We start from the raw sequence: 72,089 nt of genomic DNA, 5'->3' as shown, positions 1-72,089 counted from the left end.
CCATCACCTATCACCATTCTCAATGCCATCCACATCCAGAATATTCATTAGGTCCAGACAACACTCCCGAGGAATTAACTCCCACTCCTTAGTTCTCCATCCCTTAGCATACTCAGAAGCCCACTCCGCCAAACAATCAATAGCCCTATTCCATTCCCTTGGGATATGGATGAAAGTCACCATTTCCATCAGAGAACAAATCCTTAAAATTTGTTGGACAATCCTAGCCAATTGCCAGTTAACATCAACCACTTTATGCTCAATAAGCAAATTGATCAGCACCTAAGAATCAGATTCACAAACTATCCTTCTCCACCCCAAAGCATGAGCTCTCTCAAGAGTAACAAGAATAGCTAGGCCTTCAACCCAGTTGATGGTCTGAACCCCTTCATAGATTGAAAAGATAAAGATCAAAGTGCATCGAGAGTCTCTACCAATTCTGCCAATTACCCCTTGAAGAACCATCAATATTGATCTTCAACACACCAAGTGGAGGGGCCTGCCACTTGCCAACTCTGACAACTTTTTGCCTCTCACGATGTCATCTCTTATCCCTAGCCAAGGCCATAGATGATCCCAGAATCCCCAATCTTTCAACCAGCTCTGCATCACTCTTCTCCAAAGGGAATTCCACATCACACTTAGCTGCAACTATCTCTTGAACCATGCCCAGAACCCTTAGCTAAACTTGTTGCACTACCCTCTACTCCCCACGAAATATCCTCCAATTACACTCCAGCCAAATCTGCCACAACAAGAATATAGGCCCCACAAGCCATACCTCCTGAAGAAAAGGAGCCACAGAAGGGGGTCAACCCATTCCCTACCAAAACTCAATCAAGGAAGAAGCATGAACACACAGAGTATTCCAAACACCCCACCAAAAGTGCCAATGCTGCATGGCAAAAGGGCAATGAAAGAACAGGTGAGTTGAATCCTCCTCATTAGCCCCACACATAACACAAATAGATGGGCTAAGAGATCCTCTCTTTCGAATATTATCCCAGGTCAAACACTTATTCCAAGCCAACATCCAAACAAAACAACTACATTTTGGCCATGAAAGCTTATTCCAAACCTTTTTCCACCATTGCATTTCAGACCCAACCAACTTATGAGACATCGACTTGCTGTAACCATAAGTAACAGTATAGATTTCCTTAGGATTGAGAGACCAAGCAAGCATGTAATCTTCCTAGAGAGAGCAGCATCTTCGACTAGATAGAATTACAGGTCAGAATAGTTAGTAACTATTTTTGTTTCTATTTATTCCTTCCAATGTTGATTGAATTAGAGAGTGGGAATGCCAACAGAACTGAAGGATTGTAAAATATTTTCTATTCTTATGAAGTAAAATTATAAAGAATCAATTTTTTCCTGCAGAATCTATTTAGTTTTTGGCTTGCACTTCTCTATTTCAATGTTTTAAGTCTATAGGTCCATTTTTGAAGACTGTATTTTCTCTAATAGTTTGCTTAAATGAAATAGACTCTAAAAGCATTTGGTTGTGTGTGCATGGAATAAATCATTGTGCTTGGGCATCAAGTCTGTTTGGTACCCTGGGTGTCATTGAATGTAACTATGGCCCCTGCTCGCAAGCTCACCATATGGAATGGCCTAAATGTGGTATAAAGTGGGTAAGAAGAATGTATATTATATCTCCCATGGCCATATGCAGGAACATACTATTGGTTGAAGGAGCACACATGTGATAGGGCAACATCTCTATGTGCTTACCATGAATGAATGGATTCAAACTGTAGGATGTTGTTTGGGTTTGTTTCTGTCATTCATCTCATGACATTGTTGTAGATTTCTCTAGTTTATTCTTCTTTCCATCTCATAGTGAGGTTGTTATAGACCTTCTTCTAGTTACTCCTCATCACAAATTCACAAAAAAGTTTCCATTTGTATCACCATGCAAACCACTTGTCTCCATATAATAAAAAACACAAAACTTGTTAGAAACATTAGGAGTGATAAGTAGGAGATAAATCATGCTGTTAAATCCTGATAGCAATATCACAACATTAGGAGTGTTATTATTAGAATTTTACAGTTTGGTTTTTATGCAAAACCCACAATTTCAAAAATTAATTTGTTTAGAAATAAAAATGAAACAAATATGCACAAGCTTGTAATTGTGCACTTGTTTTTCTTAATATTCCAATGAAAAAAAAAAAAAGGCTAGTAGAAAGGGAAATTGTTAACAACCAATTAGAAAATATAAATTAAAAAAATTAACATAATTTTAATACACAATTTGTCTCACGTCATAGATTTAAATAATTTTTACAAAAAATTTATAAAATCAAAATAATGCTAAAATTGCAACTAATAATAAAATTATAAACCATAGTAAATTAATTTTATTGAATTATTAACAAAGTTCTCAAAACCAAACTAATCCCAAATTATTCACATTAATGCATAAGTTTCTACCTATATTGGTAAGAACTAATAATAAATACTAAAATAATCTATTAAAATTAATATCCTAAATCTCAATAACAAAATGTTTTGAAAAATATAGAAATGACCACCCAATAACCTATGGCAATAGATAAATCGCTGAATACTAATTGTAAGTCAATCCATATGCCAAATATATTAAATGAAGCAAAAGCTCTAACTTAAAAGACACATGTCCAAATAGCCTTAAACAAAGGTTGGGTACAATACCTTTAGAACAAAATATAAATAAGCCAATCATTAATGCCACCCTCTATACATTTATTTTTGTTATTCAACTAAAAAGTAATATTTATTAATCTAAACAAGAGGTAGAGCGGGACAACTAAAGCGGTTGGGCACGTAGGCGCTTTTGTTTCTTAACACCCGTGATCAGGTCACACAAACCTTTAAGCCCCACCTACACCTTCCTTGTTGCTTTAACCCATGTTGCCCGCTTACTTTGGGAGGTGGTCATATTATACCGCCACTCATGTTCACATCCATACTTTTGTCACCAAAGCAAGAATTTGGAATAGGGATTTTCTCATGGATAATTTAAGAACCAAAAATAAATTTAAAAATAGACACTTTATTTTGTTTGCTTCTAACCATCTTCCAAGCTAAGCAAATTCAAAGGGTGGGTTGGTAACTTGGTGGGTTGGCAATGCCATTTGGTTTAGGTGGTACTTGTATTTGATTTTTTAAATTGTTACAAAATAAATGTAAAATTAATATGAGTTAGCTTTCAGATGGAGTAGTTGAGTTGTGTTAAGAAAGAGGCCGCTAGTCTAAATTTTACAAAGTATAAGTTGTGTACATCTAGTTTGTAGCATAGTTGGGTGGGTAGTATTGTATTGATCGATCTAGATGTATAACGATATATCATTATAATTTAGCCTATAGGCTATTTGTGGAAGATTTGTTCTAGAAATTCAAATTTTAGTTAGAATTTTGTTAGGTTTTTAAATTTTATAGATACTTTTTCCATTATACAATTTAAAATTAGAATATTTTTAAGAGTTACGCATTTTCATTAAATTTAAATTGGCTTATTCGCTTAACCACAACCTCTATTCTATTAAATTTTGGGTTTTCAATAAATAAATAAAAGATATTAGTTGTCATTGTCTTGTTAAACATAAATGAATTTAAAATGTGCAAAATTGTAAAGAAAGTGCAAAATGTGCAAATTTATAAAAATGTTTTAATATTATTTATTTGTTTATTTTGTAATATTTAATCCTAAAATTAAACTTACTAATAACACTTAAATTATCAAAAAATATATTATTTATAAATTTTAAATTTAATTTTGATTTTTTTTTAGTAACCATGGTTTCTAATTTCTTGCAAATTCTAAAAATACAATAAAGTTTACAATTGTGAGTCTATATATTTAAAAAACTAATTTTAAATTTTATAATGATAATTAAATTATTTTCTTTCTTCAAATATTTGGTGTAATTTAATTACTCAAATGTATTTTTTAAATTTCATAATAAGTAAATTAAAAAAATATCTAGTTTCAATTTTGTTTTAAAAATTAACTAAGATTTTATACTAATCATTAAATTGATGATAATAGGTGTTCATGTAATTAATTTGATTATGTACATGTGCTTAAATATTAGATCTAGACTTTGGTTGTAAAATATGTCTCATATTCTTTTATTTCTTTAAATATTTAATATTCATCTTATTAGAACAATTCCCATGTGACATATATCCACTTTGATGTGTTTCTATATTTTTATTAATTCACATCTCTAAAAAAAACTATAAAGCTTTATTCATGTTGGCTCAAACCACTTTGTTGTTTTCACAATATTTGAGATACCAAAGACAAATAAAATATGTCTATACTATATGTAAATGAAATATCAATACAATTTTGACTAACTTAGTTATAATGTGATGCCTATTCAAATGTTATTATGATACAAAACTAATATGGATTATAGTACTACAAAATTATCTTTAAATGTGACATCTTAGGCTCTAAGTTCAAATATTTTTTATTGTACATTAATGAGTCGTGGTCAAATTTGATGAAAGATTCAATTTGAGATGATTGAACATAGATTCAAATTAATTAGATATAACTAATGGAATATATCTATCAAATAGACATACTCATATTTGAAATTAATGTCAAAACAAGAAAAAGAATATTTAAAAAATAAAAAAAAAGTTATAATTTTATACATGAACGAAAATAGATCAAATTATCTTATTTTAAGACAAGATCAAAATATTTATATTAGATAATAAAAAGAATATAATGTACATTTTTTCCCTCTAAAAAAACTTATATGCATATAAGAAATTGTTTAATTAAAAAAAAGAATTTTTTTATTTATTAAATTTCAGACCATGTGCATGCAAAAAGAAAAAAAAAGAATAGGAATGTTTGTTATATATATCTAAAAAAATAAGACACATTTTTTTTGGGTGATGTTTATTGACATCAACACTGACTATTTTTGTAGAAATGTTAAATTGATGTTATGTTATGAATCAACAATCCTATTGGCTAACTGTGGCGTGTCCTAAAGCATGTGACTGCTAGTAATAGTGTATATATTCTACTATTCTAATTGTAAGTATGGCAACTAGAATTTACTATTGTAAGAGATACATATGAAGGTTTTATTTTGAAAAGTATAATTAAAAACTATGTCACCAATAAGATGTTGAAATTTTATTTTCTTTATATAGTTTTTATTAAATCAAATTTTTATATCAAGATCTTACTTATTTTATTTTATTGAACAATTATAATAAATAAGTTGTAGTAGAAATTTGCAAGAGGAGACTAAAATCTAATAGAGATCATACATATACAGAGGCTAAGAATACATATACAACTGAACAACTGGTTACGATACCTATAGAAGTGATAAATACAAGAAAACAACTTGTAATACATGCAAAATAATATCTAACAATAAATATACAAGTGATAAATACAAAACAACAGCTAAAAGACATAAATGACAATGGATCTTGGAAAGAAGATCATAGAAAATCAACCATAATAACCTTCTTTTTACTGAGTAGATGCATGACCTGGTGCTTAATTTACTAGATCTTGAAATCGATCTTTAAATTCTTCTCAGCCTTACTGAGTAAAGTTGTTGGAAAACAACTTCTTGGTCCACATCATGAAGATTACTAAAGATACCTTTATACTTGTAATACCATATACGAGACAAGATAACTTGCCTAGCACCATTTACAATAAAATTACCATGTCCCTCCTGATAAGACACTAGGCCCTGATGGGTTTACTGCATTATTTTTTAAGAAATGTTGGGATGTCATTTGTTTTGAGTTGCTTGAGGTGCTTGAAGAATTTAGGAAAAATGTTTTGATTTTGAAGAACTTTGATACCACAAATATTGCTCTCATTGCAAAGGTAAATCATCCTTATTATTTTTTTGATTTCCGCCCTATTTCTTTCTTTAATACCATCTATAAGATTATCACAAAGGCTATTTATTTGCAACTTAAGCCCATTATTCCAAAAATTATATCAATAGAAAGAGGGGGTTTTCTTCCTAGTTGAGAAGCAACTGAGGGAGCCATAATAGCCTATGAGACCCTTCAGACCATCAAAGAACATAATATTGTGTCCTTTGTTGTCAAACTAGATATGAGGAAGGCACACGATAAACTGAATTGGTCTTTTCTTCTTCTAGTGCTTTGTTAGTTTGGTTTCTCCTCTAGGTGGTGTAAATGGATTAAAGCTTGCATTTCATGTACACATTTTTCTATTCTCATTAATGGAACACCAATAGTTATTTTTCCTCTTCCCAAGGAGTTCACCAAGGTGACACTCTTTTGTTAGAATCTGAAAAGATTAATAACCCAGAAAACTAGTGCAAAGAGTAAATATCTAAACTATGAATGCAAATGATACAAAATCAAAATAGCATCATAGAGTTAGTCTCCAAGAGAGTAATGCAAATGCTTGAAGCAAAATAGCATTAAGAGGATGCAAAAATTAGAGATATAAATACAAGCCAGGTAGCATGCTTATATAGGCTAGGAAGAGGGAGGAGGTGGCAACACCAACCAATGAGGAGCAACCATCTACCGGACTAAAGATAGCAAAGTATCTTCCCAAGATAGCTAATTGATGCTCACATGTAGGAAGGTGACACCTCACAACCATTCACCTAATAAGACATGCTTTATTAACCTAAGCGAGATTATTAAAAGTGTAGGAAAAACCTAGCAAAATAGAAAAAATAAAAAACTACACTAACACCCCCCCATAAGCGAAGCTTAGGTGGATGTAGAAATGGGTCCCGGCAACGAGGCCATGTTAGGTACCCAAGTACAATGCAAGAAGATGCAACCTCTGAAAGTGGGAAAAGAGAGAAAACCACAAGGGAAAAACCCTCCCCCAAAAAGAGGTAAGAACCTAGTGAAGAACTGAAGAAGTCTCCCACTAGGGAAATTGTCCCCTAAAACAGGAACAAGGAGTGATCATGAAGAAGCAACATCACTGAAGCATGAAGAACCGCAAAACTCTGTCAAAATGCTGATCTGTAGAACCCCCATGGAAATAGAAGGCACAAACCATCAACCAAAGGAACCTCCATGGAAATAGAAGGCACGAACCATCAACCAAAGGAACCTCCATGGAAATAGAAGGCACGAACCATCAACCAAAGGAACCTCCATGGAAATAGAAGGCACGAACCATCAACCAAAGAAGCATAGAACAACAATATATCCTCCCCTTAAGGTAGGTGAGGTGACAGGCAGCTGAAAAGATGGGCCAAAAATCTCCTACAACACAGGAGCCAAACACATCGAGACTGAGGTACAAACACAAATAAAGGCATGTGTCATTGACACTGCATGAGGAATTAGAGAAAGAGGGCCTATAAGTGGCAAACAACTATCCCCCCCATGGCACTTTATATAATAGTGCGAGTACAACGAATCACAATGATGCAAAGGATCCCGAATCGCAAGAGTGGCACTTTATCTCAGTGCGTTGCATAAAGATGCTTACAGTGAATATCAACAATGATCAGAAAAAACATAAGGCTGAAACAACAGAAGGTAAAGCCCAAAACGAAGCAACTGAAGCAACAAAATCGATCTCCGAACCTGAAACAAACAGAATATCCACCAGAATGCTAAAATGCAAAAGACTGAATAGGATGTGTCTGGAACAGAATCTGGAACAACAACCAACATCACTGGAAAGAGCACAGAAAGAGCTTTCCATCGATATAAAGAAGTCCAAAAACGCAGATCAGAAGCTCAAGATACGCCTCCCGGAGTGCAAAATAGAACATCTGACTTTGATTGCCATAATAGGCAACCAAACTGTATCAAAACTCAAAAAAAACCTATACCAATATCTCTGTCTCAGAACCAGCTTTTCGACGCTTCTTTCAGATCGGAAAAATACCTCCATATGCAAAAGTTATGGCCAAAAAACCACAAGTAGGTCTTGATTTCAATGCATTACAAACCCTCATAAAGAGCATATGTTGAAAGTGAAACTTGGGCACAATAATCAAGGAGACGAATAGCACCACTGCGATCTACTCGAAAAATCATGCACTTTCAAAAAAAGAATCACCTCGATATGAGGTCGTATGAGAAAGTTATGATCCTCCGAAGTTTCCAAAACAAGAACTGTGCACAGTCACGGCTGAGAATCTGCAATTTCTGAAGAATTCATGCATGAAAATCAAAAAATAACTCCAATAGTGGATAGAGCACAAAAAAATAGCCAAGTTCATAACAAGAATCATCAAAATTGGAGTCCGTATGAGCAAGAACGAGACATTTGAAAACTGCATTCAGATCTGCGGCTGCCAACGGAGAGGGGTATGGCTGTAGCTTTGCATGCTCGATCTTGAAAAATATACAGCTTGCATGCAAAATCTAAAAGATACCCAGATGGTTTTTCGGGGCTGCAAACAAAACCCAGAAAGCGTTTTTCTTGCTGATGAACAGAAGATGTTGCTGTAGTGTAAATCAGACGCTTTTAACAGTAAAAAACGGCTCCAAAAATCAGAAAACGACCCCAGCAACCAAAATTTGACATGCAACTGCTGGATCAGCTTCTTAAGTCCATCAATGGCATGCTGGAACCTGCAAAACTGATTAAAAACTCCAAATATGCAAGTTGGTTGTCAGATTTGAGATTGAAACCCCAGAAAGTGTTTTTTTGTCAAAACTTTTCTGATTCTCAAGATCATCCAAAGATGCAAGAGAAGAGCATACTTCATTTTTCAAAAAACTACAATAAAGTTTAGTTGCCCCCCCCCCCCCCCCCCCCCCGAATCTCTCAAATAAGGAAACTAAAATCTACTCTTGCACATAGAAAAGCTCTGATACCATGTTAGAATCTGAAAAGATTAATAACCCAGAAAACTAGTGCAAAGAGTAAATAGCTAAACTATGAATGCAAATGATACAAAATCAAAATAGCATCATAGAGTTAGTCTCCAAGAGAGTAATGCAAATGCTTGAAGCAAAATAGCATTAAGAGGATGCAAAAATCAGAGATATAAATACAAGCCAGGTAGCATGCTTATATAGGCTAGGAAGAGGGAGGAGGTGGCAACACCAACCAATGAGGAGCAACCATCTACCGGACTAAAGATAGCAAAGTATCTTCCCAAGATATCTAATTGATGCTCACATGTAGGAAGGTGACACCTCACAACCATTCACCTAATAAGACATGCTTTATTAACCTAAGCGAGATTATTAAAAGTGTAGGAAAAACCTAGTAAAATAGAAAAAATAAAAAACTACACTAACATCTTTCTCCTTTCTTGTTTATCATTATGGAGGAGGCCTTCAACAATCTTATTAACTCTTTTAATCAAAAGGGATTGTGGAAAGGTTTCAACATTGTGGGTACATCGTTGTCCTTAACTCATTCTCTTTTTACTTATGATACTTTACTCTTTGGATAATCTACATATGAAGAAGCACAAAGTATGAAGAAAGCCATTGATCTATATACACAAGTTTCAGGACAATGTATCATTGCAACTAAATCTAAAATTTATGTTTTTAATGCATCCCAATTGGTTACTCAAAGAATAATCCATCTACTTGGTTTTCACCTTGATCATTTGCCTTCTATTTATCTTGGTGTCCCCTTTTCTATGGGATTAAACAAGCCCTCTTATTGAAAATTTGTGGTTGATCATATCAAAAATAGAATTAGTGCTTGGAAGGTTCGTTGGTTATCACTCTCAGGTAGAATTTTTCTTATCAAAATTGTTCTCTCTACCATATCTAATTATTATTTATCTATTTTACAAGCCCCCAAATGTATCATCTCTCAAAATGAAACTTTAATCTGTACCTTTCTTTGGTCTAAAAATATGAATGGATAGAAGAAAATACCTCTAATCTCTATTCATACCATGTCAACCTCTTTGAGAACAAGAGGTGTTAGACTTTCCAACAGTACTAATAGGAATAGGACTTTTGGTGCTAAGCTAGTTTGGTAAATGTATGAAAAATCCTCTGCCAAATGGTGTCAATTTAGATAACTTGGAACTTTCTAGGGTTTTTACTGTCCTAGACCCGCCAAAGGGCTTTGTCAGTTAGAATTTCATGATGGCTTCTTGAGAAGTTTTTGCTTCATTCATATCTTAGGAAGTGAATAATGGGGATAGTGTCAATTTTTGGTTTGATTCATGGAACGGGTTCCTCCCCATTGCCACTGATGACCCCTTAAAGGATTTCTCAAACATAGTGATTCAAGCTTGGGTGACACAATTTTCTAGGTATGTCTTAGTGATACATAGATGCATAGGGCTAGTCATTTGGAAAGACCCCTCAATTCTTCCTATATCCTATAATTAGGCCACTTATTTCAAACAAGTATTAACTAAAAGGATTTATTTTTTAATGTCTAATCAACTAGATTGCCTCTTTTGGGTTCTAGCTAAAGATGATAAATACTCTGTTAAACAAGGATACTTAGTGATGAGACCATAATATGGTCTATTTTGTCATTTCATTTTCAATTTAATTTGCAAACTCTCTAAAAGACTTTGATGTTCAAGAACATGATGTTTATGATGATTTTAGACAAATGTGTGCATAATTATATTTTAGGATTAAAATGAATAAGCTATGAAAATATATGTCATTTAATTAAAAAATAGTGAGAACAATGTTTTTTCTTCCTTAGCTAGGTTGGGTAGTTCTCTGCAACAATGTGACATAGGGTGAACTAATTTAGATAACATGTTTTGAATAAGTCTTGATGTATGTTATTGTTTTGGAGGCGCTAATATTTTACAGATATAAACATAAAGCCAAGTCAACCAAGTGGGAGTCAAAGTGTTTGCTCACATTAATAGACTAGCCTTGAGCAAAGGAAATTAAGGGGTTGTGAACATCTAAATTACTATTCTATTTGGGACTAGAGTTAATGTTCATATTGTAATAATCAATGCCATCATTTTTTTTGGTAGTTGATGAGTCTTGAATTTAGGAATTGTGTTCCTAGTCTATGTTTTAAATAACTAGAAGTTTGTGTTCTAGAGGTACTAGGTTTTAGTCAGTCATTTTTCAATAGAAAGAAGAAGTTGCTAAGTTTTTAAGTACTGAATATAATCCTACCATTCATCAGTATGTACATTTTGTTGTTATGAATAAAAAGATTATTTCAGGTTTCCATCTTTGAGTTATTATACTTCACTTCTTTGTGGGGGCCCACACAGGGAGTGAACTAATAAGTTAGCATAGGATTTATATTCAGTTCGTAGAACTCAAGTAGACTTTTTTGTTCCTACGGCCACTAATAACAGAACTAGTGGACTATTCCTGAATCACAGGTAGTTGAAGTAATTCTTAGCTATATTTTTATGCTTTATTAAAAATAGATTTGGTTCTTAGCTTTAGCATAAATTTCCTATAGTTTAGGCACTTGAATTTTCAAAGAGTAGTTCTTAAGTTAAGATAAGTTTAAAGCATATATTTTGCGAACACCATTTCAAGTTTACATCCTTGGTTGATAAATTAAATGAGTCCAAATGAGTTGGATAAGAACCACTTGAGATGTCCAATCTTGGGTTAAGAAGTCCATTGCTATAGGATTTTGATCCCTTTCTTTGGCCAAGCATTTTTGATGCCATTGCTGAGGATGGTTTTAATTCAAACTAGTCTTTCTAGTTGTATTTAAATTCCTTGTAGAATAAAGTTTAGTAGTAAAGAAGCATGTTATGCATAGAAGAGACCACTTAGGGAGATTCCTTCTTCATGATAATCAGGAATAACCATTTCATGATGTTCAACCTGAACTAAATGAACCCCAAGGAGAGAATGACAAAGACGAACCCTTTGAAAATCCATCTGCTAACATCGACATTGAATAAGAAGAATCACTCCATCTAAATGAACTTTTTGATGAGCTTGAATATCAAGATAATCAACTAGCCATTGTTATCTATCAAGCACCACCTCTTCCTCCAATAATGGTTGTGCCTACCTTTCCTTTTCCTATCCCACCTCAGCAAGGGAACCAAAATTTGAAAAACATACCTGCAGCTACACTTCCAAAATTCTATGGCCTTATTATAGAAGACCCTTAAACCTTTCTCTTCAAATTTGACATTCTTTGTAGTAGCTATGACTACACAACTGATGCCCATAAGTTGAAATTATTTTCCTCTACCTTGAAGGATGCTACTCTTCGATGGTTCATGGGGTTGGGTTCAAATGTTGTAGCAAATTGGATTGAATTGAGTAATTTGTTTCTTCAAAAATATAAAGAATATTGTAGAGGTCAAGATATGAAGGGGGATGAAATTTTTAAAATATCACAAAAGGAGGGTGAAACCTTAGAAGACTATGTTTCTAGATTCTTGTTTAATGTACAACAAAATACATAGCATAACCTAAATGGAGAATCTAAAAAGCATCTTTTTATGAGAGGGGTGCAAGAAGAAAGCATGGAAGCCCTAGACCTAATGGTTGGCAGAGAATTTACAAAAAAAACTTGGAATGACATCAAGGAGATATGTTGGAACTATTCAAGGGCAACTATGAAGAAAGGTAAAGGACTAAGGAGCCTACCACATAAAACCAATGGTGGGTCAAGAGTATCAAAAATGGAGTTATCTAATCTACTGTTTGACTTCAAGAAAGATATCATTAATGATGTCTCTACTCAATTGGATACCATGCAAGCCCAAAGGAAAAGGATGAAGTTGATGCTATGCTAAATGAATTTTGCTCTCATTGCAGAGAAATGAAGAAGAACTGCACATGCACGACCATTGTGGTAGTGAATGCACAACCAATGCCCATTGAGCTCAAAGCAATTGATGAGGATATAGGAGAAGTGATTTATCTTGCTCAAGGATGACCATGGGCTCAGAGACAAGGTATGCCTCAAGACCCTCTAAATAATTTTGGTTATAATAGTAATTAGTGGCAAGGCAATATTCCCCAAAATTCTATCCCTCAAGGAAATAATTGGAACAATAATTGGCCCAACTAGCAACCTCAGTATAATCAAGCCTACCATTAACCACCTTAGTATCTCTAGAAGAATACTTAATGGCCTCAACAAAATAACTAGTATCCTTAGTGGGGCCTTAATCAACAACCTTTGTATCAAGGGAATTGGTAGAAACCACCTCAATGGGGGCCTAGCTAATCACCTTCGCAACAAGCCTTGATGCCTCCACCTTAGTAGAAATCTCTAGTGCCTCCACCTCCTGCAACCAATGCCAGCCCATAGAAGAAACCACAACTTCTTGCTTAGCCAACACCAAATCCCAACAATAAGCGACATGCTTATTCTTTGTAGATCAATGATATTCATCTTAGGTTTGGAACCAAGTTGCTTGCACCTAAGGGACCTATAATAACTAAGATCACTGATACTAAAAATGTTCCAGAAAGTCAACCAGTTGATGTTCTAATTTCCTCATCTATACAAGCACCTACTCCTCCATTTCCATAAAGGTTAGTGCCTGCAACTCCATCTAAACCAAATCCTATAGCAACTGATCTCCTAGACCAACTTAAGAAAATGACTATATAGATTCCCTTATTAGATGCACTTAAGGAGATTCTACTTTACAATAAGTAGTTTGCTAGAAAGAAAAAGGATCCTCCTACTATCCATGTGTTGGGACAACTTTCTGATTTAATGTTGAGCAAAACCCTAATGCCTAAATATTCTAATCCAAGAAGTCCTGTTGTTACCATACATATAAATGGCATCCAAATTTAGAATGTTTTGATTGATTTAGGAGCATTAATTAATATCATGACCAGCGAAGTCTTATTAAGACTTAGCATTATTGGATTAAGGGATACTCCTCAAATACTTTAGTTGGCAGACAATTCAACTATCAAACCTAATGGTATGATAGAAGATATTATTGTAACCTTGGATTCCTTAGATTTTCCTTTAGACTTTGTTTTGTTGTCACTAAGAGACACCCTTGGAGGATATCCATTAATCTAAGGAAGACCATGATTGGCTATTGCAGATGCATGCATTGCATGTCAATCAGGAAAAATGACAATATCAGATGGTACAAACACTAAAAAGCTAACTTTCTACTCTCCTGCACAACCTCAACTATATCTTGACCAAGTTTCTTGGCCAGACTTTGGTGATGATCCCCTAGAAGTTAATTTTATTCAACAACTAATGATGCTAAAAAGAAACCCATTTTTTGTATCCCAAGAAGAAGATGATATATTGGTAGCAATCCTTACTAATCAATATGATTCCAAGGAGTCTACTTTTGAAAATCCTACCGACTCCTTGCAAACTATATTGTCTAAATGTTATCCACCTCAATCTCTTGTAGCACCTAATTACCTTCATACATTATTACCCCATGAAATAAAATCTCCATCAATAGAAGAGATTTTAATGATGGACAAGGTAAAGAAAGTGGAGATTGCTACAGGAAGAGCTGAATATTAATAATGATCATACTATATCTCAGATGACAAGTACCATTAAACTATTGCAAGATAGCCAACAAGCCTTTGCATGGGACTATACTGACATGAAGGGTTTAGATCTTGGTCTTTGTACACATAGGATATTTATCAACTCAAAATGTAAGCTAGTGAGACAACCCCAAAGGAGGGTAAACCCAACATTGAAAGATATAGTCAAAGTAGAGTTACAAAACTTCTTAATGATGATATTTATCCTATTTCTAATAGCCAATGGGTTTCACCTTTAGTTATTGTTTCAAAAAAGGGGGAAAATGGAGAGTATGTGTACACTACAAGGAGCTTAATAAAGCCACTAAAAAGGATTACTTCCCTCTACCATTCATTGATCAAGTATTGGATAACTTAGAGGGAAAAAAGATATTTCTCATTTCTAGATGGTTTCAGTGGCTATAATCAAATCTAGATCTCTCCAGAAGATCAAGATAAGACAATGTTCACCTATCCATGGGGAACATTTCCTTACTTATCTTACCTTTTGGATTATGTAATGCACCTACAACTTTTCAGTGAGTGGTACTTAGCATATTTTCTAACATAACTACTAACTGTTTTGAGATTTATATGGATGATTTCACCACTTATGGTGACACATTTGAACAAGATCATGCTAACTTGGAGAAGGTGTTAAAAAGGTGTCAAGAATACAACATTTCTCTTAATAGTGAGAAGTGTTATTTCATGATGGAAGAAGGAGTTGTTCTTGGGCACTACCTTTCCTCTTTTGGAATTCAAGTGTATCCTACAAAGATTGTTGTCATTACTAATTTACCAACACCAACCAAGCAAACAGATGTTAGAAGATTTATTGGACATGCCAGATACTGCAAGAGATTCATCAAAGATTTTAGTAAGCTTGCTGCTCCTTTGCATAATTTAGTTAAAAAGCAAGCTGAATTTGAGTGGACAAAAGACTGTAAAACAACATTCTAGTAGTTGAAGGATGTTTTGACAACAATGCCTATTTTTAGAGGACCTGATTGGAAGCTACCCTTCCATATTCATATTGATGCATCTGACACTACTTTAGGGGTAGTTCTTAGACAAAAAGAAGGTACTATTGAGCATTACATTTATTATATTTTTAACAATTTGTAGGGTGTTGAGATGAATTATACTGTCACTGAAAAATAATTTCTTGTTGTTGTGTATGCACTTAATAAATTTTGGCACTATATCAAAAGCTATGAGGTTTTTGTATACACTGACCACTCTACTATAAAATACTTGATGAATAAACTTTCCATCTCTAGTAGATTAGCAAGTTGGCTACTCCTCATGCAGGAGTTTAATGTAAAGATAATAGATAAACTAGGCCGAGCCAATCTAGTAGTAGATTTTCTGTCATGACTTCAAGTACCTGATGATCCTATAGCCACAGATGATAGTTTTCCTGATGAACATCTATTTTCAATAAAAACTTATAACCCATAGTTTTTAGATATAGCAAATTACCTTGCTACAAGAAAAACACCACCACACTTTTCACCTAAGCAGTGTCATGTCTTGGTGGAAAAGAGTTTCAATTTCTCATGGATAGCTAGATTGATGTTCTACACTAGACTAGATCAAGTAACTTGCTAGTGTGTAAGGGAAGATGAAACTTATGACATCCTAATGGCATGCCATGATGAACCATGTGGGGGTCATTTTATAGCAAAAAGAACAACCTATAAGATTTTAACAACTAGATACTACTGACTACTCTCCACAAAGATACAACAACGTATACAAGGTGATGTGATCAATGCCAATGCATGGGAAGGCCCACTAAAACTAATGAAATTACCTTGTAGCCATAGATAGTAGTCACACCTTTTGAAAATGGGGTATCAATTTAATCAGTCCAATAGAACCCTCTTCTCATGGAAAATCATACATTTTAGTATGTACTAATTATGTAACTAAGTGGGTTAAAGCACAAGCTATGACACATGCACAAGATCAAAAAGTAGCTGATCTTCTATATGAATGCATATTGAAAAAATTTGGAGTACCTAGGGAAATTATCACACATCAAGGAGCTCAATTCACATTAAACCTAATTGCAGAACTCATGAAGAAGTACGTGATCCATCATGGTACATATTCTCCATACCAACCTCAAGCTAATGGTTAGGTAGAAATCAAAAACAAAGAAATCGAAGCAATGCTCACTAAAATAGTTTCTATTCACAAGTGTAACTAGGTTACTAGGCTTCCTAAAGCAATTTGGGCTTATAGGACTACATGGAAGAGCACCACTAGATTTACTCCTTTGCATTACTTTATGGTAAATCTGTTTCCATGCCTATAGAATTTGAACACAAGACTCTAAAAACTACTTTAGATCTAGATGTTGATCTTTCAAAGGCTCAAGAAGACAAGTTACTACAGCTCAATGCCCTTGATGAATAACATACATCTTCCCTGCATAATATAGAGATAATCTAACTATATGGAAGAAATGGCATGATAAGTTCATTTGTGATAAGAAGTTTTCTATTGGAGACTAGGCCCTCATGTATGATTCCTTTTGTCAGCAAAATATGGACAAATTCCAAACCTATTGGCTTGGACTGTACGAAATCATTTTTGTGTTTGAGAATGGTGTAGTGTAGCTCTCTACCATTGATCCTGTTCACTTCACACTCCTTGTTAATGGACATCATTTAAAACTCTACCATAAGTCATCTAGTTAGTAAGAGTTCCTATAGAAATTCCACTCATCTACTGATCCCATAATTCTTCTAGCAACTGTAGATGAGTTTCCCACTCATTTGTCGTCCTCTTTCTAAAAACATTTCACTCATCATAATAAACTACTTTCTTTGTGTAAGTATTTTCTCCATAATATTTCCACCTCACTCTTCTTTTTCTTGTCTTCCACCTCACCTCACCCTCCATCAACTTGCATGATGGTATCAAATGACAACATGACTTCATAGGTTTGTATGCATACTCAAGTTTAAGATTTTTCCTAATGTGTTCTCTTTTTAGTTACCTTTGTCACTAGCAATTGCGGGAGCTATTGCCTAATTAAGTTGGGGGGAGGAGTATTATATTTCATTTATTTTGGTTATAATTAAATATTTATGCTATTCTTTATGTGCTACCACATATTTTTCCCTTTCCATAAATCATCATAAGAGAGTAATGTGATGTGACAGTTACCTTTGTGTCACACAACTTTCACAAGTTGGTAAGTACAAGTTCTAGCTAAGGAACTTAATGAGCAATTAAATAATCTTAAATGCTAAAAACATTAGTTTCTTAAAACAAGTACTATCACTTGTCTTCTCATCTATTGCAAGTTTTTCCATTTTTGAAAAAAAACTCCTATAATCACTCTGGAGGAACAATGGGGGGTGGTTTGTTAAGAAGAGAACCTGCTGACCATACAACATTATTAGGAGACCTATTTTGCTTTCCTATATTTCAAGCTACGGTGTGGACAAATTACATGTTCAAACTGTTTGCATGGAATGAGAAGCTTGCCTTAGAATTCTTGTGAACATTGAGGGATGGTTTTGCTACAGTCAAAGGAGTAAAGGTTCCATTTTCACCCAAAATTGTAATAGATATAATGGAATTTTCGTTGGAAGGAGAACAATTTTCAAACTCATTGGACACAGTTTTGGCCGGAGCCCAATTTACAGTGCATGCAGACCTACAGCTTCAAATAGACTAAAAACAAGGTACAATCTACACATCTTTACCAGCACTATTTAACAAATATGCTACTTATATTGTGAGATATTTTACTTGTGAGGGGAGACATTCATATTTGCATGCCATGCATTTCAAATTTTTGATCAATCTAAGACATGATGAATGCCCTTTGAATGTTCCTCATTTTATTTATCATATTTTGTTAAAAAGAGCCACTATAGTACAAAAAGGAACCCCGAAGGATGTTTCACATCACTATTTTATTAAGCTCAACATAGAAAAAGCCTTTAGGGAACAACTTGGGATATCTTGGGATGATTTTGTTGAAAAAAAAGTGCAAAACCCTATTAGGAAACCTGTAGAGCAAGTTGAGGAGGAAAGAGAACCTTAGGAAAACCCTATAAACCTTGGCTCTTCTTCAACCAGATCTAGGAGGTCATAGAGAACCTTAATTTCCACTCCCATAGCTTCTACCTCTGGGTTAGGACCAACATCTAATAAGGGTAAAAGGAAAGTTAAAATTTTCCCAAATACTGGCTCTCCTGCAGTTTCTAGGGTTTATAAGAAGAAAAGAGGGAATGTACAAGAAACATCTCTAGAACCTCCTATAGCATCAAAGGTAGTAGAAGCACCCTTTAGGCATAAGACTTGAAGAAGAAAATCGATGGTAAAACCCGATGAGGGTGTGTCTTTTCAATTCCTTGTGTCTAAAAATGTAGTTAGTGAAAAAGAGAAATCCTCTTTTTCTGACAAAGATAAGATGATCATTGAAGAGGGTGAAAGTGTAGAATGTGTACCTACAACAAGAGGAACATCCTCTATCCAGCCACCTATTATTTCCATAGATTCAGACAATGATGATAATGTATCTGTTGGAGTTTTAGATTCTCCTCCACCTCAAAGAGAAAAATTTCATGAAGAAGATGTTGGAATAAATTTTGATGTACTTAATATTGTTGCTAAATAGATTCTTTCTCAAGGACTCGATGCTTTAGCATCAGAAGCCTAGAAAACTGATCTTATTGATCCTTTACCTAAGAAACATGTTACTTTTCATCCTGGTTCCACTATTTCATTGTTAAGCATTATTTCATAGTTATCTGACTAGTTAATTTAGGAGAGGGAAGAATGGAAAATAGAGAGAGAGAGAGAGAGAGAGAGAGAGAGAGAGAGAGAGAGAGAGAGAGAGAGAGAGAGAGAGAGAGAGAGAGAGAGAGAGAGAGAGAGCCTAGAAAAAACCATCTTCAATCAAACTCAAGAGACTGAAAAGGATGAGGAGATTGAGCAATTAAGTGGTAAACTTACAAAAGTCACTGCCATGTAGGGTATAATTTAGTGGCTAATATTCATAAATTGGCTAATTTTAGAATTTTTTGGCTAGTAATTTGGCTAATAATTTAAGATTTGATACAACCTAAATTTCCATAGTTTTATAAAATTCAGTTATAAAATATTTAAAATCGCTCAATAATTTATTTTATTAAAAAATTTAAACTCAAATATTCACCACAATATTCATTACATGAATAGATTTGAGTTACCTAAATATAATATATTATTGGAGAAATTAAATTGAACTAACCAATAATTATCATAATTATTAGTTACTTTAGGTATATATCACCAATATTTATTTTTCACTATTGATTTGAAGTATATGTAACAATTCTCATAATATTCCACGAGGTAAAAAAATGTTCAATTTTGATTTGTAATATTACATGGGGATTAATGAACTTCCTATTATTATTGAGATTCATCAATATTTTATACAAAAAAATTATGATTCAAAAATAATCGCCAATATTAATCATATTTAGAATACAAAATTGAGAGATTCACCAATAGAAATAAATTTTTTTTTTCAAAATAATGAAAGATTCACCAATATTTTATTTCTTTATTTGGAGATGGCTTTCTTAAAGTTTACCTTGCTGCCATGATTCCTAACTTAATGTCTTGTCACTCTCCTTCTCTTTTCTTATGCTCTCTTTTTGAAGGAATAGTTTGTCAATTACTAGATGACCTGTGTAATGCAGGGTAAAAGTTTAACATTGAATACCCCTCATGAATTCTTCCAAGATTTTCATGTTGCTCCTATAGCCATCAAAAATTTGTTCTGTGAAATCTTTTTACATAATTTTGTAGTCATTAATAATAGAGATTGGATCCCTCTTCCTTATGTGGGTGATATTCAACTTAGGGCATTGATGTCTTGGATTCAAAATGAAATTAGCAGGGAAAACCAGGCCCACCAGTATAGGGAATTAAAGTATGAGATGCCACTTTTTCTCAGGCATGAGGCCAAGGATGCCAAAACTCTATACTATGAATGGTTGAAAATTGCTTACTCAAAACCTAGAATTTGGATTATCCCTCCTTTAAGGGAAATAGTATATTAAGAATATAAAGCTATGGCAAAAAAAAATCTTCTTGTAGCAAAGCAGGTGAATCAGTGGCACTGTATAGGGTTGAGTGAAGACCTGTAGAAGAGGGAACCTCATTCTTCACTAAATTTTATCATGGCCACTTAGCAGGCACGCTGGTATATCAAGTTGAGGAAAGAAAGGAAAAATGATTGGATTCCTTTAACTTTTTAGCCTCCACTATTGTTGTCCCCATTGCTTGCTAATCAACAAGATTTAGAGAAATTTGATATGTTAGAAGAGCTTCGTAGATGGGAAAGGTATAGGGAGAGGAAAGGTTTTTATTGGAACATTGCTACAGGGGGTAAAGGAAAAAAGTGTTGCCTTAGACTTAAGGATGGCTGCGAGGGTTAAAAATTTCATGTTTTCTTGAGGACAAGTCAAAGTTTTAGTTGGGGGGAATGATGAGACTAGAATATGGTCTATTTTGTCATTTGATTTTTAGTTTAATTTGTAAACTCTCTAAAAGACTTTGATGTTCAAGAACATGATGTTTATGATGATTTTAGACAAATATGTGCATAATCACTTTTCAAGATTAAAATGAATAAGCTATGAAAAGATATGTCATTTAATTACAAAATAGTGAGAATGATGCTTTTTCTTCCTTAGCTAGGTTGGGTAGTTCTCCTACAGCAATGTGACATAGGGTAAACTAATTTAGATAACATATTTTGAATAAGTCTTGATGTATATTATTGTTTTAGAGACACTAATATTTTGTAGATATAAATATAAAGCCAAGTCAACCAAGTGGGAATCAAAGCGGCTGCTCCTATTAACAGACCAACCTTGAGCAGAGGAAATTAAGGGGTTGTGAACTTCTTAATTACTATTCTATTTGGCACTAGAATTAATGTGCATATTGTAATAATCAATGCCTTCATTTGTTTTGGTAGTTGATGAGTCTTGAATTTAGAAATTTTGTTCCTAGTTTGTGTTTTAAATAACTGGAAGTCTATGTTCTAGAGTTACAAGGTTTTAGTCAGTCATTTTTCAATAGAAAGAAGAAGTTGCTAAGTTTTTAAATACTCAATATAATCCTACTATTCATTAGTATGTATGTTTTGTTGTTATGAATAAAAAGATTATTTCAGCTTTCCATCTCTGAGTTATTATACTTCACTTCTCTATGGGGGCCCACACAGGGAGTGAACTAATTAGTTAGCATAGGATTTATATTTACTTTGTAGAACCTAAGTAGACTCTGCTATTCTTGTAGCTAGTAATAACAAAATTAGTGGGTTATTCCTATAGCATAGATAGTTGAAGCAATTCTCAACTATATTTTCATGCTTTATTAAAAATAGATTTGGTTGTCAAGTTTAGTATAAATTTCCTATAGTTTAAGCACTTGAATTTCGATAGAGTAGTTCTTAAGTTGAGATAAGTTTGAAGCATATATTTTGTGAACACCATTTCAAGTTTACATCCCTAGTTGATAAATTAAATGAGTCCAAATGAGTTGGCTAAGAACCACTTGAGATGTCTAATCTTGGTTTAAGTAGTCCATTGCTGTAGGATTTTGATCCCTTTCTTTGGCCAAGCACTTAGCTCTCCAACACAACCAATTTAATCAAACCACATATTGTGCTTTTAAATTCTGTTGGAATAGTTCAGGTTTGCCAAAAGTAGGATGTTTTGCATGGCTTGCATTAAAGAACTAGAATTTAACTAGTGACCGACTTCATAGATTGAACATTTTCGATCCCTGAAATTGTGTTCCCTATCTACAAGTTATGGAAACAATAGATTACCTCCTCTTAAACTACCCTTTTGTCCAAGATTGTTGGAATTTTTTTCTCAATAAGCTTAATTTCCATAAGCCATTACCTAACTCTCTATGGGATTTCTTCAAGGCATGTCGAATCTTACATTCTGAATCAATGTTTTCATGTCTTTGGAAGTGCATCCCTGCATTTGTAGTATGGGAAATTTGGTGGGAAAGAAAAAAGAATTTTTCAAGATAGACATCATCTCCAATCCTTCAATTTTTGGAAGGATTAGAGAGATCAATTTTTGAGCTTGTTAATGCTACAATAAGTAAATATAAGGGTAAACATGTTTGTTTTCCTTGGGATGGCTATGTTATTCATTGGTGGAAGGGTTTACTTTTTTCCTTATCTTCCTACTCCATTGTGTCCATCCAAGTAGGTTATTTGAGCACAAACCAAGTAGATTCTCCCAAGTGAGGGTTATTATAAACTCAATTTTGATGGGGCTTCTAGGGGAAATATGAGTAACTCTGGCTATGGCATAGTCATTAGAGACTTTAAATGTCATGTGGTTTTAGCAAAATCATTTCCTCTCCCTCCAAATACTAATAAAAAAGTTGATGCCTAGGCCTTGCTTTTTGGTTTGGAACATGCAAAATCACTATCTATATCTAAGTTACATGTTGCAGACTATTTAACCATTATTATTAATGTGTGTATTAAATGTCATGTATATAATTGGTCCATATAGTATATTGCATCAAGTATGGTCCCTTCTTGATTCAATCTCTAATTGTTACATCATACATACTTATAGAGAAGGCAATCTATTAGTTGATTGTCTAGCTAATTTGGATACTCATGGGGTTTATATTAACTCTTTACTTCTCCACTTAATCTCCTTAATTCCCCAACTTAGTTAATATTTTGACAAAAGAATATGTTTAGAATCATGTTGAGCCCTTCTCAAATATTATTTGATAGTAAATCATGGCTTCTTTGTGATTTCACATGTTTTACTTTTATGGTTCTCACTTGTTCTTTTGAGATATTGTATGGAGTTTAGGTTCCTAGATTGAAATTGTATTGGATGTCTTTTTTCTAATATCATGGTCTGAATTGGAGTTTTGGATGAAGATCAATGATGGAAAATTTTATGACAATTTTTAGCTTGGCTCTTGGTGTTGTCTCTAAGCAAACAATGAATTGTGTTTATACAAGTTTTGTGCTCTTTGTAATCATAGTGTTTTATATTTGGGATTCATAATGACAAGATTCATTAGTGATGATAGATACTCTCTCTAGATGTAGTATTTCTTCTCCTATATCCTTTTTGTATCAAGCAATGACCATAGTTTTCCTTTTCTAGTTCTTTTCTCTGGGAGCCATTTTGAGCTAGTTATTATTAATATAAATATAATGTTTCACCAAAAAATAAATAAAAATTACCATGTAAGCCCACACTAAGAAGAGCTTCCTTCCAATTTAATCTATGTTAAAAAATAGCTAGTAAATTATTTTGAACAAGATTCCATTATTTTCTAACAAATTGATAGCCTTAAATATATGCTTCATGCTTTCTTGCATGTGGCAGAATGGACAATTGATTGGTTGAATCATCATACATTTCAACTTGTCAACAATGGGAAACTTGAAATATAAAATCTTCCAAGTAATTAATTATGCATCTGCATTGGCTTTAAATTTCCATATTTGAGATGACAATTTGGACCCTTTTTTTATTGAACCTACATTTCCACTTGGAATTTAATCGAGACTTTAGGAGCATATTTGGGAGTAGATGTAAATAAGTTTTCCTTAAGGGAAAAAATAGGATGTGATGTCGTCCATAACCAATCTTTATAAAATTACAATGGATAGGAGAACAAAGTTTCATTGTCAATTCTTGAGGTACTAAAGACCTAATAAAAATAAAAAATACCTTGTATTTATTGTTTAAGTTAAATTGTTCTTTAATAATTTTCCATGGTAACCATCTCATAGTCTATAAATCCCAAAGATCCCTACCAGTAAAAGCTCTCTTTTTGAAAGGAAAGAAGATTATTTTGGAAAGCTTAAGGCAATGAGCTGATTGTAATAGATGATATTCTTGTTTTGCTAAATTGAAAAAGTGGGAAAACTAAATACATGTTGAAGTGAGTAACCTATCCATGATAAAATTTTGCAAGTATGCTACCAGGCCTTCCATATATATTGGAGAGGGAAAAATATTTAATATCACAAAATGGGGCATGGAGGATTTTGTCCAACCATTACACATGCTATCATTTACCTTTAACAATGACACTATAAATGCAATGTCATATAAGGATATTCCACTGTTCATCCCGATGGACATCTCTAATAATTCAATTGGTGGCCAAACAAAACACTTGTGTTATTAGGTTGGATACAGTGTGCCCATGATGTGATTATGAATCCTCTATTACTGTCCCATTCAACCCAAAGAAATTGATGAATAAGTTTAATCAGATCATCATACTCCTTTTTTAAAGACATCCAACATAAATAATAATAAACATGAGTGGCAAGTAATATTTTATGGAGAACTTGGATTTTTCCAGCCAAGGATAGAATTTGATTTCCCCAATTAAAGATCTTGCTCCTAACTCTATTAAGATACCAATTCCACATATCTGAAAGTGACAACCCAATACCAAATGGTATACCAAGATACCTCATTATTTCCTTATTTTTAATTTGCTTCCAATTTGGTGGAATCCATTGAGGAACAAGATTGTGCCAAACCATCAAAAAAAATGTTTTTTAATGTGCAATTTTAGATTTGGAAACAACACAATACTTTTCCAAAACATCCATCATATTGGTAATATTTATTTCAAATTTTTTGTGTTTTGAAGCATCAAAACATCAAATAGCTACAGTAGAAATAATAGGCTATCATCAACATAGTGAGAATTTGTAACAACATTATCATTAGGAATAGATATCCCTAAGATCATCTACATGTTAGAAAATTAAAGTACATATCCCAATGCATTAATTTTAAGGACATATAAATAAGGAGCTAAAGGGCAACCTTATCAAATAGATATATGAAGGAAAATGTACCTATTATAGTGTTGTTGATAATAATCTGGTCATTCGCATATTGAAAAATAATATGAACATTAGCTCAAAGTTTAGGACCAAAACAAAGCTAGTCAAGCATTTTAAAAATGAACCTCAAATAGATTCTATCATAGGCTTTATTAGAGTCAAGCTTGATGAGAATGAAATTTTATCTAGAACATTCATGTTTCACTTTAGGTAGAAGTTTAATGATACCACCATTAATTATAGGGCCCAATGACCCATTTTTGAAAGCATCCAAGTACAAAGAGTAAAAATAATCCTTGATATGTGGCCACATAAGTTGATACAATTCCATAGGGAGGTCATTACTACTAGGGATTCTATATAGGGCCATTGAGAAAAGAGCCTTTTCCAATTCTTCCTATGACAAGATTAGATCCCCTCCATTATTAGATCCATCTCACCCGTTGTTTGGGCAGCTGCCACCACCCATAGGCTCTTATGATCCAAATTATCCTCAATATATTCCAAAAGAAGAGCCTCCAGCCAATCCATATGACCCAATAGACCCAAACATACCATCATCCACCCAAGTTGAAATCTCCATGCCGCAAGCCAACCCAACCACCACCACTCCATCCTTGGTTCATACCTCTCCGCTCCAAACCCCCTTTACCCAAAACAGCTCACCATTCACCCCCTTCACTATCGCTGCTGCTGCTCCCCAACCCAGCCTTCCAAATCCACCCATCTCCCAAATCAGTGCTAGCATCTTTGGCCAACCTCAACAATATACAATAGGGATGTCACCCATGGGGCCAAGTAATCAACCTTTCATCACCCCCAGCTTGTTCACTACAGCCCAGAACACAATCCCATCATTTCCATTAGGTCTTGGGAGCTCAATACCATTAGCCACAAATCTACAAGCTACTACCCTCACTCCACAAAGCTATCAAATCCCACAAGCTACTACCAATTTTCTACCAAGCTCCCAAATGACCCCAGCTCCCACCACCACTCTACCAAGCTTCCAAATCCAGCCAACAAGCTATCAAACCTCATCAGTTCCATTCCCAAGCTTTCAATTCCCACCACCTCCACCACCAACTAATCCATTACCTCCAATTACCAACTACTTTTCAATGCCACTTCTAGGAGGTAATCCACCACCCCAGCCAACCACCAATTATTTGCAGATACCATCCCAAATGGGGGTACAACCCACATATATTGGTCAAACCCCACAAGCCCTCCGATCCTTTCCCCAAGCCTCACAACCATCTTATACCTTACCTTCACAAAGCAATCCATTTATCCCACAGCCAGCTTATGTTCCTCAGCCCCAACCTCAAATCCCATATCAATAGCAAGCCTTGCAGCACATGCAGCAATATGCGCCACCTCCCCCTCAACAACCTGTCATCCACCATGCAGCTGCCCAAACAATGTACAATCCCTATCAACAAATCCCTCACAACCATCCATATTCAGTGGCCCCATCTAGCACATACCTACCTCAAGGCACTCCTACATTGGGGGCACCCCAACCATCACCTATCAATTCAGAGTGGGAGCAAATGAAGATAGCTCTGAAAGCCATCCAAGAAGGGAATGATCCAAAGACATTCAAGTTTGAGAATGTGTGTCCTTATCCATTTGACAGAGCCATTACCACGACACCATTTCCCTAACACTTTGAGGTACCTAAATTTGACAAATTTAGAGGAAAAGGAGACCCTGTCACACATATCAAAGAATTTTACATGCATTGCCAGGATGTGGCATACAATGATGTCTTCCTCTTGCGCCTTTTTCCCAAAAGCTTGGCTAGACCAGCTCTTGAATGGTTTTATAGAATCCCCTATGGCACAATTAAAAACTTTGTTGAATTATCTGAGGCATTTGTAGCCCAATATGCCCATCTTGTTGAAACAGAGCTACCAATAGTTGATCTTGTCCACACCAAGCAAAAAGGTGGAGAAAGCCTTGCCGAATACCTGCAAAGATGGCAAACCCTTACCACCCACATATCATGCACCTTGCCAGAACGCCATGTGGTGAAAATGTTTATTGATAATGCACATCCCAGCTTGGCTCACCACATGACCATGAACTATTTGCAGACCTATAAGGATATCAAAGAGAAAGGAATGATCCTTGAGCAAGGACTCATCAAAGATGGTGTGGTAAAGATTTACAAAGAGGCCAACCAAAATCAATCACATTCCAATGACAAGTCTAGGTATTGGAACAAAAACAAGCATGTTGCAACAGATGGGGTTACTGACACCAGACATGTGAATATCATTGGTCCTTCTCAAAACCAGTCTAACCCACCATATCAAACAAACAACCAACAAGCTATCAATTACCAACAACAAAATAACCAAAGCTATCAAAACCACAATACAACACCCAACTTTCAAGGGTCTAACAATCAAGCTAATGCCATCAATGTAGCTGCAGGGCAAAAGCCCAGATTCCAACCTGCACCTAGAAACTATACACCCCTTGGTGAGCCATTGGATGTTATTTTTGAGAAGTTGGCTAAGGAAAACCTCATCAAATTTCCTCCTACCCAGCAAATTGATCCAAGCCAATCCAAAGTTGCATGGTACAAGGACAATGAGTATTGCAAGTTCCATAGGGTAAATGGTCACACCACCCTCAGATGCATGAAACTGAAAGACTATGTGCAGGACCTCATTGATCGGAAGGAAATCACTGTTGGTGCCCAAACCTCTCCCAATGTAGGCTTACAGATTTATCAAAATGCTTTTCCTCCACACAACAACCAAAATCCTGGAAAAGCACCTATCCAAAACAACACCAACAACCGCCAGCCAAACCAACAGCATGGGAAGAACAATGACCACACTTCATCCTATATAGACTATGGTAGCCTTATAGGTTGTATATCTGAGAAAGAGCCTTCTGTCAATGTTATCAATATCCGAGGACCAAACAATGAGTGTGCGGTCACCACTCAAAGAGCGCAATTTAACATCGCAGGCCCACCAGTTTCATCAGCACCATCAGCTCCATCAAAAATATGGTACAATATCTTGGAACACCTTGGGAACATGCCAGCCCAAATATCCATTTTAGCCCTTCTCCGCACTAGTCTTGTGTACAAAGACATCCTTGACAGTGCTCTCATAGAATCCCGTGTCCCTTTCGATATCAATGCTACTAATTTTTGTAATCTTGTTGGACACCTTTCATCCTCATGTGCCCTATCTTTTAAACCCACCGACATACCCGCGGTTGAGCCAGATCACACCCTTCCGCTTCGCATAGCCATCATGGTATCCAATTTTTCCGTGAAAAGAGTAATGATAGATAATGGATCAGCCTTGAACATTTGCACCCTAAAATTTATAAAACAAGTTGGGTATACTGAGGCAGATATGATCAGTGAGGTTATCACCATCAAAGCTTATGACAACTTGAAAAGGACCATAGAAGGGACTATTTTGCTACCAATCAAGGTTGGGCCGGTCATTCAAGAGATAGTTTGCCATGTTGTTGATCTAAACCTACCATTTAACATCCTCCTCAGTCGCCCATGGATTCATGCTATGAAGGCTGTTCCATCCACCTACCATCAGTGCATCAAATTTTCGCATCAGGGCACTGAGGTAACCATCCATGTTGATCCAGAACCCATTGCTTACTGCAATGTGGTTGAAGCTTCATATACAAACCATTGCCCTAGAATAGACATCGGCACAGCCATCGCCAACTCATCCCACACTTGTAATGACGCAGAAACCATCCTCGCCTCCACCCTATCTACTATAAAGATCAACAACAAAGGTTGTGGAGAATATAGTCTATCAGATGCATTTGCTGTTGGAGCAATCCCACTTGATCCACATACCCATGGACGGCCAACATATCAAAAAGCTAAGGAGATTCCACCTCCTCGATACAAACAGTTTGGCCCAACCACCTTTGTGTCCTCAAAAACCCCTCTTCATGAGGAGCTCACTCTAGATATCAACAATTGGTTACATAAGGATGCACCTCCAAGAAATCAAGCACGCCTTGATCACTTCAGCCAGAAGTATCCCCAACAACATAAGCTCATCACTGAAAAATGGAACTATCAAGGAGGTGGACTAGGACTAGAAGAAAGGGGCATGCAATGTCCCATCAAAGCACATAATTGGGAAACGAAGTCAGGTCTTGGCTTTGGCATACCCACAACTTGGGGCACCAACGAGAACGGTCACGCTTTTTCGAACATTCACTGCGACCTTATCAAAATCGAAGACATTCCTGAGGAAGTTGAAAAGAGAGCCTACGACGATATCCCAGACCAAATCTTCCTAGGAGACTCTGTTCTCCGAGAACTATCCATCCATCTCATTGACCTACCACTCACTCATCCACAACTCATAGATTGGGACCAACCAAGTGTCATACATATTGATGAGTTCGCATCAGAAGAAGCACTTCTAAGATTCATGGGAGCCGAAACTCCTCATAAGAAGACAAAGCCAGATTTTGCCTACATCTACAAGCTAGATCCCAAGGGGTATTTTGGAGAAAATCCCCAACCCAGTTTCGATACACCCAAAACTGAAACTAAGGTAAATCTGGGACTAGCTAAGGCAGCGAAGAGAACCCCTCAGCAAGAAAATCCAGAGCCACAAGCAGAACATGAGGATTTAGTATTGCCTCCTCAAGATGATCGACCAGAGGTGTCTTCTATTCTAATAGAGGATACTAGAGAAGTCAACATTGGTTCTTCAGAGATCCCTAGAATTGTTCACATTGCTGCATCCCTATCACAAGACCAAGCTGACCTCCTCTTTGAGGTTTTACGAGAGAACATTGGCCGATTTGCATGGTCATATCAGGACATGCTAGGACTTGATCCAAAGCTTGTAGTTCATCATCTTGCAGTCGATCCAAAGATCAAGCCCGTCAGACAAAATCTTAGAAAAATGCACCCCAAGGTGGCATTACTAGTCAAATCTGAACGAGAAAGAATGTTAGCTGCTAAGGTTATCCGACCTATCGACTACTCAGAATGGATCTCCAACATGGTCCCTGTCACTAAGCCTTTCGGTGACATCAGAATCTGCACTGATTTTAGAGATCTTAACAAAGCTTGTCTAAAGGATGATTTTCCCTTGCCCAACATAGATATGATTGTAGATCTTATAGCTGGACATGAAATTCTATCCCTTATGGATGGATTTTCTGGGTATAATCAGATCAAGATTGCAGAAGAGAACCAGAATATGACAACATTCACTACCCCTTGGGGGACCTTTTGCTACACCATGATGCCTTTTGGCCTAAAGAATGCTGGGGCTACCTATCAAAGAGCTATGACAGCCATTTTCCATGATCTTATCCATAGCATTTTGGAAGATTATGTGGACGATATCCTAGTCAAGTCTCACACCTTCATGGATCATCTTACTGACCTGGAAAAATTCTTTGATAGGTTGGCCCAATATCATCTCATGCTAAATCCCAAGAAGTTTCTAAACGAGGTATAGAGATCGACCCCAAAAAGGTCAAGGCTATCTTAGATATGCCTCCTCCCCAGACACTGCGACAGCTTCGCTCTCTTCAGGGAAAACTTCAATCTGTCCGGCGCTTCATCTCCCAACTTGCAGATAAGTGTACACCATTTTCACACTTGCTAAAGAAGAATGAGAACTTCAAGTGGGATCTTTTATGTCAGCGCAGCTTCGATCAGCTCAAGCAGTATCTCACCAATCCCCCTATCTTGGTTCCACCAGTTCCTGGTCATCCCTTGATCTTGTATATATCAGCAACACCTACTGCTCTAGGGGCACTTCTAGCACAACATGATGATTATAGCAGAGAGAGAGCCATCTACTATATCAGTAGGACCCTAGTTGGTTATGAACTCAATTACACTCCTATGGAAAAAGCTTGTTTGGTAGTTGTTTTCTCAACTCAAAAGCTTCACCACTACATGCTAAGTCATACCATCCAACTAGTCTCCAAGATTGACCCTCTCAAGTATATGCTCTCCAGAACAGCACTTACAGGCCATTTGGCCAAATGGGTTATGCTACTAAGTGAGTTTGACATCCAGTATGTGGACAGAAAGGCAATCAAAGGGCAAGCTATAGCAGATCACCTAGCTGATGCACCTCTAGTAGATGCATATCCTTTGCTCACAGAATTTCCAGATGAGCATATCTGCCTAATTGAAGAACAACCCCCATGGAAGCTTTATTTTGATGGCTCATACACCTCTCATGGATCAAGGGCAGGAATATTATTAGTTACACCTCAAGGAGATTACATTCCAAAAGCCTTCAAGCTACAATTCCCTAGCACCAACAATATAGCAGAATATGAAGCTCTTGTAGCAAGATTAAAGATAGCTGCAGAATGGAATATCACTGAGTTACAAGTCTTTGGTGATTCCCAACTCATCAGCAAACAAGTCTTAAATGAATATCAAACCAAAGATGAAAAGCTGTTACCCTACAAAGAGCTAGTTGATCAGCTGACCCAGCATTTTACAAAGCTTCAGTTTACACAAGTGCCTCGAATGCAGAATAAGGCAGCAGATGCCATGGCCACTATCGGCTCGCTCTTGGAAATTCCCCAAGAAGCTATGCAGTATGAATTTTTAGTTTAGCAGCTCCTCACGCCCGCTTATGCGAATGAGGATTCAAACCATGTTTGTATCTTGGTTGGTCCCCAATCCCCTTGGTACCATGAAATTCACGCTTACCTTAATGATGGTATCATATCCCCTCACCTCACACGCACCCAACACCAGAACCTTATTCAAAAATCATCTCGCTATGTTATCATAGCCAATACCCTATATCGTCGGGGTTATCACAATACTCTCTCTCGATGTTTAGATGAAAATGAGGCTGTGATGGCATTAAAAGAAGTACATTTCAGACTTTGCGGTTCCCACACGAGTGGTATTGTCCAAGCACAAAAAATCCTTAGAGCAGGCTACTATTGGCCTACCATTGAAGAAGACTCTTGTGACTTTGTCAGAAAGTGTCTCCCATGTCAGCAGCATGCAAATCTTTTGCACGCTCCAGCACAGGATCTACAACCTATTGCACCACCTTGGCCTTTTGCTTGTTGGGGCCTTGATGTAGTTGGAACTATCACACCTCTCTCATCTGATGGACATAAATGGATAATAACAGCTACAGACTATTTCACTAAGTGGGTGGAAGCAGTCCCCCTAGTCTCAGCTATAGGAGTTCAAGTCTCCAAGTTCATCTTGTACCACATTGTTTGCCGCTTCGGCATCCCATCCACCATCTTCACTGACCACAGAGGTAACTTTGAAAATCTCAACATGGAAGAATTATGCACTTCCCTCCACATCCATCACCGCTTTTCTAGCCCATATTTCCCACAAGGTAACGGCTAGGCAGAGGCAACTAATAAAACCCTCCTCAAAATCCTAAAGAAAGTTGTCAATGATTTCGGCCGTGATTGGCACCTTGAAATAAATTCGGCTCTATGGGCCTATCGAACTTCCTTCCGTACATCCACAGGCACAACTCCATACTCCCTACTCTATGGTGCCGAAGCAGTATTAGCTATAGAAGTTGAACTTCCCTCACTATGCATATCTTTGCGAGGGAAAATCTCAGATGAAGAATACAGAGTAGCTTGACTCACCCAGCTAGATCTCTTAGACGAGAAGAGACAACAAGCCTATGACCAACTTACAGTCTATCAAACTTGTCTCAAAAGGAATTTCAACAAGAAGGTGCTCCCATGACACTTTCAGCCAGGTGACATGGTCCTCAAAGAAAATATGAAAGTCCAAGTAGATCGAGAAAAGAAAGGCAAGTTTGAACCTACATGGCTTGGTCCCTATGTGGTTACTGCCTCCTTTGGCTCCAGAGCCTATCAATTATCTACACCAGAAGGAGAACTCTTGAATGATCCCACTAACATCATTCATCTCAAGAAGTTCTATGCTTGAAGATCCTTGGTATACCCAGCTTTTGAAAAATACAAAAAAAAAAATAGTAAAGAGAAATAAGCGTCCAATGGTGAAAAATTGGCAATTCAAGTGCCTTGGATAGGTACCTTGGTGAAAACCTGGTAATTCAGGTGCCTTGTGTGCTAAAGACTAATCCATTATCTATCACTATTCTATCCCTCATCCATCCACCCACCATCCCATAAAACACCTACTTGTTCCCTTGGTGTTCCAATCAAATATCCAAAATTTGATGGAGCTTGTCAATACCTCCTGTACAGCTTGTAAATCTTGTACCAAAGCTTGTATTATACCTTCTAAATCTTGTACCATACCTTGTATATATCCAAATCTTCTCCAAAGCTTGTACCATATTCCAGCTTGTAAATAATCTTGTATCCTAGCCTGTATCCTATCACATGCACACACAGAATCCCATTTTCCTTAAGCTTTTCACAAACCATCTACCTATCCACCTATCAACTATTATAGACATCCCATCCTTCACAAACATTTCCATCTCACAAAAAAACAAAACATGAACAAACTTGTACATTTGTAGCATATCTTGGTCTGTCAGCTTGTATATCCTCTTTAGCTTAGTATCATTGTATCTATCCAGCTTTCGTGTTAGTTCATCCTTGGTCAACATCTTGCACACATCGCACACCTTGGTTAGATATTCCAATGCATCCTTTAGCTAGATCTCCTGTCACCAAAGTGTTATCCTTCTTAGTTCAGCTTGCCAGACGCATCACTCATCCAGATCCATCAGCTTAGGTGCTCTCTGATAGATCCTTGCAGGATATAGCTTTTCTCATGTCTGATCTTGGTCCGTTAGTACCTCGTCCTACCCATCTCGTTGGCAAACAGTTCTCTTTTGGATTTTCACTTTCTTTTGATTTGAGATCTTCCCTTTTGGGTCTTGAAATATCTTTTCCAAGCAATCTCCTTGTTCCCTCCTCAAGGTTTCCACGATCTTCCATATCATGGTATGCTGCGAATGGGGCAATTAGAGCGTAAGGTCTTGATCAGGTCTTTTGCTTGTTTTCTTTTTTTGCTTGTGGGTTACCTAGTGTCATTTCCACGCTGCTTCCTCTGGGATTCATGTGTGATACTAGGGAAATCCTTGTGTGTTTATTTTGAGTCAGTTCGTCAGTCCTCTGGATGGTTGGTGAAAAGGCCTTGATGTTCTTGGTAACCTTGGCAATTAACCAACAGTCCTATAGCAAATCTAGTGCTCAACTACATGGTGGTACTTCTCTTTGAAGTATCCCCCCGCTCAAAAAGCTTCAATGGATTCCCTTCATCTCCATTATCCCCCATCCATATCCTACATCTGTCACTCCTACCCCAGCTTATGCATCAGTATCTCTTTGAATCACTCCTCACGCTTAGCTTTAGGGATCCACAATCCTAGTCTTAGGGATCCACCAAACAAATCAATCCACCAAGCCTCATCTTTCGAGATCCACAATCCTAGTCCTAGGGATCCTCGAAACCCATCTTCCGCCAATCTGACTCTTTAAAATCTTGTTGCATCAGCTTTATCATTCTATCATCCATCTCCCTACCATGGATTCCTTTTATAGTGCTCCACTCCTCCTCCCCCGCCCCCAATCCTGGAAAGTCTTAAGCTTGCTTTACTATTGTGCCTCTGATTTCCCTTTATCATTCTCCCATAGTGAGATTTTGAGCTAATTCAACCCCTTCTCTTCGCCAACCTGTGTCTCAGCTCGTCTCAATTTCTTGTACTTTTCAAGAAGTCGTCGAGCCTCATTTCTCTCCCCATTGCCTTCTTGAGGGGGCATCATCTAAGTCTAGTCTCTCCTCTTCTTATCCGAGACTGGGGCAACCTTGTTGCTAAAACATCTTCCTCGTGTCGTCTTCATTCAAACTTCTTTGAAATAGTGTTGTCTTAACACTATGTCAAAGAGGGGCAAAATGTAGACACCTAAATTTGATTACACTATTTTAGTAATCCTATTTAGTTATCTAAAAAGGCATTATTAATTAAATTTCTATTTAATTAATCCTTTGTCATCCCTTAGTTGATTAATTTAATTAATCATCTATAGTCCTAATTGATAAATCAAATAATCTATTATTTATCAATTAAATCCTATTCTTCTATCTAATTCCAAAAATCCCCATTTATTAAAATAAATCTATTTGATAAATGAAATCCTCAAATTCAGAAACCCCTAACCTATCTCTAATCCTCCATTTAGCCTAATCCACCCCATCCACCCATACTAACCAAGCTTAGCCACTAACTCACCCACCCTCATTAATGCCATCCACTTGCACATCTCTAACATTCCTAATCTAATTCTAAACCCAAGCCTAATCCACCCCCTAATGTTGTCACATTCCTTAAACAAGTTTAAGACTTTCCTAATCCAAACCAAAGTCTCCCCTCAAAAAACCCAACCACTAAGTCATGAGTGCTCTTACAAAACATAAAAGACTCTTACACCCATCTTCCACACTCTTCCCTCTTCCACACTCATTCCTCTTACATCCCTCTTACATACTCAACCCCACTCATCATGCCTTTAACCAGCCCTTTACCCTACCCTCTCACACTCATCCTCCTTGTGACAAGTGTCACCTTCCCATTGGTGCTAAACAAGCACAATCCATGTGCTCCCCTTTGAGTGCATCTTAGCCCTCCTTAAGCCTTCATCCATCCTTGCATCTAAGCCCTCCATCCCTCTACCCCTTAGCCTATAAATTGAATCCCATCCCAAGCCATTTCATCAACAATCTTTGAGCTAAAGTTACCATGCCCTTTTGAGAGCCAAAAGCCATACCCATACCCTTATAATGCCAAATTGAGAGCTCACAAAGCTACCAATTTGCCATTACCCATCTCCATTGAAGCAGCTTTTGAGCATCTTGAGCATACATCCACAACAAAAGGACACATCTACAGAATCAAGAAAGCATGGAGTGTTTTCTCTTGTGAGGTTTGCACTTCTTGTTTGCTTTCTTTGTCTAAGCATATATGTGAATTTAGTTTTTGGTTTGTGAATGTTTACTTTATTTGTTAATGTTCTTTGCATACTAAATCTTGTTCTACACTACCAAGATATTGGTTGCAAATGGAATCTATTCTTTTAGGAATATGAGATTTGACAATATCTTGAAGGTTTTTTTGAATATCTTGTCATTAGTCTTCTTTGAAAAGGTTGAAAGATTTGATAAGAACAAATCCAAAAATCCCATAGAATAGTTGCAAGCAAGAACCTATCACAAAGAAGCAATGGATAAGAGAAGGAAAGGGTTTGGCTATAAAAATATGCAAGAATATATTACTAGACTAGAAGAATGAGAGAAAAATAAAATGGATCAGTCCTTATAGAAGGGGATTGTGAAACCTAAAAGGGAAACCCTAAGTGGTAAATGAGATTTAATAATTAATAATTAATAATTAATAATTAATTATTAATTATTAATTATTAAATGGGAATGCATATGCATATAGTGAAATCTTAAATAGGGAGTAAAGGTACTACAATGTTGAAAGCATAAATGGGTCTCGACAACATGGCCTGATGAGGTACACAACACAACCAAATCTTTAAAAAAGTAGAGAAATAGATAAACCACATGGGAAAAACCCTATTCCAAAAAAAGATAGAAGAATGCTAAAAACAAAAGGACTCATCACTAAGACTACCTAAGGACAACTTCCTTCACCCCAAGCATAGAGCACAACTGAAGATACTGTGGGGATGTAAAAGGTTCAATGAAGATGTCTACAACCTTCTCAACAATGGGAATATACTCCAAGCTAAGAGAGACATTCTAGATCAAATGCCTGATGAAGTCCATATAAAGCTCAATGTGCTTAGTCTGCTGATGCTCAACTAGGTTGTAGGAAAAATATGTATAGAACTCTGATTGCTACACCAAAGAAAGTTGGAATTATTGGGGGGGAATCTAAACTCTACCATCAACTTTTGAAGCCATAAAACCTATTGCCTAGTTAGAATAGCTTCCCGTATTATGCATCCATAGATGATAATGTGTGAGCATACTATTTCTTACAAAACCATGTGATAGGACTAGAACCAAGATAGAAAACAAATCCATAAGTAGACCTCTAATCATCAATATCACCATCCCAATTTGAGTCTATATAACCTACAATGTGAGGATCCCCTAATGTTTAGTAAATTTCATAACATGTAGGACACTGAATGTACCTCAAAATATGTTTGACATCTTGCAAATGACTCTCATGATGATCATGTGAGAATCAAGAGATAAGGCTAATTGCAAAGGAAAGATCAGGATGAGTGTGAATTATGTACAACAAACCACCCATAAGATATTTATATAAAGTGGAAACCTTTGTAGGAGTAGAGAAAGTGGTAGATAAAACAACTCTTGATCGAAAAGGTGTGGGAGAAATCTTGCAATCAAGCATGCTAAATCTCTAAAGCATATCAAGAGCTTACTTTTTCTAGAGTATAGCTATGTCATCTAAAGACTGAATAGTGTGTAGGCCCCAAAAATATTGTAGAAGTCCAAGATTTTTCATCTCAAACTACTCTCTCAAAGCTCATTAAACACTCTTAATCATAGAGGGTAAGCTACCTGTAATAATGAGATCATCAAAATATAGTGAATGTATCAATAGATCAGCCACATGATGTTGAATGTACATTACAAGATCATAATAAGAATGTGTGAAGTGTGAAGTAAGCAAGAAGGAATTCATCTTCTCATACCAAACCCAAGGGACTTGTTTGAGACCATACAAGGACCTCCAAAGTTTGCACACCATAGAAGAGTCCTACAAAAAATGCCGAGGCTACTCCATATAGATCTCCTCATGTAGGTCTCCATGCAAAAAGGTGTTGGAAATATTAGAGACTATGCTAGGTTATTGAGAGACAAGGGTGAATCAGTAACCTCTAAAACTTTATCAAATTCAACACTTTATAGCAATATACCATTTATGATTTATTGATCTAATTGCATGCATGAGAAAGTAAAAACATAAATAATTTATAACACTTGAACATAATAATTTGGTGACCCATAAACCTTCCAAATAGAAAGTAAAACTGGGGTGGAGATGATACCCACAAAACTTCAATACTGTAGCATAAAGTTGGCCTATTGAGGCTTACAATGATCACTTCTAATGATCTACCTTGTTAGGAACAATCAAGACTACTAGGTCCACCTTGTTGAAGATTTACAAACACACAATAAAGTATGCACTCTATTAAGAGATTTAAGAAAGACTATTAAGTCTACCTTGTGAAAGGATTTAGATTGATTCACCTATTAGAATGAAACAAATAATCTTTGACTTATAACTAAATTGTTGATAAAGATTCTCTGAAGTACTGATCACCTTTTGTGATGGATATGTCTCTTCTACTCCTTTTCTAATATGGCCTTAAATATATACTTTATCTACTGCTTGATCACATTCACATTCTTACATCATCATTTTCTTACATACTACATTGGATATGATACAATACATTACATATATATACCTATCCAATTTACAAAATTACAAAGTCAGCCAATATACAAGTTAACACTAATATTACAAAGTCAGCCCAAATGAAGACACTCAGGTTCTTAAGACTAACTTGGTGAAGTTCTAATACTTGACATCCACTATCATTATTTGAAATTGTCATGCATTTGGTGGAAGTAGAAGCTTAGTCCATACTAATCACCTCAGAGTAGTATCGAACTTGGTCAGCACTGGTGACTCAATAAATACTGTGTCACTTGTCATAAATTGAATCACTCAATAAAAACTAATCATCACATATGGCTTGGTTAATACTAGCTTCACATCACATGAATTGTTAGTTTGGTAGAAATTGCAAAGCTTGGTAATCACTAGAGTGCTTAGGTTGAACTACTAGACTTCACACTACCTAATTCTACTTGGTTTGAATTGTTGCACTTCACACTAATTGAATTCCCTTGGTAACCACTAGAATGCTCAATGGCCACTTAGAATTATTCTAGAAGACTTGATAGCAACTATAGAGCTTGATGGCTACTAAATTACATGGCAAACACTGTAGATTTTTCAATGAGCTTGGTAGCCATACACAATCTGAATAAGTGTTGTCACTAATAACAAACTTGACTAATATGTCAACAATCTCCCCCTTTGGCATTAGTGACAAATAAACTTATTAGCCAAAATTTATATATATCACCATGTGATATTGGTTTGGAAGGGTATACTATTTTGAGATTTTTCAAAATTTCTCTTTGTAAGTATATATAATATACTATACAACATATTGAAAAAATTCTCCTTTGCTATATACATTTTCTACCTTTGCATTTTTCTCCCCCATACAATATACATAGTGTCTCACTATACATAGTCTCTCCCCCTTTTTGACAATAATGCCAAAGATTTATTCAAAACTTATTTACATGGAGACACCAATATAGGTATAAGTGCTAGATTTTTATCCCAATTCTCCTGCAAAATCTTGCATGTATGGAGAGCAATTTGTACTTCTGCAGAGAGTTCTATCATGTGATCTACAACAAAGAAGTTGTTGTTATGGATTAAGGTTTTTGAATAAACAATATGTTTGTGAATTGTATCCATGATAAGAAGGATCATATTTTGAATATCTATCAATGTAGACTAGATCCTTGCTTCTTATCTCAATAACTTTGCTTACATGTCTGACAAAAATTTGATCTTCATATGATGCATAGAGCTTGAACTAGGGTCAAGTTACAATTTCTATGCACTGGCTTTCAGATCCTCGTTAATCTTTGTCAATTTTCCCTTTATCTCCTTTGTGAACTCAATAACATCACATAACTTCACAAAAAGTGATGTCACATTGGTGTAAGAGGTTTCAAGATTGGTCAAAATTGTTGAAAGATCAACTTTTTGAATGGAAATTTGCTGAGCAATGTGCTCAAGCACTTTATTGTTGAATTTCTTTTCTATTTTCTCAATTAACTTATCTTGACCATTAGAGTCCTCATTAAACTTTTGGACTACCTCTTCTAATTTCAATAAAATAGGTTGAGAAGAATCTATCTCAATACCTATTGCCTCATACAAAATGTTCTTGGCATCATCAATAATTTTATATTCCCTATCTCTTTCCTTTCTCAATCTCTTTTTCTTTGCCTTCTTTTGGAGGAGTTGACCAGCTATATGCTTTTGATCCATAGTGAGATTATCAAAGTCCCATTTGGGAATTTCTATTTTCTCATCTAGCCATTTCTAGATCTAACTTTTGATTGTCAATTTCCTTATCAAGTTTGAATATCTCCATATTCTTGATCTAATTGCATACATGAGAAACTAAAAACATAAAACATTCATAACACTTGAACATAATAATTTGGTGACCTAGAAACCTTCAAAATGGAAAGTAAAACTGGGGTGGGCATGATACCCACAAAAATTCAATACTACAACATAAAGTTGGCCTGTTAAGGCTTACAATGATCACTTCTAATGATCTTCCCTTTTAGGAGCAATTAGGACCTCTAGGTCCACCTTGTTGAAGGATTTACAAACACACAATAAAGTATGCACTCTATTAAGAGATTTAAGAAAGACTGTTAAGTCTACCTTGTGAAAAGATTTAGACTAATTCACTTGTTAGAATGAAATAGTTGATCTTTGACTGACAACTAAATTGTTGATAGAGATTATTTGAAGTACTAATCACGTTTTGTGATGGATATGTTTCTTCTACTCCTTTTCTGATATGGCCTTCAATATATAATTTATCTACTGCTTGATCACATTCACATTCTTACATGATCATTTTCTTACATACTACATTGCATATGATATAATACGTTACATATATATACCAATCCAATTTACAAAATTACAAAGTCAGCCAATATACAAGTTAACACCAATATTAAAAAGTTGGCCCAAATAAAGACACTCAGGTTCTAAAGGCTAGTTTGGTGAAGTTCTGATACTCAGTGTCCACTATCATTACTCAGCATCATCATGCGTTCAGTAGAAATAGAAGCTTGGTCCATACTAATCACCTTAGAGTAGTCTCAAACTTGGCTTGCACTAGTGACTCAGTAAATATTGTATCACTTATCATAAACTGAATCACTCAGTAAACACTAATCATCACATATGGCTTGGTTAACACTAGCTTTCCATCACATGAATCGCTAGCTCAGTAGAAACTACCACTAGAGTGCTTGGGTTCAATTGCTAGACTTCACACTGCATGATTCTGCTTGGTTTGAACTATTGCACTTCACACTAACTGAATTCCCTTGGTAACCACTAGAATGCTTGGTGGCCAATTAGAATTAGTCTAGAAGACTCAATAGTAACTATAGAGCTTGATGGCTATTAACTTACATGGCAAACATTGTAGATTTTTCACTGAGCTTGGTAGCCATACAAAATCTGAATAAGTGTTGTCACTAATAAAAAACTTGATTGATATGTCAACAAAAGGCACTCTTCATATTCATTTGAAATATTTCCCATCCCTAAGAAGCTACTAAAGAGAGGACAAGGTGAATAAAATTTATCTTGGTGATAGGAGCAAAGGTCTTGGAGTAATCAATACCCTCCACCTATGAAAATCCCTTCACAATAAGACATGCCTTGTACCTATCAATAGAACCATCTACAAAATAATTGGTATGGTACACCCACCCACACCATACCAAATTTCTTTCTTTTGGAAGAGGACAAAGGTCCTAGCTGTGGTTCTTCATCAAAGAAGAGTACTCCTCATCCATAGCCCAATCCTAGACTAAGTGTCCTATCATCTGTGAAAAATTTTGTGGATCATCTAAAATGGAATGAATCAATAGTATAATAATAGATGTTAGAGAAAGAGTTTGATGAGAATCTAAAGGATCTCCTATCATAGGTCCAAACTACATCAAAAGTATCATGATCCCACTTGGGCACTCATAGAACATTGAGGGGAGTAGGGGACAGTGGATCATCATCAAGATCTTTCTCAAAGGATAAAGAATCACATAGAGAAGAAGAGGAAGTACTAAGTAGTGAGGGAGAAGCTAGTGATGGAGGCTCCATTAAAGGATAACACTCATCAAACTAGACATCTTGCCAAAATAAGACCTCCCTAGAATTATGATCAAAGAACCTGGACACTTTCACATCCTCACAATAGCCAAACAATATGAGTAATCAATTTTTCCTCTCCATAGATTTCCTTTGAATGTCTAGAATAAATGCCCGAACCTCACTACCAATAATATGGAATGTAGAAACATCAGGCTTGACATGAGTCCAAGCCTCCTCAGGAGTCAAATGCTGCAATGGCTTGTGAGGCATCTGATTTAAATATATCTGGCACAATTGATAGACTTATCCCAAAAAGGACTCATATATTGAGACTGTATCATACAATTGGCCATTTCTCATAATGTTCTATTCTTTCTCTCAGCAACCCCATTTTGTTGAAGGGAATGAGGAAGTATGAAATGATGATGTAAACCATGCTCAATGTAAAAATATCTAAAAGTTGATTCACATATTCCCTGCCATTGTTAGTGTGTATACTTTTGATAGAAAGACCATACTAATTCTCCACAAATGTCTTAAATATTCAAAATGAAACAAATACATTAGACTTGTACTTCAAAAGGTACACCCATGTGCATTTAGAGAATTCATCTCTAAGGTAAGCACATATCAGGTACCCATAAAAGATGGATTAGGGAATGACATAAGATCACTATGTATCAACTCCAATGGTGCCTTAACATGTATGGATCTACCTACTAGAAAAGTATGTCTATGATGTTTGCCAAGTTCACAACCTCATCAAACACTATCAACACAAGAGATCTGAGGTAGCCCAATTGCTAGCTCCTATGTACTCATCTAATATAGATATATATCATTAACATGGCCAAAATGATCATGCCAAAGTTTTCTTATTGTGTCTACATGAGCAACAAGAGAAACACCTATAGAATTGGAGCTCTTAAAACCATCAAACTGATGTAAGTGAGACTGTAAATTAACATTCCTAATAGAAACAACCAAATTAAGTTTATAGAGGTCTCGAATAGCCATATCATGTGGTGAGAACTCAACTATATTACAAGAGCTAGAATGTCAAATTCGATAGATAAATAAGAGTTTCATAGAAATGGCTAGAACTAATAGAACATCATATAGGGAACCACTCTCCAAAGAGATAGTGCTTGAACTTGAAATTGAAAGATATGAAAATTCACCAACTAAAATCTATATTGCAACACATTGAGCAAGTGAGGTAACCAAATTAGGTGGGTGTGTCATATAGTATGAAGCACCTAAATTAATTATCCAAATAGTAGAATTAAGACAAGGCTCATGCAAGAAAAAACATGTCCTTTCCTTGAAGGAGGAGGTGATGGCTTTAGAGAAGTAATATTGTGCTACTGCATGGCCTCCTCTAAAGCCTTAAGAAGTTTCCAACACCTATAAACTAGATGTCCTTCCTTGCCACAAAAACTACAAGGATCACTTATAAGCTTCTTAGTCTTGGATGAAGACTCACCGGACTTAGAAGGTTTATCCCTCTAAGGTTTTTGAGTATTTGATCTAGGAGATGGCTTGGAGGAGCTCTCATTGCTAACTAAATCTTCTTTAGGATTCAATTTCTACTTTGACTTCCCTATAGATGACTAAGAAACCAATGCATGGTTCTTTGATCCTTGTAGGTAGTCCAATTGTGTAATCTTGGTTTGCTATCTAGTCAATTGATCATAGAATACCTCAAATGTGGGCATGGTAAATCTAGGACCTAAAGTATCCATAGAGGAATGGATGGTGAAAGAAGAAATTTGAAAGCTTTAATATAATCAGGTAGATTTACTCTATATGAGTCTTGTTCTTCCCACAACATGTTGGAAAGTAAAGTCTACCAAGATAAATGAGAGGGGTGTGGGTGGGGGTGAATCAGTTATTAGATCAATATAACTTTTATCAACCTTATTAAAACTTAGACATGTGATCAATATAATCAGCAACCATAAGAAGATACACATACACAATAACACTAGATATGTTAACTAGGGAAACCCTTGATCAAAGGGAAAACCCTAGTGGGGATGGTGCCCATAAAATGATGTACTAATACAAAAGTTCTTTGTAAGAGGATGGAATATGTTAGAATCCAACAAAACATTAAGTATATATCACTCCCTGTTAGGAGACTTTGAATCCCTTTGAGGAGATTCCAACCCTGTTAGGAGTTGTGCCAACCTTTTTAGAAGGTAGATGGAACCACTATCCAAACAACTTCAAGCGTGAGACCATCAAACTCACTGCCCAATTGGTCTCTATATTATTACTTTCAAAATAAATAAAATGCAACTGATCTACGTATCTTTAACTCTTTCTATGTCCTCATGCTTTATCAATAGCACACCAAATACTTTCTCATATCTCAATACCAAATCTTCAACTTCACATCACATATCCCTTTGATCTCTTACTTGCATTTACCAACTTTTCATATTACTTATTCTTTCACACAATCACAAACAATTAACATTTCTCATCACAAGGAAAATAACTTTCCTTTATACCATATACCCAAAATAATTATTTGAGTCACCCTTGAGGCTTTCCAAATTAATTATAATAAGACATTATTTAATATATTACAATTCATTACATATTTCTATAATTACAAATCAATTTCAACACATAGTATCCAAAACGTTTTACACGTACAACCTTGGACCTCACACATGACTTGCTGACATCATCATTTTTCTATCTACTATCACCATCTAAAATTTCTCATAATGATTCTATTCCTATTAGGAGATACAATTCAAACACTAGAAACTACTTCTCAAGTACTTTGTTTGTACACTGTCTTCTATAAATCACAAATAACTTTCACAATTATTCTACTTTCTACATGTGCACTTTTCCACATCTTTAGAACATAGTGTAGAAAGTATCCACCACCACACTTGGCCCCATTGTCTATTTAAAATTATTGATCAATTATATATTGTCTTTGATGTTACACAAAATGACATATCTTTACTAGTGAGTGTCTATCAAGATCACCCAGGTGATGAAGATAGCTTCCCATCTCTACCGAGCATTCTAGTGTTTACCAAGTTTAGAAAACAATGTCTACCAAGTTCACTCGGGCACCTAAGAAATGTTCACAAAATTTTAGTGTTAACTGAGCTCACTTAGTTAACAAAGGAAAGTTGGATGGAACTAGTGTTAATCGATCTCACTTGGTTACCGAAGGAAATTTATGAAGATGCAATGTTAACTGAGTTCATTTCATTAACATTAGAAAATAATTTCAATGTTAGTGTCTACTGAGAGGGGTCGACAAACAAAGGATTTTCTTATTTTGGCATATTGAGTTTAATAGATTTTTTTTTTGGTTCCAACCATTTGAAAAGATGAATATTAATTATTCTAAGGTGTATTAAAGCTAACTTGACAATGTATATGGTATAAGTATAAGGTCAAGTTGAGGATTGAAAGTTTAAGAATGTGTGGAAGATAAGAAGATTCTTAGAAGAAGTGAATTGGAAGGATAAGTAGAATATCCTTGAGGAGCTACAAATATATATATGATCAAGAAGGATCAAGTCCTAAAGCCAGAATTGAGATCTAAAATCAGCAAAGATAAGTTTGCATTAGCAATTAGGTCATTTCACTGTTAATCTCTAACCATTGTAGCAATAAACTAAATCTCTTAACAAAGTTAGCCTAATAGTTATTTTCCAAATCCTCTAACAAGGTGACATTTCTAGACTAAAGTGTCTAAAGACCTCTAACAAGGCCACTCCTAATAGTGTGATTAAATCCTCTAATAAGGTCACACCTAAAAATGTGTTTTGTAACCTTTAACAAGGTTGGATCCTAACAGGACTCACATCCTAAGAGTGAAAAATAGTAACTAGTTGCAATTGGTGGGTTCTCCTAAAATTGGATTTCCAAATTAAATCTTGGTGTCACTTATGTTCATGCTATTTATTTAATGTTTATGAAACTAAGTTCATTAAGGTTAATCATAGTTAATATCTTAAGATCTGCATGTTTAATATTTACCAAGCAATAGCTGATATTTTAGTGCTTGTTGAGTTACAACATATTGTTAGTGTTAACACAGTGCTTGTGTGTTAAGCAAATGACAACAGTTTCAACATAGTTTATGTTTTGTACTGACATCTAAGGGATCTAGGATTTTTTATTTAAGAATTGATTCACCCGTCCCCTCTCAATTACTCCTCTTATGTTTCCAACAATTGGTATTAGAGCTTTTGGTGCATGCAGAAAAGGTTTAAAGGACCTAAGCTAAAGATTAGGATGTCTTACAGAAGAGAGATTCCCAACTTGAAAAAAGATAAATTTGAGGCATGGAAGGAATTTATGAAGCTACATTTGGTGACCATTAGTGATTCAGGTCTAAGATATTTGAATACCTAGTAATAGGCTCCTATTGGAACTATGACTATGGAGGAGAATACTAAAAAGAAGAATCATAACATTATGATGATTGACATTGCATCCACTCTTAACTATGTTAAATTTGATGAGGTCAAAGGATGTGCCACTTCTCATGAGATGCGGACAAAGATGAAGGATATCTATGGAGGTGATGATAATGTAAGAAGAGCCAAGGAAAAAAGCTTAAATGGTTGGTTCAATTAGATGAAGATGACGGAAGATGAAAATATTGAAAAATGTATTGAGAGAATCAAAGCTAGTGTAAGTACAATCAAAGCCTCTAGAGGGAAAATTAATGATGTGATAGTGGTCGGCAAGGTACTTAGAACCCTTCTTTCTATCTATACAATTAGAGTTTCAGCTATTCAAAATATGAGATGTGATTGAAATAATAAGATAACCTTCGATACTCTAGTGGGAAGGTTGACAACATTTGAGATAGATAACTATGATAATTATATTCCTAGTTCTAGAAATCTTGAGTCTGCATTTGAAGCAAAGTTGTCACTCAAGATGAAAGATACAAAGTCTAAAGGTAAACAATCGAAAAGTGAAGAAGAAAATAGTTTTGATAGTGATCTTGAATCCATTGAAGCCCTTCTTACAAGAATATACCCCAAAGGAAAAGGAAAGTACAAAGGTAAGATTCCTCTAATTTATTTTCTTGTGAAGAAGTTGGTCACATTTTTGCAAGGTGTCCAAATAGAGAAGACACAAATGAAAAGAAGAAGAACAAATATAAAGGTAAGAAGAATTTCAAAAACTACAAGAGCTACAAGGATAAAGGTAAGAAGACTTGTTTCATGGCTAAAGAGTCAAATAGTAGTCATGATGATGAAATGGTTTATATTGTTGTAAAAGATGAATATGATGATGAAGATAAAATGGCACTTATTTCTCATGTTAGAAAAAATTATACATGAATTATTTATAGTGGTTATTCTCATCATATGACTAGAGATAGAAAAAAGTTTGAACATATGGAACACTATGATGGTGGGAGTGTAAGATTTGGAAACAATGAACTATGTTGCATAAAAGGAAAAGGTTGTATTTCTCTAATCAATGAACTTAGATGTGGAAATGCTTAGTGGGTTGAAGGACTAAAACATAATCTACTAAGTGTGGGATAGTTGAATGAAATTGGATTCAAGATAGAATTCATAAATGCAAAGGCCAAGCTGCTAGATGGAAAAGGAAATCTAGGTGGGTTTGGTAACCAAACAAAAGGTAACTTATTCTACCTAGATCTAAGTCAAAGTTCATGTTTCATTGCTTAAGTAGAAGAAAGTTGGTTGTGGCATAAAAGGTTGTGTCATGTGAACTTTTATAATCTGATAAAGATAAGAAAAAACAAAAGAGTAAGAGGTATTCCTAGTTTGAGGAAACCTGATATGGGCCTATGCAAAAATTATCAAATTGGTAAGATGGGAAAGACAAGCTTCAAGAGAAAGAACTATCATTCTAAAGAAGTCTTGGAGCTGGTTCATACAAAAATTTGTGGACCTATTGGCATAGAGAGTTGTAGTAGAGATAAGTATTTTATTTTATTTGTTGATGATTATTATAGGATGATGATATTAATGTATCTAAAAGATTAGTTTGAAGCTTTTCAAAAGTTCATGTGGTATCTAGCTAGAGTTGAGAAAGAAATAGGAAAGAAACTAAAGTGTTTAAGGTTAGATAGAGGAGGTGAATTAAATTCCAATGAATTCAATTAATTCTACACTAAGAAAGGAATCAAAAGGAAAGTGTCTACACTTGGTACACCTCAAAAAAATGGTATAGTAGAAAGAAGGAACACATCCATCATGGATTGTGTAAGAACCTTCTTATACAATCTATGATTGATTTTTATGCTTTACTTTTGTTGGAGTATCCTAAGAATATGCCTTCATCACTATTGACATCAAATTTACCTTTCCTAGTCTCCTTCAAGATATACCATTTTCTACCAAATACTTTCAAGTAACTTACATTAGGTTTATAGCCATACCATAGTTCATAAGGAGTCTAATTTGAGTCTTTCTTTAGCTAAACTCTATTTAAGGTATGAACAATTGTACCAATTGCTTCCTTCTAGTATTTGATTACAACATAGCCATACTAGTGGTCATACAACCCTAGTATGCAAAATGTTTTTGCTTCCCCTTTCAACTGTCACCAAAATCAACATGTTTTATATGAAAATAGGGGTTTTGACATCTTGTGAATCCAACCATGATTTTTGTTTGGACTCAAAGTGATCCAAATTCTAGAGACTCCCCTATTTGCACAAGAAATACATGAATATTGGTAGATATGATCCAAAAAACCCTTGCTCCTTTTTTATTCAATAAACCCAAACAAGATGTAGTAGATTTGGCTTTGATACCATGAAGGATTTGTGGAAAACAAATTTTCAATTATATATTGTCTTTGATGTTACAAAAAATGTCACGTCTTTACCAATGAGTGTTTGTCAAGCTCACTCGGGTGATTACAATTTCCAATATCTATTGAGAATTCCAAAGTAAACCAAGTTTAGAGATAATGTGTGTTGAGCTTCACTCAAGTACCAAAGGAATTTTGGAGGAAGATAGTGTCTACCGAGTTTACTCAGTCACCAAAGACAAGTTGGCATGGAACCAATGTTAATTGAGCTCATTCATTTACCAAAGGAATTCAGTTTAGGATGCAATGTTAACCAAGTTCATGCGATTACCAAAGGAAGTCTGAAGAAAGTCTTTTCTGAGTTAGTGTCAACTGAGCTAGGTTGGCTAATGAAGGATTTTCTTGAATCAACACATTTAGTTTGATGAATTTATTTGTTAAGTCTAGCCAACTTAAGGGATGAATATTGAATATTTGTAAGTGTATTCAAACTAACTTGACAATGCAAAAGATATAAGTATAAGGTCAAGTTGTGGGATTGAAAAGATAAAATAAGAAAAAAATTGGAATGTAATAGATTATCATGAGTTGACCAAGCTACAAAGTTTTATCTGATCAAGGAGAACCAAGTATTCAAGCAAGAACAAAGATCTGAAATTAGCAATATAGTTGCATCAAAAATTAGGTCATATCATTGTTACTCTCTAATAATTGTAGTAGTGTATTAAATCTCTTAATAGAGTTAGCTAACAACTATTTTCCAAATCCTCTAACAAAGTGACATTTCTAGATTGAAGTGTCTAAAGACCTCTAACAAGGCCACTCCTAAAAAGGTTGATTAAATCCTTTAATAGGGTCACACCTAACAGTGTGTTTTGTAACCTTTAACAGGGTTAGCCCCTAATAGGGCTCACTTTAGAAGAGTGAAAATTAGTAACTAGTTGCAATTGGTGGGTTTTCTCAAATTGCATTTCCATGTTAAATCCTAATGTCATTTGTGTACATGCTATTTCTTTTATGTGTATGCAACTATGTTAATTAAGGTTAATCATACTTAATATCTTAAAATTTACATGTTCAATATTTATCGAGTTATAGTTGATATTTTAGTACTTGCCGAGTGACAGTAAATTATTAGTGTTAACCAAGTGCCTCTTTGTTCACCAATTTTCAATAGTAATTCAATTTTAGTAGAAGTTAAATTTTGATTTGTATTGACACTTAAGGGAGCTGGGATTTATTTTTGTAATAACTGATTCACCCCTCCCCTCTCAGTTATTTCTCTTATATTTACAACAATTTGTATAAGAGCATTTGGTGCTTGCAGAGAAGGTTTCAAGGACCTAAGCTAAAGATCAAGATGTCTTACCCCTAAGTCGAATAGAGATAAGTTGAATGCATGGTAGAAACTTATGAGGTTGCATTAGGTAGTAATCGGAGATTCATGTCTAAAATATCTAAACATAAAGTATGTGGCACCTTCTAGAACTATGAGTGTTGAAGAAATTACTGAAAATAAGAATCACAATATCATGATGATTGATATTTCTTCAACTCTCAACTATGCTGAATTTGATGAAGTTAGAGATTGTGGTACTACTTATGAGATGTAGATCAAGCTCAAATCCATCTATAGAGGAGATGATAATGTAAGAAGAGCCAAGGAATAAAATCTCAGAGGTGAATTTGATCAAATGAAATGAGAGAAGATGAGAACATTTCAAAATGTAGTGATAGAATCAAATCTAGTGTATGTACAATTGAAGCCTTAGGAGGAAAGATTGAAGATGAGACAATGGAAAGAAAGTTTTTAAGAACACTTATTCCTATATATGCTATTAGAGTTTCAAAAATTCAAGAAATGAGATGCAATCCCAAGAATAATATAACATTGGATGCAGTAGTGGGAAGATTGACAATATTTGAGTTAGACAACTATGCCAATTATGTTCCTACCACTAGTAACCTTGAGATTGCATTTCAAGACAAGCTATCACTCAAGAAGAAAGATGAAAAATCTAAAAGGAAATCTAATAGTGAGGATGAAGATGGTTCTGATGAATATCTTGAAGTCATTGAAGTATTACTTGCAAGAATATTTCCCAAGGGAATAGGGAAGTACATAGGTAAAATTCCTTTGATTTTCTTTTCTTGTGAGGAGGTTGGTCACATTGCTGCAAGGTGTCCAAACAAAGAAGGCAAAGAAGAAAAGAAGAATTATAAGTATAAGTGAAAGTAGGACTTCAAAAGCTATACAGACTACAAAGACAAAGGTAAGAAATCTTGTTACATTTCTAAAGATTCTAAAAGTAGTGAAGAAGAAGATGAAATGGTTTACATTGTTGTTAAGGATTAATTAGATGATGAGAATGATAAAATGGCACTTATCTCACATATTAGTAAGAATGATACATGGATTATTTATAGTGATTGTTCTCACCATATGAATGGTGAAAAATTTAAGTTTGAGAACTTAGTATACTATGAAGGTGGAAGTGTTAGATTTGGCAATGATGAACCATGTTATATGAAAGGTAAAGGTTGTATTGCACTAACCAATGATCTCAGATGTGATAACACTTATTGGGCTGGAGGACTGAAGCATAATATACTTAGTGTGGCTTAATTAAATAAAAATAGATTTAAGGTAGAATAAATGAAAGGAAAGAACAATTTATTGGATGGAAAAGGAAACTTGGTTGGGACTAGCAAGAAAACAAAAGGTAATCTATCCTACCTAGATCTTAAGGGAAGTTGATGTTTCATTTCTCAAGTAGAGGAAAGCTAGTTATGGCATAAAAGGTTATGTCATTTGAATTTTGATAACTTGATAAAAATAAGAAAGAACAAAAGGGTTAGAGGCATTCCAAGCCTAAAGAAACCTGGCATGGGAATGTGCAAGAATTGTCAAATTAGTATGATGGGCAAGACAAGTTTTTAGAGAAAAAAATATCATTCTGAAGAAGTGTTGGAATTGGTCCATATAGACCTTTGTGGATCTATTGAAATATAAAGATACATAGGAGATAAGTACTTTATATTATTTGTTGATGATTATTCTAGAATGATGACTGCTATGCATTTAAAGGACAAATCAAAAGCTTTTCAAAAGTTCAAATGGTATTTGGCTAGATTAGAGAAAGAAACATGAAAGAAACAAAAATGTTTGAGATCAAATAGAGGAGGAGAATTCATTTTTAATGAATTCAATAAATTATACAATGAGAGAGGAATTAAAAGAAAAGTGTCTTCACCTAGCACACCTCAGTAGAATGTCATTGCTAAAAGAAGGAATAGATCAATAATGGATTGTGCAAGGACCCTTATAAAAGAAAAGAATGTTTCTATTAAATACTAGAAAGAAGAAATCAACACAACATTTCATACCTTGAATCAAGTTTAGTTGATGAAGGACCCAAATCAAACACTTTTCAAATCATGGTATGCCTATAAACCTAATGTGTGTTACTTTAGAGTATTTGTCATCAAATGCTATATTCTGAAGGAGTCTAGAAAAAAAAAATTGATGTCAAAAGTGATGAAGGCATATTTTTGGGATATTATACTAAATGTAAACATATAAATGTCTGAATCTATCTACTCATAAAGTTATAGAAATTGCACATGTAAAGATTGATGAGTTTGCAAAAAAGAGTGAAAAAAAAATAGTAAGGAACCTAAAGACTATATAAACTTTGTTTATTATGAGCCTGATACTACTCCTAATTTTCAAGCAAGTGGGAATCATTAGCCTTCGCCACCTGTATCTCCAAAATCTCTACTTGAACTTGAGTTGTAGAAAATGCAAACTGATTCATCAAAAGGAACCGAGTTATAGCAAGAGGAAACTGAGTTAGAGTCTGATGAAACTGAGTCATAGATAGTAGGAACCAAGCATGAAAAAAAGATCATCATGAATCTATTGATTTCAAAAAGAAGGAGCTCATACTTGCTGGATAGTCAGAAGGCATCATGCACTTGAGAAAATCATTGGAGATCAATCAATTGGCACAATGACAAGGAACAAGTTAAAAGGTAAATCAAAGCTATTAGATTTCCACAATCCATCAATAAACAAAATTGATTTCTGGGCATGATTGTGTGAATATTTTTGTCATCAACGTTTTGGATCATACTACATGATCCATCATCAAGATGTAAGAGAGTCAAGGAGAACAAAAAATTTGAACCTAAAAGGAACAAGTTAAAAGGTACATGTTTTTTTTACTAAATTTGAACCTAGATCTATAAAGATGCATTATGTTGGCTCTTGATTTAACAATGATTATTATTACCAATAGGAAACAAAATTCATTACACCTAGAGATAACTAATACTCATATTTAGCATAATAAATAGTATCTTTGGGCCAACTTCACAAGGCATAAATTCTTTCTAAACTTTTGGCTCTATAAGACCAAGGTGGAAGTACCTTAGGGATTCCAATATTTTCTTGACTCTTACCCTTAATCCCTAAAATTATAGATACGATCCAATTTCTCTAATATTTTTGAATCCAATCATGAACTATTGTAGCTAACAATACCTCATGAACTTCCACAAATAGATGATGACCACCCTTATACACTGGATATAATATTCAACTGATTTAGATTTGAATATAGATTGGATAGATGTAACAAAACTTACTTCAATTTATCTCTGATTTATATGAAAAGTGCCTTATCCATTTTTACACATAGTCAACTATTAGAAGGGGATCTAATTCAAATAACTTGTAAATGAATTTATCAACTATAATCACCAATTTCCATTCTTATGAAATATCCCCTTTTATAAACTCACAGATGCCACTAATTTATTGAAGCACTTCCTTAATTCCTTGAATCAAAAGCAACAATAGAATCAATATACAACCTATTCAAATTGTATTCAATCAATTAAACCTTATTTAACTGATCTCAAAGTAAACAAACTCATAAATTGGAGACAAAAATTGATAACACAGATGTAGTGTAAGTACCCTTTTGTATTATCCTTTGAACAAACTGATAAAATAACCAATAGAAACTCAATGAAACTCATAATATCTTGTTGATTCTATCATTAATATATATACATTAGAGAGTACAAAATGTGAAAGTAAACTCTAAACAACTACACACAAGTGGACCGACTATACTTTTCTTGAACAAAAATAAAAATTATTCAAAATTTTTGGACCCTTATCTAACCTTGGGATCTCACTTATATAGGGTGAGATGCAACAAGCTTCAGGTATAGAGAACTGATAGCTGTCCTTTTGACAGAAGATTTCTACATTTTGCTACTGTCCTAAAGGACAAAATTTTGTTCAATAGAAAAGATTTTGTATCATAACATTCTTTTGTGGGACTACTTTTCTATTCCACCTAGTGATATGCTTTCTTCACCTAAAAAGAGTTGATGATTAGCCTTTTTCCTATTCTAAATCATCAGAATATGTGGCCATCAGGTGTGCTAGTGATGTATCTAGCTTTGATCTTTGCAAGTTCACCTCAACTCTGGCATCTTCACTTGTATCATCATGTACTATTAAAGTAATAGTTATTTTCTCTTCCTTTGTTGCCATGTCATCAATTTAGGCCTCTGTGCCTACAACTGTAATTTGTTGCTCGCCTTTTTTCTCTTCTTCCTTTTGATCTTTGGATGATGAATCAATTATTTTCATAACATCTTGTTCCATTTCCTCATCATCATCAGTTTTAACATCTGCTAACTATTCACTGGGAGTAATATCTACCATCCACTTGTCAAAAAGTGTGTCATTTGGCCAAATGAACTGTAGAATATCATGTTGTTTCTTAATTAGATATTCAGCTACTTTGTCAATTATAATAAAATCTTTGTTTAAGGAATCAAAGAATAATTGTACTTTTAAAATTTCCTTAGTAGTAGCTGACCAACATGTATTTCCATTTTCATTTATGACTCTATTTATCTTTAGAAAAAATAAGTCATCTAATTCTTTGTCCCATTCTTCTCTACTTTTCAATTTATTCTTCTTATCTAAAGTATGCAAGAATAAGACAAAATTAACACACTTGTATTTGTCCATGTAGTTGACAATTATCCTCTATAACTCAACTCTTTTATCATCAAACTCTGAAAGGTCATTAAAAAAATCATAAGTTTTTTCTATATAATCATGTGACAAAATGATGATAGAAAAAGATAAAAAGGCAACCTCTTTTCTCCTCTTATTCCACTTCTTAACAATTGGGTTCAAAGCTTCATCACTTGCCTTTATTTCCTCCCATATGTTCACTGTCTTTGCTAATTGATCATAAAACAAGGGCCATTAATCTTATCAACCAAATACATGAGAGCCTTTCTCAATTTATCCTCACATTGCACATTTAACTCTACATGTAATGCCCACAATTTGCTCTTCTCCTCTTCAAAATCTTTAGCTGTATAATACTGTGGCTTCTGCAATGTATTAAGAATCTCAATAAGGGGAGTTGATTTAAAAGTCTCCACTTGTAGGTGAGGGTATGTGATGCTTGGTCTAATAGATTGTCCCATCATCTTATTCTCAAGTTCAATTCTCCTTTGAACTTCTTTATTGTAGGCTTCCAGAACCATTTCATATTTATTCTACAATTCAAACATTGCCTTTTCTTCTCTTTTAGCTGTGGCTAAATTCAAACCAGATACTTCCTTACCCAGATGTGCAACTTCTAAATTAGTAGTATCTTCCACCCTTTTCAAAATTAGGTTTCCTATTAATCAAGTATTATTAGGCTGGGAGGAGCTAGTTCTAGATCCTTTTCTTACTAACCAAATGACTAATGTAGCCTGGTCCTCACTCAATTTGGCACCTTTTATTTCTTTATTCCCTTGATCCTCTACATTTAATTTCATGAAATAGAATTAAAAACTAAGGCATGTGCTATATCCCAATTTGATAGCAACAAAGCACTAGATGTTTTATCATTTGTCTCCCCTCCTTAGGGGTCATGTTCTTGAATTCTTATATCATTTCTTCTTTGATCTGACTATGTGCATCTACCTCTTCCATCTTTGGATGCTCTGCTCTCAATTTGCTACATCTTTCTTCAAAATTTTCCATGGTTTTTCTCCAAAAAAACTGATGGAAGGCTCTAGATTTAACAAAATCATCATCAGATATGAATTCATGGTAGGCTTGCTCCATTACAGGGTCCAATTCCCTTCCTCTATAATTTTCCATGGTCAATTCAAGGCTTGGCATTGGAGACTCCTATGTTTTTCCCTCATCTAACTCTCCCTAGATGATGAATATTCCCACTTGGGATCCTAATTGTTCCATCTACTCCCTGGTGAGCTGCTCATCTCTAATCTACAATGGGGATTAAGTAGGTGAATATTCCTCCATGTGAGGAGTTTGTTCTTTTATTATTCTTTGCCTCTTGGGAGAGGGTTCATCAGGTCTCTCTTTCAAGATGACACTAGTTGACCCTACTATTTGTTTTCCTTTGTCCATAGTGGTCATCTTATTCTAAATTACATTATAGCTAGGTCTTTTTTGGCCAATCAACTACCCTATTCCAACTGTAGGAGTGAATGCCAATCTCCTCATGACTTCTTTGGCTTTGTCTAGAAAGAATTGATTAAAAATTATTTCTTCTCATTCATTACCTCCATGGTTGCAAAAAAATTAACAATGAGTTTATTTATTTTTTCTACCTCAAGTTTTTGCATTACCTAGAGGCTCGTAATCTTTATCAAAACAATGAATAAATTCTAGAACTCTAGAGAAAACTCTCCATTTTCCCTTCTTAATCTCCCATTCTTGCAAAGAGAACTCATTCCTTATTATATCTTTAGGGAAATAAGGTTCATGCTTGATGGTACAAACTTTAGCCCTTATTTTGTAAAGATCATTGTAAAATCCCCCAAAATCACAAAAACAAGGATGATACATAGCCATTTTGTACTGATCTAAGAATTTATACAAGAACAACCATCCATATTTTGTGATCACAAATTGATGAACTACAATACAAGTAGGGAAAATTGAGCCTTTATTTCTTCTTGCCAAGTATGCTTCCCCCAATCCTTCTAGTTGGCACAATATTTCAACTATTTCTACTTTTAAAGGCACCTTGTAGGGAAGTGCATGAGGAGTCCCATGGAAACTGTAAACCCTAAAAACTATTGAAACAGGGTGTGGTATAATATCAGCCCAACTATGTGACATTTTTATATCAGAGGGTTTAACCATTGGTCTAACAAAATTCATTAATGTCCTAGGGATTCTGGGATTGTCCCTTAATAAAAGGCTTCTCAATTTGGAGGTGAAATATTGGTCAAATCTAACAAAACTAGCATTTTTAGCATCCCTAGTCATATCAACACTCCACAACTAGACTATCATAGCTTCCCCTTCTTTTTCTCTATTTAAAACCATTTCCTTTCCAAAATATGTTAGACCCTTAAATAAGAACATATGCATCAGTAATGAGTAGTGACCAAAAGTCTTTTCTACCTTACTTTTGGCAATTCCAACTAGCCCTTCATGGATTTCTTCTGCTATATAAGATGAAAAATCAAAATAATATCCACACCAAAAGAAGAAATCTGAGCCATCATATACATAAAATTTATTGGCATAAACTTCTACTCATCCTCACCAAAAACCCTACGTAAAGTCATGTATATCTCTATAGCCCAGGAAGTGAAAAATTCCTTTTTAAAAGGTTCTCTAGTAGATGTTGTGACCACTGACAAGTTACTAATTAAACCTATGTGTGCCCTCAGTGCACCTTGCCTAATCTTATCCCTCTTAGATAGGTATTCTTTGTCTAGTCCTAGAAAGTCAATGGGTATATGATAATCTGAAAATGATTCTAGACCAAAAACTTCCTTAATTTCCTTAGCATTAATACTCAATAAACACTTCCATCCAATCTTCTTACAATTTTGGCCTTAAAGTCATAATTTTGGGCAATGGCCATGAGTAAATCAACATCCACAAATACACTAGGGACCACTAGTTTCCCTAAATCAAAATTCCAAATGTTTGCATGGGGGCAAACAAATTTCTTTTCAAAAACCACATTTTAAAAAGGAAAATCCCTAATTTCTAGTAATTGCATCCCTAAGCCAATTTCCTTTATCATATAAACCATCTACTATCTTGAGCCTAGGATTTAAAGAAATCAACCTTTTCACCTGGGTTGACTCATTGGTAGACTCAGGTAATAATTCAAGAAGGTAATCATGTATATTTCTGCTAGCATAATCTACCTAACCTAAGAATGCCTTCTTTGGAGGCATGATACACACAAATCACAGAATACTAGAATACTTTTGATGCGTAGTGATCTGAGAAGCTTACTTGGTTCTTCGTAATTTTATTATTGCAATCCTTACACACTGAAATTACTAGAAATTCTTTCACTTCCTAATTACACAAAGCACAATTCCTCAATAGCTTTGAGCTCTTTGGAAATCTGAAAATTTGTTCACGTATGAAAGAAATGGTGAAATCTTTATAATATGCTCTCTTTCTAGTTCATACGGGAGCTTTCAATCTTCATAAATGAACTGTAAGGAGAACTGGGTAGCATTACCTTCTATTTTGAAAACACGCCATTGATTTCTAAAAAATCCAACAATCTAGGAACAAACTTATAAATGACTCAGCTTCCACTTGCCAAGTTGGCAGTCAATCCAATAAATATCCTCTGCATACCCATTTCTCTCTACTACTGGCAATTCATTTTAGACCGATTGGTGCTCATGAACATGTGTCACCTCATCATTATGTTGCCATGCATAATCCACAAGAAACTTCTTGATGTGATATAATGATTATCGTTAATTCATTCCTAATCTGACGATGTATATTTCATAAGTGTTTTAATGTGACTGTGGTGGGCCCTTTTTGTTTTACTTTGGTCCCTATGTTGCTACTAGTATAAACATGGGTTTTTTGGTCATGATAAAGGGACTACAACATTCTTTAAAATAATTTGACACAAAAAAATACACATTCTTAATATTGGTACCATATTAATTGTTGGAAATGTGTTAAGATGCTTATGTGGCTTATTGTTGACGAGAGAACTTTTTGTCACCTACTTTTCAATATAAACCATTTTTGTGTTCCAATTTTTCGATAGGGCACTATGTCACTACCAACAAAATTCCTTCATATTCTGGCAGTGACATAGTAACCACCTTAAAACTTTAAGAAAATTTGGTGCTAAGAAATACCACATGTTTTTGCATTTATCATTGTATTCAATGCTTTTGACCATGCATCATAATCACACAACCATATTAATAACAAAAACATTTTACGATGCCCGTCCCTTTTTCTGATTTCACCTCTTTTCACTCTCCCGAGAAGGCACTATGTCACTACTAGTGGGATTCTTGCAATTTTCAGTCATGACATAGTGACCTCTGGGATTTCACAAAAATTGGTAACAAAAATAGAGCATATTCCAGCTAGTCCCCTTTTCTAATATCTGACATCTCTAACATCCAATCACACTGCTACAAATTTCAAAAATAATTAAAAACCCAGTGCCAGTCTTTTAGAACTTCACCTCACTATCTTTCTATTCCACAATGGTTGCCATGTCACATAGGATAAAATCCTTGTAGTTTGTGATAGTTACTTGATGACCACCATAGATCTAAAGAGAGATATGATGGTAGAAGTAATTTCAGGAAAATGAAATCAAAAAGGAAGAATTTAAATGGTCTCCCAAAAAAAATACCATTTTCAAAAATGATTCACTTGCTAAAATTTTCAAAATAAAAGAACATGACCTAACAAGTCTACTTAGGGAGAAATTTTTTATTCTAATAGGGTTCTACCTAGGGCTAGTCAACTTTGTAAAAGGTCAAACCCTAACTTGCAAGATTTATACAAGTCTATTTGATTACACAGACCTAATTTGTGGGAAAATTTTGCATTGTGGAAAATCCAACCATCACATTAGAGAATGAAAGTTGGATTGAAGCTATGAATGAAGAAATTGATCAGATTGAAAGGAATAAGGCCTACATTCTTGCTCCTAGACCCAAGGATAAGAATGTAATTGGCACAAAATGGGCATTTAGAAATAAGTTGAATGAGAATGGAGAAGTTTCATGAAAAAAGGAAAGGCTAGTTTACAAGGGTTATACTGAAGAGGAAGGTATTGACTATGGAGAAACTTTTTCTCCTATTTGTAGACTTGAAGGTGTTAGAAGACTCCTTGCATATGTAGAACACAAAGGATTCAAAATGTATCTAAGAGGTAAGCTAGGATGATTCCCCTATCTAAAGCTCACTAATTAGGTTTTAGTGTACATCAACCAAGCATGTTGATGATTAATCAAGTTGATATAGTATTCTAAAGGGAAGATTGCATATGAATCAATACATCAAGTGCATAGAAGTTCACTAAATTCTATCTTTGGCATAAGATGTCAAAGAGGGAGAGTTTTGTTATACATCAAAGAAATTTTATAAGATGAGTTCACTATGAAATTTATGTTTTTTTGATGAGATGTCAAATTTTGTTGTCAAGTCAGATAAAAAGGGAGAATGAACTTGAGTTGATATCAAAGAGGGAGATTTTGATATTGCAATCACTATAATTAGATTAATCAAAAAATCATTCTAGAGGGAGAGATTGATGTCAGAGGGAGTTCACACTAATAGAGGGAGTTCTCATAGATGAGAATCATAATGAAACTAAGGATACTATCCTTACTTTTACATTTCTCTAAAAATTTCATTATATTATGACATATTTTTTTGCCATCAATTCCAAATAGGGAGATTTTTAAAAATAATTGTTCAATTGCATATTGTCTTTGATGTTACATACAATGTCAAGTCTTTACTAGTTAGTGTCTACCAAGCTCAATCGGGTGATGAAGATAGTTTCTAGTGTCTATCAAGCATTCCAGAGTAAACCAAGTTTGGAGATAGTATGTGTTGAGCTTCACTCGGGCACCAAAGGAATTTTGTAGGAAGACAATGTTTACCAAGTTTACTCAAGAACCAAAGAGAAGTTGACATGGAACTAGTATTAACTGAGCTCATTTAGTTACCAAAGGCATTTAGTTCACAATAGAGTGTTAATTGAGTTCACATGGTTAATAAAGGAAGTCTGAAGAAAGTCTTTTTTGACTTAGTGTTGATCAAGCTGGGTCAGCTAGTGAAGGATTTTCTTAAATTGACATATTTAGTTTGATGAACTTATTTGTTAAGTCTAGCTAACTTAAGGGATGAATATTGAATATTTTTAAGTGTATTCAAGCTAAGTTAACAAGGCAAAAGAAATAAGCATAAGGTCATGTTGTGGGATTGAATATAAGAAGCATGGGATTAAATAGATAAACCAAGGAAGCAAATTGGAAGGATAGCATAGTATCTTGAGTTGACCAAGTTGTAAAGTTTTATCTGATCAAGGAGGATCAAGTATTCAAACTAGAACAGAGATCTAAAATTAGAAATATAGTTGCATCAACAATCGGGTCATATCATTTTTACTCTCTAATAATTGTACGACTATATCAAATCTCTTAATAGAGTTAGCTTAAAAACTATTTGCCAAATCCTCTAACAAGGTGATATTTCTAAATTAAAGTGTCTAAAGACCTCTAACAAGGCCACTCCTAATAGGGTGATTAAATATTTTAATATTGTCACACCTAATAGTGTGTTTTGTAACCTTTAACAGGGTTGGCTCCTAACATGGCTCACTTTAGAAATATGAAAAACAATAACTAATTCAATTGGTGGTTTTTCCCAAATTGGGTTTCCACGTTAAATCCTGGTGTCACTTGTGTTCATGTTATTTCTTTTATGTGTATGCCACTAAGTTAATTAAGGTTAATCATACTTAATATCTTAAAATTTGCATGTTTAGTATTTACTGAGTTACAATTGATATTTCAGTAGTTGTCATGTGACAATAAATTATTAGTGTTAACCAAGTGCTTGTGTGTTAACCAAGTTTCAACAGTAATTTAGTTTCAACAAAAGTTATGTTTTAATTTGTATTGACACTTAAGGGATCTGGGATTTATTTATTTTGTAACTGATTCAACCCTCCCCTCTTAGTTACTTCTCTTATATTTCCAATAGGATTTGATAAGAACAAATCCATAGATCTCATAGAACACCTTCATGCAAAAAATTGTCATAGAGAAGCAAAAGACAAGAGAAGGCAAGGGTTTGGCTCTGAAAATATGCAAGAATATATTATCAAACTAGAAGGATGAGAGAAATATATAATGGATCAATCCTTATAGAAGGGGACTGTAAAACCTAAAAGGAAAACCCTAAGAGGTAAATAAAATTTAACAATTAATATATAATTATTAAATGGGAATTCATGTACATAAATTGAAATATTAAGTAGGTAGTAAAGGTAATTTAATAAATGTAATTAAATTAATCCTTTATTCTAGCATTTTTCATAAATTTCTATAAAAATACTGCATATATCAGAAGGGTTAGATTGTTGGATATTAGACTACATACCTTATCACTCTAATTCTTACCTTCTTATGTTTATAGTTGATATAAGTAACTAATTATTTGGTGCCTTTATTTCCTTCCTTTATCCAATGGAGTCTATGCCTGGCCTAAGCCCCTTGCCCTTTATAATTCTCAATTTTAAGCAATTGAGCTTCTACAACAACAATAGAAGACTGAATTCTTATATTGAAAGGATCATCATTAAAGAGTTTTCTATCTTGGTCAAGTTTTTGTTGAAGTGATTTTTCCTTGTGATGATGTTTCCATGCCATTTTTTTGTTAAATGAGCACAAAAAAAGTACATTTAGCAATGGTTTCACACCACCAGTCAATCCAGGACTCTGCTTCATTGGGTTCAAGAAATGATTTTCATATCCCCAACAAAGAGCTGAAATATATTTGATTCTTTAAATGGGAAATATTTAATTATAAAGGAAAAGGATAATCAATATGTGAAGTTTGTGACAAGCTTATATGGAAGACAATGGTAAAGTGACTAGGAAGGTCAACTTGAAAACATATTCCTTATGAATCTTGTATAGGAGGTAAGGTAGGAGATAGTTAAAATCTATACAACTTCTGTCCTCACCCATTGTGCCATTAGACCCTTTAAACCATTCTCTTGAATGATTGGACCATTTCTAATAAACAAGGTCAACAACTCCTAGGGAGTTATGACAAAATAACTAGCTATCAAATTCTTCATGACTGAGATTGAATTATTTTAGCCAACTATGATAGTGAGAGTTCTCAATAATATTAAAATCTCCTTCTAGGACCCATTCAACATTAGGGAGGTTATTAGCCATCAATTCCATAAATTAGTTTGGTCCTTAGCAACATTGTGAGTATAAAATAAATAGAATCATTTGAGCTAACCATTAATAAAAGTGAAAGCCCAAACAAAATTATGCAAGGGATTATCACCTTTATTAATAACATATTTAGAAACCCATGGAGAAAATTCAATGACAACCCCACCTCTATCATTATGATATGTGTGCAAAAAAATATCATCTCTCCAAATATTAGATAGCACAACAAGAAGCTTAGTATTGTAGATTTTAACTTCTTGCAGGAAAAATAGACCTAGTTTCCATTTTTCAACCATATCTTTTAATTCATACATCTAGGGAGGGAGAGAGATCCCCCAGATCATGTTCTTTGGAAGTATTCTAAAGTTTATGTTAGGATATTAGAGGAATCCTTAGTTGGGAACAACATATTAATGTTATTCTCAAGTTCCAGATCAAAATCCTTGGTTAATTATTCTTTAAAAGATAAATATCTAGGGCATTGGCGAGAGGGAGGAGGGTAGGTTGTTGGGTTACAAGAGTAGGAGTGAGTAGATGGAAGGTAGAGAGGAGATGAATGAGGTTGAGGGAAATATTAAAGAGGAGGAGTGATGTCTTTGTCCTTAGAAGAATGAAGTGACAATTTAGAGGAGGTTGGTGGATTCTTCCTCTTTCTATTTGAGTTCCAATCATCTACCATGATCACATCCTTATAGGAGGGGTTAGACTCCTCAAGAGCACTACAGGATTTCTTAGGGGTGGATAAAAGTGTAGGTGAATTGTTAACATTTTGAATTGGAGTAACTAATGGTTGAACAACAACATGATAAGGAACATGGTTAGGTAGAGATACTGGCTAAACAAATGTATAAAAATTATTAAGATAAACTAATATATTTATTTAAATACGACATTCATAGATCAAATGATCTTCCTTTCAATAATAAAAACATGCATTCAACTTATTCAAATAAATATTGGCTGAAATTATTCCAAATCAAGACAAAATAGTTTAATATTTTTTGGCAATGGATTGTTTAGATCAACCTCCATACATGCCCTTTGGTGAAATTGTAGACTTTAGAAATTATCAAAGTTATGTTTGTACCTAATTACCCCTCCCAGATGAGTTATAATGTCTTATAGAAATGGTCTAAATCCTAAGTTAAGAAATGGAAGCTTAACCCACACAGGGTAGTGTAAACAAGAGGGGTGTTCAAGGTGAAAGTTAAAGGTCCAAGAATACAAATAATAGATTTGACAGCAAATAACCTAGCTACCATAATATAAAACAACTTGAGCATGATCTTTTGATTTGAACATACAAGATACATATCCCTTTCCAAGATCCATAAGGGTTTCAATATCCCATCCTGACTTTCCCAATCAAGGTGAAACTATTTGTAAAATTCTATTTCTAAGGGAGCTCCTCTTAAGAAAAATATTAATATTATTTTTTTCTTTGATATTCTGAAATGAACTCTAGAATGCCATTGGGGAGTTGAATTTCAAGGGTTTTACCTGGTGTATCTTAAATCATTATTTCATATGGTTTGGGATAGATATAAACAATTTCTTTCCTAGTTGATGTAATTTATTTCTCATTTGTTGCATTAGTTGGGTGGCCATGTTATTTTATGATGGAGAAATGTTGCATTTGTGGCCTTTCTCTTCCTATTGACAACCTTCCTCATCATGCTTAACTATGAAACCCTCATGCAAAGAACCTATATGAATGTTGTGCTCTATTAGTTGTTGATCCCCTAAGCTAGGTTCTATTTTCAACCCATTTTTTTTGTAAAGCTCCCTCATTCTTTTTTTTGGCTTCTACTATAACTAATACCATAGAGTTAAAATCCGTGTCTTTTAATGGCCTAGTATCCTTGTTCTTTCTTGGTTCTTGACCAATGACTATTTGCAAATGAGTAGACTCTAGATTCTCTGCCAAATTAGTTGCATGAAAATTTGCTAGGTCGCCCAAAAAACACTAGAGTTAGTTGTTGAGCACATAGGGTTTGTTTGCACATCACTGCCAAAGACCTTACATTTTTACAAATTTCAATGATACTCATATTTGACAACCATTGGTTAAATCAATTTATACTATAAAAATAAGTTTTCCTTTAATTTGTAAGGACCTCATGATTTTTAGACAAGGCTTACATTTTAGTAGCTAAGACTACATTTAATTTTAGACCAACAAAATAATATGCTTTCATTAATGTAGACAACCATGATTTTATATTGACAAGAAATTACTTATACGTTATCCTCTACCTTTTGTAATTTTGATGGAATAAAATTCATATATAAAACTCTACTCTTAACTAAGAATTGTTGAGATTATCCTATAATTTATGCTTTGGTTGAACCAAAATCATATGTTAACAACTAAAATTTAAAGTAATTAAGAGAAAGAAAATAATAAGCATCCTTTTATCAATGCAAATGAATATAATTACATTTGAGATTCATAAAAAAATATTTTTGTTAAAACATAGAAGATACTTTATATCAACAAATAATTTAAGTTAATGATTTATAAACTTAGTAACATTCTATAATAATATATTTATAGTTGTAATTTCTAAAAAAAAAAAAATTTAATTTAAACTTAAAAAATTAATCATATAAAGTTATATTTGACTTTTTACAGGGCTAAGGAGAATATATAAATAAAATAAATTAATGTTAGTAATTGTAATGATTTTATTTAGTCATCATTTTACTAAAAAATATGATTAGTATATTTATATTTAATAATTATACAAAAAAAATTCCTCAACACAAAAGAGATTTCATCTATATAATTTTGTAAATGAAATTAAAGAAAAGGACACAAAATCATAGAAAATTTAATTAATAATAGAATATGTAAGCATTTGTAATTAATCAATTGTTATGATTAATCACTAACAATCAATATGCTATAGGTCATTTCATTCATTTTTATGAGAATCAATGAAAAATATCTTTTAATTTATAAGATGAACATACACCAACAAAAATTGATCGAAATCCATCAAAGTTCAATATAGTTAGTCATATTTCAACAATAATCATAATCTACATATAACATTTTAATTCATGCACATGAAGTGCCAATTATGAAACATTAAACTCATGAAATGTTTTATCATAAAAAAACATAACATCCCTACAATAATAACTATGTAATATTTTAACATTTTAATTCATGCACATAAAGTGCCAATTATGAAACATTAAACTCATGAAATATTTTATCATAAAAAAACATAACATCCCTACAATAATAACGATGTAGTATAAGAAGAAATCAAATAATGCTTTTGAAAATTTAATATAGATGTGCATAATATAATGACAAATCATTAATATTACAATTTTTATTTTAACAAAATATATAAAATAAATTATTATATAGACTCTATGCTACAACTATAATAACAATTTAAAAGAGCTTTAATAGCGTTTGTAAACACCCTAAAATTGGCAAAGACCTAAAACAACACAAGTTTCAATCAAATGATGCAAATTAAGGACAAAATTAGATAATGGAGGAAAAAAAAAGACTTCCAAATCAATGATAACATCAATTCATTAATCAATCAATCACCTATCAAATAAAAATGACCTAAGTCACTTTAAAAAGAGGAAAATCAATTCATAAAATCATAAAATGAAAAAAGAAAAAGACAAAAGCTAAAAATAAATGGAATATTTAATAAATCAGTAAAAGTCATTTATCCTCACAAAAGTAAAAATCATCCTTTTCACAATTAAAAGAATTGAAAAATCCCCATTTATCCTCACAAACTAAGTCTGTTGGACTTCTCCTCTTGGTGCCTTATGAGATATTTGCAATTTCTCCATTACGCTCTAGTCAAAAGTAAAATCCCGATCCTTACCCCAACACTTTCTAAAATCCTATATATAGGAGGGAAAATCAAGAACCCAAGTTTTAGGCATCTGCACTATAGGCATATTTAGGGCTATCATCTATTTTAGCATTGTTATTATATAGAATTTATGTCATTTTGATATCATTTTAGCATACATTTAGTATCATTTAATATCATTTAAGCTTACACATGCACATAATTCTAGCATTTTAGTGTTATTATCTTCACATAATCTGCATTTTCATATAGATATAGCATAGACTTTGATAGATTTGCATTCATAGCATACTCCCATTCTAAAATTGTTAGTAAGATGTTGGTATGAGAGCAATTTTAGCAGTTGTAGTTAGGGAAACCTGAGATGTTCATGGAGTCTTTGTTTAATAGTGATTTCTTGGGTCTAGATTAATTCATTGTTATTTTGATTGCACTCTGCACTAAGGTCTCATGAATACATGATTCCATCGTGTACAAATTGGTGCCCACTGTGGAGCTTCATCTTAAAACCTCTTTTTTCATTAACTTTTCTTTCTAATCTTTTATTTTTCTTGTAGATTTGTGTATTTCTCTAGTTACTTGTGAAAATCTAACTTATTACAAGTTTCACAATGTTTGGGAAGACCCATAACAAGAACAACAACCTTTCAAAGACATTCCTAAGCTTGCAAAATTGGGTCTAAGACTTCTCTGACATTTTGATGCTTCTGAACATTGTTTTAATGCTTCTACATTGTCTTCTAATGTATTTGAAGTGTTTTACAATGTAGTCAAAATAATCTGTAACACATTTGAAGTATACTATAACACGTCTACATTATTTTATAGCACATTTACCAGCTTCTATAGCACATTTACATGTTCAATTAGCACTTTTGATTGATCTTATAGAGAATTTACACATTTGTGTAATGCATTTAAATTTTTTTGTAGCATGTCTGATCAAAGCTATAAACTACCCTATCTAACTTGCAGATTTGATTTTTGGTTGATTACAAGTCTCTTCTAGACTAGACAAGAACTCCTAGGCTACTAAAATTGCAAGATGAGAATGAAGATAATAAAAAATGTGCCTAGTATTTGCTAGCATCGAATTGGGTGGACCTAAACCCTTATCCATTAGATTACGAAATTTCTAAATACATAACCAAGCTTAAGTAGGGAGTTTATCAGAATTCCAAACCTTCTATAAGGGTCAGTAGCAATCAAGTTGTGAATGAACAAAGATGTAGATTAAATAGGAGCCTCTTGTCTTCTATAGGTAAAGGCTCATAATCGAACAATCTTGGTTGTCGTGTTTGAGAGATTAAAGTAGTAGGGATATGCTTTCACTCTTTTAGGGTGATTAAACTCGCAAACCTCCTTTCAATTTCTACTTTTCCTTCTTTTCACTAGGTAGATTATTTAGCCATAGAAAGGCCACCTCCTGAGATTTTCCTTAATAGGGCTGGTGAGAGGGAACACCTTTCATCTTGCATTCCTAATTGAATGAAAGTCAATCATTCTACCTTCAAGTTCTCTATGTTTTCCCTAGGCCCCACCTTGTTTTGTCTAGGGTGATTTTTTAGTCACCATTACTAGTATTGGATAATCGGTAGATATTTTTATGCTTTGATACTGATCTAAATTTTTTAGGTGAAAATACATGGAATTTTGGAGTGGGCCCATAACTTTTGTACCAACCAATCACCTTTAGACATGTGGTACCATTAGTTGGCCACCATATTTTTACTCTAGCACTAGCTGTTTTACTGATGACAATGATTTTTTTCAATCTTTGTCTTGTTTCTAGTGACTTGATATTTTTCTTTTTCTGGCATGGGTCTTTTTGTGAGATTTTATGTTTTGCCTCAATGATCATTTGACTATCAAATTTGGGCTTGTCACTTGCTGATGTTAGTACCATGTTAGCATTGCATCAATGTTTATATCACCCCCTCAGGCTTTGTTTGGACCTGCCTTCACATTTTTTCTCATATCTCAAGCACATAGACTCTATTTTTCAAAAATAAGATATCATCAAAAAGTTTATTCTAAGCCTGTTTTAGTGGTATAGTTAGTTTTTAGCTTTGATGCTTCTTTGTTGGCTTTTTATGTAATCAAAGTAAGGGGTACAATTTTGCAATCTAAGAGACATATCCTTAGCATTCGATCTTCAATTTGGGAATTCTTTAAATCATTCAAAAGATCTTTCCGACCTCTTTTCACTAATGTTGGTTGATTTTCTAGATTTTTCTCTAGGAACATTCTATTCAATCTTTTGGGTTTTTGGATTATGGTGGATATCTTGGTTGATTCAAGTCTAGGGATCAATTTCTTTGCTTTAGATGTTTTTTCATGACTTGTACTATCTATTGTATTGGTCTTATGTCTCTTCTAGTCTATTTATGCATTCTTCCAAATGCATTGAAATAAAGTGCCATATTGTATATGTTTTTATTTCAATTGTTTTTCCTTGTTTTTCCTTCTAATTTGAGTAGTGTCATTTGAGGATACTCATGTAGCTTATTCTATTCTTTTTATTCACCATATCTTGTACCTTACATTACATGCACTACTCATGATTAAAATGCCATGAGGGCTTAATGTTTTGCCTTTATTTTCCATGTTCTTTTGTCTATTAAGTTTCCTATCCATGACATTAGCCTCATGGCATGTCTAAGATTGATCATCTCAGTACACACATATGTACTCTTTTTTGCATCTTGATCATGCTTTCTTGACATTTAGTTCTTTTGGCCCACATTTCTAGTTTCCTATTACCTCACCTTGTCTTCTTTAGGGGGTTTCTTTTGTTGCTTCTCATGCTTCCTTGGTTTGATTTATTAGCTCTTCAAGCTTTGGTGTTTAATGCCACCTATATATTCAAGTTCAATTATTTTCCTTTGTATGCCTCCTAATTCGATGCATATTATAGTCTTCTCTACCTGGTTAGGTTTTATTTTAGTGGAGGTTCTTTAGATCAATAGTTACTTTTCAACAACACTTTCTAGCTCCTACATGCTTCAATGGTGTTCTTCATGATCATTTTTTATTCCTAACTTCTTGAACATTCCGTAGTTTGGAGGCTTCTTCAGTCCTTCACTAGTTTCTTTCAGCATGTTTTCCATCTATTTTTGGAGTAGGTTTTTTTCCATGTGATTTTCTCCATTTCTCCTCTTTTCAAAGATGTGGTTGTGCTTGGGTACCTCATCAGGCCTTGTTTGCTAGGACCCAAATCTACTTTCAATAGTAGTTTCCAGATTTTTATCTACTCCCTAAGTTTTTATTAAGATTGCGAGGGGGGGGGGAGGGCATTAGAGTAATTATATATTTTCTAATTAACTCTAGTTTTCTTAAACTAAACTTTAGACATATAATAATTAATTCTTTTATTAATTATTATTATGCAACCTAGGTTAGACCTTTTTAGGGTATTGATCTCTGTTATAAGGATGATCTCTCTTTGTAATTAATTAACTTATTATTGATAATAGAAATTTATAATTTTTCTCATCAAGAAAGTCTCATCTATGGATCTAGCAATTCCACCCTCCAAAGCTTTTGCTTCTCTCTTTCTGTGATAGGTGTTTGCATGCAAGTGATTCTTGGAAACTGTGGGGTTGATTTTTCATCAACTTCAACATTTGACAACGATGTAGAGAATCCTATAAATAAAACAATAAATGGGATACATGTTGATCCCTTCAAAATCCATTACATAAATTCCATAATTAGAGGCATCTTAAGAGGTAAAATATAACTTATTTTAACACAAAAATATCAACCTTTCTCCATTTACATATCCTGGTTTATATATCTAATTCCATTACTCATAACTTCTTTTCTAAAAATAATCTTGCAAAAAACTTTGAAAAAATTATTCCAAATTAGAAATACTAAAAAAATCCAAAGATTAAGGAAAAAAATATCAATTACAAGTTATAGTCTCTGCACTTAGACCCATTTTCTTTGTCACAAATCAGATGTAAAACCAATAACCCTGCCTAGGGAATCCAATAACTTTCTCAAAATGACTCCAAATTAAACCAAAACAATTTGAAATTGATTTTATATGAATATATTTTCATAATATATAAGTCATTAATTCTTCCAATTAACAAGTTGTTCTACAAGCACAAATCATTGTCTACAACTTCAACAGAGATCCTTAAAAACCAATCTTCATTAAAATGAACATAACTTACACATATCTAAATGAAAATGACTCAAACCAATTGGAAATGAAAGCTAGTTCACATATCATTTCCATTAATATAATTATAGTTTCTATTTCATCTAAATGTGTTTATAAAAAAATTCAAATCTGACTATAGTTGGGCATCCTCAGATATGTGAATAGCCACTTTTACCAAAACTAGCATAACTTCTTCAAAACTTAAAAAAATTGCCCCAAACCTAAAAGAAAAAAAATATCATTCATCCTAATATTCAAATGTATAGAATATATATGGATTCTATTCTATAAGTTTCTATACAATACTTGGACCAACACAAAAATAGTTAACACCAATCAAAATGACAAGTTCTTAAGAAACCTATAGTTTCAAAATGATCTCTTCTTCTTCTCATTCATTCATTTCTATTTGGAATGACCGATAAAATGATTTTATAGTGGTTGTGGTGGTTGATGAGCCTATAAATTGTTATATTTATATCCATTTATCATAATACTTTATTCCATGATTGCAATATATTTCCAAGTCATTTCTATACATTAACTTGATTTATGAAGCATTAACTATGATAAATAATTTATTGATTAGCATTTTTATGTGTAGCTAGTTAATGCTAAATTGTGAT

Source organism: Cupressus sempervirens, chromosome 7, assembly GCF_028749045.1.
Source record: "Cupressus sempervirens isolate cs-2001-9-10 chromosome 7, ASM2874904v1, whole genome shotgun sequence".
NCBI classification, from domain to species: Eukaryota; Viridiplantae; Streptophyta; class Pinopsida; order Cupressales; family Cupressaceae; genus Cupressus; species Cupressus sempervirens.
Note: the sequence above shows the minus strand (reverse complement) of the source record.